Raw genomic sequence first — 72,089 nt, 5'->3', positions numbered from 1 at the left:
TTGCTGACATCTTGTGGTCAAACCCGCAATTTTGTATTGAGGCAAGATATTAAATGTGTATGGAACCTACAAATTTGGCATGAACAATCTTCTTGAAGGTTGAACACATTTGGGCTAGCTGTAGAATCTCCCCCTATGAAATAGGAACAAACTTCATGTATTGCTCAGATCACTCTGCACTATAAATTATGATGCCCTATGAACAACCTTATATTTCTCTTCCAGACTTCATTCACCCTTATGCATTACATTTTTATTTTTCACCTTGTTATATATCGTTTTGGCGAATGGTGGCCTAGTGTTTTCCTTGTGGAAATCCTGGAAAAGCAACAAGCAAAACTCTTAAATTTAAGTATCCATAGTGAACATTTGAAAAGCAAGGCTCACATATTGAATCAGGTCAAAAAGTGTGACTCGAATTAATACTCTCATGATATCTTATAGTTGTAATCGTGGCAGACGATAGCATCATTTTATTTGATCATAATTGCAAGCAAGAGAGAATTTTAAATAAGTATAAAACAACAATGGGTTGCATGTCCTACTATTTTTAATAGCGGGAGTGAACTTGTTGTTTCCTTGAGCGTGTGGAATAGTGTGTAAGAAATTGACACGAATGAGAGAATTCATGATTTGATTTGGATTGCTACTTAGCGATTGCAGGCAGAACCATATCTTGCAAATAGAGCAAGTGAAAGGCTGGGGTAGGAACAAGTTGTAGGCATAGGTGGCCTCCAATAGCAAGATGAGAGCATAGAGAGAAAAAGAGGCAATTGTAAGTACGATTGCATACATGAATGCCTTGCAAAATGTGATTGTAGATGGAGATTGCAGCCCCAATGCTTGAAAATTGACATGGATTATGAGCACACCTACTAGCACATGTTTTGCTTCTTCCAAAAAAAAAATCTCAAGGAAGAACGTTTCTGTGAGCTTTAGCTTGCCAAAACTCTATTGATGGTGGTGGTGTGGAGCAACCATTACTCTTCTCCTTTTTGCACTACTCGGAGGAGCAATGAGAGCGAGTGTGATTTTAGATGCTTCTCTATATATGCTCGTGTTCTTGCTATTTAGAGCACTTCATTAGCCATCAAGCGGCTGCAAGTAGTCTTCACTCACCTATATGGAAAAGGAAAAGCATTGAAAGCTTTAAAACAGGGAGGCATGCAGGTCAGATGATGTTGCATGTACAATGGAAGAAGAGGGTGTGAGCAACGTGGTGGACAGAGAGGAGTTTCTTGATGTAGTTGGCAAGGTAATTGCCTTTAGTGGTACAACAACATGCGTGCATGCAAAAGTGCAGAGTGTCTTGAATCGCATGCAGAGAGGTTGCGGGTTTTCAAGTAGCAAGCATTGGCTGTATTTGACAAAGGGAATGGTGAACAAAAGTTGGTCGCAAAAATTGATGAGAAGTGGGATACATTGGTTTCTTCTTTGCCAAGAAATGCAAAGAGTATCTTTGATTCTCACACATTAAGAAAAGAGATTGTTTTCTTCCACGAAGGGAGTGCTTAATGAGAAAAAGGGATTGTCTCAAGGGAGACTATGCTTGGTAAGAAATTATACTCTTATGATGTATTATTATGATGAGCAACCCAAGCCCCTTGAGTCTAGCAAAAAAGCCAATGGAAAGCCTATTGAACCTTCTCTTCTTACGGAGAACACAAAAGGGAGGAGAAGATAGAGTAAGTGAAGAAGATGAAAAAAACAAGTCTCTTATAATGCATTTACAAAGGGAGACGTGCAATAAGGACTTGCAAAGAAAGCTTTGAACTTTTTGAGAATCTCCCCATATGGATGAGGGCCAAATGAATTCTGACAAGACGAGGAAAAATAGGACTTTACACCACACAAATAACACCACACTTGCATAGTTGACCTTTTCTCATGTTGAGAGGAGACATGATGATGAGGCCAAGAGTATCCACAAAGGAGGTTTGGTAGCAGTGAGGGTGGTTGATTGCAACTCATTGGAGGTATGGTAGCTCATGCTTGATGGATTGCTAGCAGAAGTTTATGCTAGAGGAGAACTTGAAGGTAATGAATTCCTCTTCATGTATTGCATATAAAAAAAAACGTGTCCTCTATTACTCGAGGAGAAGAATATCATGACCCTCTAACGTTGGAGGGAAGGGCATATCAAGACCCTTCAACAACGGAAAAGGAAAAAAGGATAGGGGGAAGGGCATGCTCCCTATGCTTCATAAAAATTGGGGGAGGATGGTGCCACCTCACTACCATACCTATGTATGGTTTTGATGATCTTCTAAAACCATGTTTACATATTTTTTATTTCTATCATAATATCAATTCTAATTCCCTATTTCTCAATCGTTTGAGATTTGGACAATTGATATAATGTCCATGAATTGATAAAATGCTATATCGATATATGTATTTGATATAATCTTATTTCTTATCGAGATATAAATTCTAGCTCCCTATTTCTCAAGCTTGTGAGATTTGGATGAGTGGTATAATGTCCATGAATTGAATTGAACTATTCCTTTTGTAAAGCAATCATGGCACACTATTTTTTACAAATCTAAAGAAGAGAACTGTTGTGCATTTAAGAAGGTTGCGAGAAGGTGGAAACAATCTCAACTATAAGATCAGATCAATGAACTAGGGTGCTCTAGTTACCTTAGTTCCTTAACTTGATCAAGCTTCCAGGATCGACATCTACTTGCAACACTTACTCTCAACCATAGATCCTCCACGAAGGACCTGTGTAAGATAGTCACAAGGGAAGTAGCATGTGCTCAAGCAAAAGATAATTTAGCCATTGGGTACCTCTAAATGGTAACGACACAACATCAATAGTAGCTCCACATAAGAACAAGGTCAAATCCTAGTGGATGTTTGGATGCATGAAGACCCAATGGCATGTTTCAAATTTTAATTGTACCTTGGAAAAAAAAAATAGTCGCACGACAATGTAGCCTACATGCAAGAACAATGAGTAAAACCTTAGCCCAAATTTTCATATCTACATAGCCAAAACCTAATTAGAAACTAATGCCAATGGCAACAACAATCAAACAATAATTGGAGAGAGAGCTAGAGCAAGGAAATAACACACCATTAAGGCTTCAATTTAATGCCCCTGATTGCCCAACAAAAGCATACAAAAGAAATCAACTCCAACCAACACACTCTCATAACAAGTCCAAATAAAGAAAATCACAAAACGATTATTTAGGCGAGAATGTCATATACATACTAATAAAAGATCCGTACAAGATCATGATTAAAATCATACGTGAGATAGAGATCTTTGTGGAAGGTAGGCAAGAGATAGAAGTGCTCAAAGACAAAGTTGAGGGGATTTAGCAATACCATTTTATCTAGATAGATCTAATTTTCCCCCTGGTTTAAGCTTGCGTACCCTCTCTCTCTCTCTCTCTCTCTCTCCTCTCTCCCCCCCCCCCCCCCCCCCCCCCCCCCCCCCCAATGTCAATCACTTGAGAGTACTAGGGGATGCTAGCCCTATCATTCTTGCCATCCAATACCTATTTCTTAGAAATAGGACCCCTTTGCCATCATCCTAGGGGCGTGCTCCTAGGAAAACACCATCATTCTAGAAAACACCAATGTTTTTCTTTAGGTTTTTATTTCCACTGATACTTGACGACTAACATGATGTCACGTGCATAACTCATGAGATTCCTTGATTTATCAAGTGCGTGCATTAAACTAGGAGGCTCAATGAAATCAAACAAGACATTTGTTTTGTCATAAAACTTACATGAAACACCAAAACAGGTAATTTGCAGGTCATTTGTCATGTTTGCTTGAGTATTTTAAATGGTTCCCAACATCTTAGATATAACTTAGGCATGGGTCCAATTTTCAAAATTAATGAGTGTTTTAGAACCTTCAAGAAGACCTCGTCGCCTTCCTTCACCTTACGTCTCTTTTCATTTACATATTTTCTATCACAATCTTGAGCTTGCTGAACATTTTGGTGAGCCGTACATAAAATATCTATGGTCTTGAAGGATTTCCTTGACATGTTGAAGTTTCTATGTGGCTAACCCAACCAAATTTGGTAGTCCATGTTGAAAGCCATAAATAAGCATAAAGGGATTAAACAAACAAGTTTTGTACTATTTTAAGCAAACTCAAGGATAGGGAGGTCATCTTTCAAGTCAGTTTGCTTCTTGCTAACATGTGCTCGTGGCATATCTTCCACTGCTTGGTTGAACGGCTTTGTTTGACCATCTGTCTCAGGATGAACAAAGGTATGTAGATTGAGTTGCATGCCCAATCTTTAAAAAACAACCCTCCAGTAATGGTTAAACTTTAGATTGCAATCACTTACTATGTTACTAAGAAAACCATAAGCCTATAAACATGCCCCACAAATAATTGTGCTAATTGGAGCATCTTAATAGCAGCATAGCTAGAAATAAACTCAGACATCTTGGCAAATATGTCAACAATAACCCAAGCTGAGTCGTGTTCTCGATTTATAGTAGGAAGGCCTACTATAAAGTCTATAGAAATAGTTTCACATTTACCATTGGTAGTCTATGGGGGATGCAAGAGTCCATCTACTTTGAGGTGTTGTGTTTTATTAACTTGACATTTCCGACAACGCAACACATAGTTTTGAAAATGTCAATGTAAACCTAGCTAGTAGAATTTCATTATATGTCTTCATAAGTCCTTGCTTATGTTTGGATGCCCTGCACTTAGGCTATGATGACATTCATTAAAAAATGGGCACCAAATGTCTATGTCTATTGAGACACATACTCTTCCCTGGTAAGTACCCAAATTTGATGGAGAAATTCTTCCATAGACTCAATTCAACACTTTAAAGAGGAAGATCATTTGTGGAGGTACTACGAGCACTGTCAACATTGGACTAAGAAGGATCTATCATTTTAACATGGCTCCACACTTTGGAGTTTTCCTCCTCATGCACACATGTGCCCTTGAGGAAGGTTGAAAGCTTACTTTGTATCTCCATGAAAAAAAGAGAGTTTATCTATGGCATTCGACCAAGAATGTACTACAACATTATATAAACCTTTGAGTTATCATAGCTAGGCATCATACTCTTGAAGAATCTCAACGCACCTAAACTTTCAACCTCCAAATGAATTTGATTTATGAACCATTTTATGCTCTCATGGTCAAACACAATATCAAACTGAGCTCTATACAAATAATGTTTCCATTTTGCAAAGCGTACACTATAGCCTAGAGTTCTCTTCCGTAGGCAAAATAATTTTGTTGTGCACTATAGACTTTCTTAGTCTCGAAATCCATTAGTCTCTCTTGGAGTAAAGCTACACCAATAGCTTTAAAACTAGCATCGACTTCAAGAACGAATGATTTAAATGGGTTAACTATAGCAAGTATAGATGCTAAAGCTAAAGTTTCCTCGAGCTTGTCAAAAACATGCTACTGATCATGTAGCCAAAATAAAGATTTCGCCTTGCCTTTCAATTGGTTTATCATAATAACAAAAAGTTTGACATAATCTATTAAAAACTTAGGTTAAAAATTTCTCAATCCAAAAATAATTTGGAGTTCTTTCAAATAGTAGGATGAGGCCATTGAAGACTAGCATCCACTTTGGAAGATATACCATTTGTTGAAGTGATACGCTCAAGGTAGTGAACTTTAGGCTTCAAAATTTTGCACTTGATCACTTGAACAAAAAAACATGTGTCGTTGTAATAAATCAAACACTTGCCCAAGAGCATAAATGTTATAAATGTAGTAGGGGCATTAGTCAAGCCAAATGGCATGGCCAAAAATTCACAATGCTCAAACCATGTTTGAAAGGAAATTTTAGGTATATCTACAAGTCATATGTGCATGAGTGTAGATTTACTTTTTGTACTCCATGTAGTTGATGAAACAATTCATCCACTCATGGTAGCGAATTTTTGTTCATAATTATAATCGAGTTTACCAAAAAAGTACCAATTTTCATATTCACCAATAAAGTAGGAGAAGCCTATAGTGAAGAAATGGGTTGAGTACTGACGAGTTTGCAAACTTTCTTTCTCTCTCAATTTCTTCTTCATGATGACTAAGTCAATAAGGTGGGTTGCTTTTGGGTTTACTACCTAGAAAAATGTCTATGGTTTGTTGCAAATCTCGTTCAAGTGGCAAGCCAAAATGCAAATTTATCGTCCCTAAGCAACGCCTTCAGTTGAAACGTAACACGTTAAATCTTCACATAAATGAGTAGTGTGATTATTGTGTAAGCGTGTAGCTTAAGTGTTTAAAAACTCGAGACTTATTTTGCATACGAGTTATTAGCCATTGGAGAGGAAATGGTAGAGAAACACATGGCATTGAGGAAGATTCATTTTTTGAAGAAACTTCCTTACCAAACATTGAACTTGAAAAAAATGAGCTTGAAATAAGAGTAGCAAAGCATGACAAGTTCAATTTTATAGATAAGTGGTGAGGGAGGGATGTTCTTCCCTCCCAACAATTGCATGTGCAAACCTTCGGCTTCAAACATCAAATTGTTGTACTCATATGAAGCTATGCTATAATGTAGGACCCAACCCATGCAATTGGTCTCTACTGAGAAGCTCTGGATTAATACCTCTAATCAAACCACAAACTTGTTGGAAATCATCCAACCCGATCGTTTTTAATATAACATTTTTGATAATGAGAATTGTATATGTTCAATGATTGATGTTGCATCAAACATTGAGTCCCAATTGACTACTTTTGATGCTTTTCATTGGTTGGTAGGAACTCTTTTCATAATACTTTCTTAGTGCCAACTCATGTTTTTGGGACAATTGTGTGGTTTGTACACTTCTACCACTTGTAGGCCTTGCCTTCAAGGGAGAAACTTCTATGCAATGCTTTGAATACATTTGGAGTACAAGGTAAACCATGTATATCTTCCCATTTACTAAGGAAAGTATCCATTGTATCCTTGTTGTGGTTCTTGTCCTCACCGCGAAAGTTTGGGGGCTTCATGCTCTTAATCATTTTGGACACCTCTTTTGGGTGACAATCTAATAAACATCAATAGAAGTACAAGCCCATTAGGTGGATTCTCCTACAAGAGCTTGTTGGGGTGAAAGGGCCACTATGCCCAACCGGCCATGTCAGATCGCCTGTTAACTCTCAAAACTAGCCATTTACACTAAGGCAATAAGGAGCTCTCACTAGATTTTTGTAGAGATCAACCAATACAGTATGTGTTCTTGTTGGAAGCAAGTAAACAAGTCGATGGGCTTCCAAGTAGGAGGGTGGGAAACCGAGCTTAGCGCCAAATATTTTGTTGTAGCCAACTAACCAAAGTTACAACAAGAAGGGAGACATATAATCAAAGCCAATAGTGGGTCATGTGGATATATAGTGAAGATTCTAATTTCTAATGGTCAACTCAAAAACTTGGCTTACACGACCACTTTTGGGAATGGATTGTGGACGATCATAAAGGGAAATCTTATGATTCTCAGACTGTATGTTTTTTTCATGTTTGTAAAAGAGGATGTTGTATCCATAGCTGAGTTGTTTCACTCTTTCTCCTCGTGCTCTTTTTTTGGCTAGGTCCTTTGATAGAACCACTATCGGCACACTTGCCTTTAAGTGGGAGGTTGTTGGGGTAAAAGTGGTATGCCTCACCCTAGGCCAATCATTAGCCAATCTTTGGTCGCCCTTATCTGCACACACCACACTTATTCTTATGTACAAATACAAGAAAGACCTCCTCACTTTTTGAGGCTTGCTCCTAGGTGGCTCTACGATAGTGCTCTTTGGTGTAATCGTCCTATCATCAATCTAGGCATTCGTCTCGTTCATCTCAATCACTCTAGAGCTCAACTGATCAATCATGCTCTGAGGCAAAATATGTCTATGTGATGGAGATTTGGGAGGTGTCTTGGTAGGGGAAGTCTGTCTAGCAGGTGTCCGTGGATTCTATGTGGTCATCACCAACGAGATTGTTGCCATTCTGTGTAGAATAAGGCAATCCCATTATCAAGAAATATATGGTACCATTCGTGTCCCTATAAATACTATCGCAAGGATCTCCAACAAGATATACCATAAGGCTCATTGCTAGCTCTAAACGTCTTGTGGTCTCCTCTCGTCGATATCTACGTGCACAATCATCAACATAAGACAATGTGTGCTCCAATCTACGTAACTGCAGTATCCTAGAATGTACCTGGGTGTCCAAACAATCATCATGATGTGCTCTATCTACAACATCGTATGGGCTAATCGGCACGGACATGTATGTGGCCTTGAGATCATCACTAAAGAACTCAGTGAAACGTGACGTCTCTGAACTCTAACTACCTGTCGTATCAAAGGGTCAATGTCATCCGAGAAGGTGCCTTTGGTGTAGGAATGTCCATCAAGGTCAACAAACCAAGGCATGACTCGTTTATAGCCTAAGAAATGTATCACAATCTCAGTTTGGTGCTCTCTGCTTGTCATGGCAACTCTATCCTCATATGGTACCTGCGTGGTGTCTCTCGGTGATGATCTACGTCTCGTCATTGTATCTGATGCGTGTGATCTAGCAAGCTCTATGTTCGGTGTGCTCACAGTCTATGGTGTGGTCTTTACAGCCTCTCTAGCATGTGTACTAGTCGTAGTAGCCTGTGATGTTGCTGCATCTATGCATGATAACTCTGGCGGTGCACTAGTAAGGCTTTGGCTCTCGCGCTCCATATCTGCTCTAGCCTTTGCCATAATCTCAACAAAGGTCTGTCTCGTAGACGGAGGTGATATAAGTTGTGCCGGTTGTGTAGAGGGTATGGTCATCACGTCTACTATAGGCTCAACAAAACTACTCCAAGAAGGGGAATAGCGTAATCCACACAACAACGTATAGGTAGCCTCATCTCGTAAACGCTCCTATAGGTACCCCGCAAGGAACCTAGTGGGGTAGCACTCACTAAGTCATAGTGAGGGTACTCTCCAAATATAACTTTCTTCCTCATGTACATCCTCTGATCCTCATCAACATACAATGGTCCAGCCCCAAATATGTCCAAAGATACAGTTTGTGGTAGCTCAAAGGTGTTTAGACCATTCAAGGAGGTTTATAAGCAAGTGCACTAGCTATGGTGCGTAGTTTGGCAATTGAAGGCCAGCCAAGTGCTAAGCTGGGGTCACTGTGTGTGAAAAAACTATAGAAATTGTCTCTCGATCCAAGTCTCAATAAAAAATTAGTCAACAAATCAAATCCGGCTCTAATTGTGTGCAAGCGTGTGACCAATCACTAAAATCAAGTTATGTCAAGATCTCGTGTGTAAATGGCGTAATCTGGTCAATATCAAGACCACAAATGATAGCAAATCGGGGTCAAAGGTGGTCAAATGTAGAATTTGCGTGGTCAAATCGAGCCAAAATGGAATAAGATGCATGAACGGGCTCTAAAGCTCTCAGACTAGTCAAATGTAGACCAAAATTGAAATATGTGTACAAATAGGGTCTATGTGTGTAATCTGGCTCAAATCTGGTAGACTCTAGAGAAATCAGATAAAATATGTCAAAAGCGGACTCTTCGAGCGTATCTACACTAAATGTGTCTAATCGTGTGTATGTGTGTGTGAACGGGACGTGTATGAGATGTGCGGTGCGTGTGGGAAGCAAAGAGAAGAAACGGGAAGAAAAAGTGAACAAAATTGTTTTTTGAGGTTTTGGTTTTATTTATTTATTTATTTTAAAAAAAACAAAAAAAAATAAACAAATGAAAAGGAAGTAAAACAAGAAGAAAAATAATAGGTGAAAAATGATCAAAAGACAATCTCAAAACATCATATGCAGATGTCTTTTGGTTTTTAATATAATTTTTGAGTTTTTTTCAACTTTACTCAAATTCATTTGTTTTTTTTATAAATTATTTTATCTTTTTTTGATAATTTTCTAATTTTTTGGAAAAATTTCCCCTAAATTTTTGGGTCTTTTTTGTGAATTTTCTATTTTGTGGGGTTTTTCGTGATTTTTTTTTTTAAAAATTCAATTAAGTGTATTTTTTATTTCTTGTTTTATTTTTATGTTTTTTTTCTTTTTCTTTTTTTGGGTTTTAATTTTATTATTATTTTGTAAATAAAGCTAAAATAAATTATAATTTAAAATAAACTAAAATAAACAAAATGAAATGAAAATTAAATTAAATTCAATTGAATAATATGAAACTCATATTAAATGAAATTTAAAATAAAAAATATGTAAATTAATACTATAAAAGGTAAACAAAGGAGAGTGAACATGGAATGTTGGCGTAGATCGCGGGGAAGCTGTTAGGGAAAGCAGTCGATGGAGGAAAAGGCGCCTAGACAAAGGGGGGAAATAGGAGCGCAGTGGAGGGGGTGGGTCCGTTGCTGCGCACGCACAGAATGGACGACGCTAGAGAGAGAGAGAGAGAGAGAGAGAGAGAGAGAGAGAGAGAGAGAGAGAGACAGAGAGAGAGAGAGAGAGAGCAAAATAGGTAGAGAAATTTGTTTTTCCCCCCCCTTGTGTGTGTGTGTGTAGGGAGTGTGTGCATACACACGTGTGGTCTGTGTGTGTGTGTGTATGTGTGTGTTTTTAAAATTGGTTTTGATTTGTTTTCTAAAATCCTCTTTTTTTATTTTATTTTATTTTATTTTTGTTTGAAAATGGTTTTTTCGCAGGGGGGGTTTGGGGTTGTTGAATTAAAACAAGAAAACAAAAGCAAATAAAAGAAAAATCAAAAGAAATAGCTAAAATTAAATGTAAAGCCAAAAAAATAGGTAGAAAAACAAAAAATAGGGAAAATTTCACCCAAAAAAAGGGAAAAGATAGAGATTGTGGTGGAGTGCTATGGAGGGTGGGGGTGTGTGTATTTTTTGTTTTCCCAAACAATGCAAAAAAGTAAGATAAAATTGCGTGAGGCTTGAAAATGCTCAAAAAACACCAAAAAAGCTACAAATTTATAAAAATTTCACAAAGTTGTAAAGTACACTTTGGATTGTCAATTTGCATCAATTTTTTTATTTTCAGTATTTTTAGTTAAAAATTTAGCAAATTTAAATAACAAATTAGCAAAAAAATACTAAAAATAGCCAAAATATTTCTTAAAAATATGTAGCCAATTCAACTCAATTTGCAGCAATTGGAAATGTAATTCCATCATCCGATCAATCAATCATCAATATGCCACTCAAATTTGAATCATTTTTTATCGTTTTGACTCAAATTTTTTTCTAAGTAATGGCATAATTAATTTTTTTGCATATTGGCCCAACGTTCATAATAAAATCAACATTTGCAGCATCTTATTTGCACACTAATTCAATCATTCAAATCAATTTGAAAGTGTGTAATTATGCACAATTAACACACTTACAAACACACATGATTGTGTCGCAATTATGACAACATAATGGTGCATTGCCACACAAGTGCACTGAATTTTGTGTACTTTGCCTACACATAGGCGCATACAAATACACACAAAATTGAACCAGTTTTGTTGTGTGTAGTTTTCAATTAAAACCTGCATCTAAATCAGGAACTGAGTGGGTTAGTGCACTCACGTTTACGTCAAGAATTGCATCGAATTGCCACTCCAAGTGACAATTGCACCGGTGTGTGTGTGTGTGTGTGACTTTCAAAATTGCTTTGACCAACACACACCAACACAAAATCTTATGTGTAGCTTCCAAGATTCTACCATTCACATGGAGCCTGTTGCTAGCCAGCCAATGACCATTAGACAGAGAGCTAGGAGATAGTAGATTTTATTGTTTGGAGAGAGTTTTCTTATCCCTCCTAGTTGCCCTAGACCCTTGACTTGTGAAGGTTGACTATGGTGCACTACACACATGCACGCATACTAGAGGCACTTTTTTCCCATTGGGTTTTTTCCCTCTAGGTATCTAGGTATGAGACCTTAGTATCGGATTTTTATTTTTATTTTTTTACATTCGGGTAATAAAACTTTCCTTTCTATGTTGACACAACCTTCTATGTGGTAGTGTTTTGTTTATGATTTTGCAGCATAGATGGGCTCAAGCATGACTTGAGCTTTCACATAGCATGGATAGATCGAGCTTCAACATCACATATTTGTTTCCAAAGTTATCAAGGAGACACATCCCGTACCTCCAAGTGTACTACTTTCCATGATTCATGTTGATGGACATTTATATTCGTTGATTGTGATTTTTCATGATTTGATTGAGTGCATTTAGTTGGTTTTGTTATCTGCCAGTATAGATGCATAAACTTGTCTTTGCTTTAGCTAATTGACCTAGAGTTTAGTCTTATCAATGAGCCTTGAGGTTAGGAGGCTGTGACTTCATGTTAACTCATTTACTTGACCGCTAGTCCTAGTTAGTAAAATTATTTGAATGTTTGAGACCTTGGGAGTGTTCAAATCTTATGCTGACAGAGAAATCCCTACTTGATTTGATACTTCACTCGCATGTATCACCTATGGTACTAGAGCCCTAGAGGCTCCCCAACGTGGGCACTTTTCTTTGAGAAGCAAAAAGCCCCGGGCATACGAAACAAGCTACAGACACGTCAACTGACTTTGAATTAATGCAAAAGAAAAGAAAAAGAGAAAAAGGAAAAGCTAGAAAAATGACATGAAAGACTTCCATTGATCTTTAAGAGAAAAATTCAAGCTTTTGCTTGGAGTTGTGAAAGTTGGAGTTGTGAAAGTTAGTTTGCTGATCAAAGCCGAAGACACAATTGAGGAATCTTGCATTTAGATAATCTTCCTAACTTAGCTAGTTCTAGAGTGAGTGTTTTAATCCTTTGTCATAGCCCAAACAATAAAATCTACAATCTCCTAGCTCTCTTGAGGGAGTAGGCGTGCCCAATTTTCAAGCACGTCTCATTAAAAGGAATCAAGCAAGATTCCTCGACTCTCGAGTGAGGCAAGAGAAAAGCAAAGGAAAAGATGAGGTGGCGGTGCCGATGTGGCACTAGTCGAGCATGCAGGTGGCACTAATCGAGAGCAGAGAGAGAGAGAGAGAGAGCGATATTTGCTCGCACATGAGATTGCGAAACGCAGACAGTATCGAGGTCTGCCTGTGTGTGCGCACGTTGAGCGTAACGGGTGCGTGTCTCTCTCTCATGCGCAAGGCATTACGGAAGGAATGGTATGCGCTCCGTTGGCCTGTCATCACAGGTGCAAATCGACTCGAGTGTCTGGTTTTGGAATCTCACGCACAATTGGGCGCATTGTGAAGGGCGGTTTTCATCGGAGCTGCAAGGCAGAGGTTGCCGTGCAGGAAGGTCCTTAGATGCAGAACGATGGCGCACCAGGCGGGGAAGGGAGAGGAGAGAGATCGCGCCTTTTTTTTGGGGGGGGGGAGCGAGATCTACATAGATTTTGGCTAATAGGAACATAGACCGAGTATATCAAACTGTGGGATTAATTTCAGCAAAGTGCATTTTATTTGTTGTTAATGGTGGCAGTGTAGCATTTCATAATTATTTACTCTTGAGGGATTAATTTCAGCAAAGTGCATTTTATTTATCGTTAATGGTGGCAGTGTAGCATTTCATAATTATTTACTCATTTACACATGTGCTTTGCATTCCCCTTATGCTTCATTGCCATATGATTCAGCTTGCTACCTCATCGACGTTTTTTTTTTTTGCATGCACATCCTTTGTCGAGCATCTACCACAACATGGCTTTGTCAGGGATGACAAAGCTTTGGAAGGGGGGGAATGTTGGCAGTGTCCAACACCAGTAGCTGTTTACCTCTTCTCCACGATCATATTTTTCCATTTATATTGTCTAGGTTCACAGGCTCTTTACGTGATCCAGATTGTATCTATTATTTCACTTTATGTACCTTGGGTGATCGACCATTTATTTTTAAAACCCTAGGCATATAAGTGAATTGTATGCCATGTGAAGGGGGAGACATCATTTTGAGAGAAAACCTAGAGTAGAGAGGAGAAGAAGGAGGCATGTGTACTCTCTTCACAAATCAATTAATTCATGCATCGAGGTTGAGTCCTCTTGCTTTTCACTAATGTTGCGTATTAGTGTTTTGATGCGTGTAGATTAAGAACTAATCTCTCTCTAATTCTTGACTACTATCGTGTGTTTGATTATGGTATTGTGTGCACGATTAGATTGGTGTGTAGATTAGGATTCATGCATGCGTTTCCCTAATTGTAACCTCGTGAGTTTGGGCGAGCTCCTGATTAGGATATGCCTACAAGGATTAGTAGAGAATGCAACGAAGAGCATTGTGTGATTTGCATAAGGTTTAGCGTGTGTACAACACTAATCCCTTTCATTGGTTCTCTCTTCTCTCTAATATAGATGGCCTCTCTCTCTCTCTCTCTCTCTCTCTCTCTCACACACACACACACACACACACACACACAATGAATCAAACTATAACAGAATACGAAAAAGATTCTTAACTAGAATAACATAAACACATGGAGTAGGTGTAGGAGCAAATTAAAGGAGGGACAATTTTGAAATGATTCATTAGGGGGTATCTCAGGAGATACCTTGTGAAAAAAAAAATAAAAAAATAAAGGAAAAGTGTAAGGACATGGGTCCTACGGGCAAGGCTACCGGCACGACCGGACAATGTGTAAGCTAGGGGGAGGCTATAAGATAGCACGGTTGGGTGGAAACTAGTACACACATTACCACCGCCCTTTGGCGGGGGTAATGTAAGGAAATGGGTCCTACGGGCAAGGCCATTGGCACGACCGAATAGTGTGTAAGCTAGGGGGAGGCTATAAGATAGCACGATTGGGTGGAGACTAGCACACGCATTACCACCGTCCTTTCACTAGTATCAGAGTTGTTTTTGAGAAAAGGGGAAAAGCGGGTTGCATGTACATGCGACGTGCTGCTTCTCTCCCACGACTCGTGGACAGCGACGTCTCCACTTTGCAGCAAAAGAAGGCAGACATAGTTTTCTGCGTGCAGTGCAAACACAGACAATGAGCAACCGCCCCACCTACGCCCTCTACAGCAGGCGACAAAAGGCAAACTCGATCGACAACTCTATGACACCGAGGCTCCGAAGGCTTATGTTGGGTGCACGCGTATGAAGCCCACTTAACCCTTGCATGAAGGAGGGTTGAATCCACCCCATGAGGGCAAGAGGCCAACACTTTACCATCAAGCTATTGAGTTTTGCTGTGTATAACTAGGAAAGATAGCATACTTGTGTTAAAAAGAAAGCTAGAAGAAAAGGGAAAGCTTCAAACTTCAAGGAAGTAGTTTCACCCTTCTTTTTCACTTCTCGGAGGAAGGTAAGTTTTCCTCCAAAAATTCTTTTTTCCTCAAGGAGGTAGCTTCAAACCAAACAAAAGCCTTCACAAAAACAACGAGTTTTTGTGAAGAATCAACAAAGGTTTTCTTACGACGAACGACACGTGAAGCGCTACAATTTTTGTAAGGCGAGGTTCACATGCAACGCAAATCATGGAGCATAAAAAACACAAAGACTTCAAGCTTCACAAGGTACAAGTTGACTTTTTTTTTCTCTCCTTACATTAGTGTGTGTTTACCATAGCCAATGAGGATATCCCACCTACACACACTTTTGATTTAAGGACGTAGATCAAAATCAGGGCACCACGGATACTGCTAACACTAATATGCATGACGATGATGATCTAGGAGATCATGGCCTTATAGATATGGATGCTTTCAAGACTTTGGAAAATCGACAAAGTGTACTTGAACGCAACCTCTCTGCACTCAATGCAAATGTTACCAATCTTACGGAGTTACTTGTGAAATTTATAAATTCACATACGACTCAAGGAGCCACAAGTGGCACGGTTTGCGGAAATCAAGCTCGCACAATTGAAGGAGTCCAAGAGACAAGTGCTTCAGAAGATGCAGAAGGTAGAAATACATTGCTTGAGAATATCACCATTCTTGAGTTTCACGGAGAAGAGCGTGATCGCAACAAGGATGCGGTCAATACGTTCTTACACAAATGGAGTGATATTCATAGATTGAGACACACCTCGGATATAAAGACGGCTATGGAAACAAGTATATCTTTTAAAGGCAAGGCCTATAAGTGCTAAATGACATTTCCAATAGATGCTCGTCCTCCATCTTGGGCTGCGTTTTAAGCTTCTTTCTCCAAAGAGTTTTTGGACTCCAATGAAGAAGATAAGAATTGGTTAGCATGGGATGCATGCCGCATGTCTCTAACACAGTACCTTTTGAAGTATCGGGAAATCATATAAAAACTAAAAGGTCTATATGAATTCCAAACAATACAGGGTTTTAATAGGGGTCTTGACAAAGACTATTGTCTTCATGTCAAGACCCAACATCCAAAAAATAAAAACTAATACATATAAAAACTAATACATATAAAAACTAAAAGGTCTATATGAATTCCAAACAATACAGGGTTTTAATAGGGGTCTTGACAAAGACTATTGTCTTCATGTCAAGACCCAACATCCAAAAACTTTGAAAGAAGCCATCAGTCATGCCCAAGAGATATGATGACGACCAAGAGAGGAAGGGAAATGTTCCCTACTCTAAGAATAATTTTGCTAAGAGTAATGTGGCTAAGAGCCAATGGCGAGGTAGATCTCCCACACGTTCCGAGAGGAATAAGAGACAATCTACCTCTCCACACCCACAAGAGGCTAAGAAGCCTAAGCAATCACGAGATACTCTACGTGGATCTCTCACCACTGCTGATTTTGAGAGTGCAAAGAAACACAATTTTTGTTTTATATGTCTTTCGGACCAACATAACAAGAAAGATTGTCCTCTTTTGCAAGGCAAAAAAAAAGGCCTTGCACACGGTGCAACGCCTCACATTAGATCATCTTCTAAAGATTGTGCTGTAGAGGTTCTTCATATGGAAGAAAAGCACAAGTCTTGTGTGCCTGCTTCAATGTGGCAGCCCACCTTTGGCCCCCATGATTTGATTCGCATGCATGGCACTATTAATGGACAACGTGTTCCTATTTTAGTGGATGATGGTGCAACTCATAACTTCCTGAACTATAAGCTAGTCAAGGAATTGAAGCTTACACAGATTCCTTGCTCTCACAAGTATGTGGTCAAACAGATGTCTGGCAATGATAAAGAAGTATGGGACACGGTAGTTCAAGGGGTTGAGCTTATTGTTCAAGATCATACGGTGACCCTTGAATTTCAAGTTATGAACATGGACCGTGTTGATGTAGTTTTAGGACGGGAGTGGCTACATGGTTTATGAAACACATTGCACACTAGTTATGAACACAACTCCTTATCTTTTATGGCCAATGGTAAACATGTGCTTTTGCTTGGTGAGAGAAATAGACTATCTGCACCTCTTATATGTACAACCGAGCTTTCTATTTTGCAGAAAACAGATTTGATAGACGAAGTCTTTTTGTGTTACTACTTGTCTCCAAGTCTTGTGAATTCTCAAGAGCAAAGTGAGGTGAATTCTAGTAATGGTATGCAAAGTGCAATGAATTCTAATGATAAGCAAAGTGTTAACAAATCTAACGAGCAAAGTGCTCTTAATTTTAATTCTATAGAGCAACGTGCAACTGTTGTAAAACAAAACATTAGAGGAATTACAAGATTCTCCATCCTAGCATAACTCTAGTTTACTTTCTTCTTTTGCATGGCAAAAGCTGACTCACTTACTCACGGAATATAGTGATGTATTCTCAAGCGATTTACCGCCGGGTTTACCCCCTACACGTGGTGTGCAGCATGGCATAGATGTCTTGCCAGTCACTAAAACGGTGAGTAAACCACCTTATCGTATGAGTGCTAAAGAAGCCAAGGAGGTCGAGAGTCAGTTGGCTGACTACCTCGCACGTGGTTTCATTAGACCTAGCACTTCGCCTTGGGCATCACCAATTCTATTGGTTAAAAAGAAAGATGGTACTATGCGCATGTGCGTAGATCATCGCGGATTAAATGCCATAACCATCAAGAACAAGTATCCTATGCCTCGAGTGTATGAGTTGTTTGATCAACTCCATGGGGCGAGATACTATACAAAGATAGATCTTCGTTCAGGATACCACCAGGTGCGTATCCTTTTGCAAGATATCTCCAAAACTGCCTTTAGAACACGGTTCGGGCATTTTGAATTTTTGGTTATGCCTTTTGGTTTAACCAATGCTCCAGCTACATTTATGACACTCATGGATAGTGTCTTACGTCCCTATCTTGAAAAATTCAAAGTGCCTTTAGAACATGGTTCGGGCATTATGAATTTTTGGTTATGCCTTTTGGTTTAACCAATGCTCCAACTACATTTATGACACTCATGGATAGTGTCTTACGTCCCTATCTTGAAAAATTTGTTGTGGTTTTCCTTGATGACATTCTCATTTATGGTTAGATTGAAGATGAACACATAGAACACTTACAATTAGTGTTTGAACATCTACAAGCTCACGTGTTGTATGGTAAGCAAAGCAAGTGCAATTTCTTTAAAACAAAGATACATTACCTCGGTCATGTGATCTCTTATTCTGGCATCAAATTGACACTGACAAGGTCGTTGCCATTCTTCAATGGCCACATCCCAACGCGGTTGAGGAGCTTCAAATATATTTTTAGGCATGGCTGGATTTAATCGACAGTATATCCATGATTCTGCCAAAATCGTTGTTATTATGATGGATCAACTTAAAGCAAAAGGTAAGACCTTTTCTTGGGAAGAAGCCCAAAAACGCAGTTTTGAACAGCTCAAGGTAGCTATAGCCACTGCTCCCATCCTAACAATCGTTGACCCACTTAAGCCGTTTGTGGTGGAGACTGATGTTAGTGATAAAGCAATTGGTGTGGTACTTCTCTAGGAGGGAAGACCTATAGCCTTTGAAAGTAAAAAGTTAGTTAGAGCTCAACATAATTATTATGTCTATGAGAGAGAGCTCTATGCCATAATTCACGCTTTACGAAAGTGGCGACACTATTTATATGGTGCCGAGTTTGAAGTAGTTTTTGACCATGAGAGTATCAAACGGTTTACTACTCAAACGGACTTGAAGGGCCGTAAAGCTAGATGGGCAGAAATCCTTCAAGATTATGATTGTAAGCTACAATATCGCAAGGGGCGATATAATGTAGTAGCAGATGCACTAAGTCGGATGCCCCATATTAATTCACTTGCTTTCACATAAATAAAGGTTGGATTTTTGGAGTCATTACGTGGCAAGTGTGCACAAGATCAATCATATGCTAAAGTGTGGAGTGGAGTTTTAAAAAGGGATCCCTCACACTGACATGTCTTTGTACAACCATATCAACATGTCTCTGCACGCGCAGATAAAAACTCCAACACACAAAGCTCCACCCCTACTAAGGAAGAGCTTAAGCGATGGAAGAATTTTTCCATTGATGATGGCTACTTACTCCACAAGGGTAGAGTATGTGTGCCAAAGGACTCAGACACTAGGTACCAAATCTTATTTGAGTGTCACGATAGTCCAAGTGCTGGTCATCCAAGTATTCGTAAGACGTATGCCTTAGTTCGACGGCAATTTTATTGGCCGGGTTTACATCATGATGTTCAAGATTACGTACTAAACTGCCAATCGTGCTAAGTTAATAAGGCAGAGCGCCTCAAGGTAGGTGGCCTTTTACATCCTTTAGAGATTCCACAAGGTAAGTGGGAGAGTATCTCTATGGATTTTATACTAGGACTACCTATTACAAATCATGGTCATGATGCCATATGGGTAATTGTAGAATGTCTCACAAAGATGGGTCGACTCATCCCCACTAAGACTACGGTTAAGACACCAAAATTAGCACGACTATTTGTAGAGCATATATATAAACTATACGGTCTTCTAGCTAGTATCATTAGTGATAGAGATCGAAAGTTCGATAATCACTTCTAGAGAACTGTGATTCAAAATTTGGAAACTAAACTTAATCTAAGTACGACTGATCATCCAGAAATAGATGGTCAAACCGAAAGAGTTAATCAAGTGCTAGAGGATATGCTATGAGTGTACATTAGCAAGAAGCAAACCAATTGGGAAGACTACTAACTTATATTGGAATTTGCTTATAATAGTTCAAAGTATGTGACTACAGGGTTTAATCCATTTATGCTTCTATATGGATTTCAACCTAGATCACCCGTTACGGTGGGGTTGGTTAACGAGAAGATACAACAAGCAAAGGTTTTCTCCAATACCATTTTGACATGCTTCGAGTTGCTAGACAGAATGTTAAGCAAGCTCAAAATCAATATAAGAAGTACGCAGATGAGCATCGTCGTCTTGCTACGTTTGAAGAAGGAGACAAGGTTTTCCTCAAGGTTTCAGAGCATTCACAAAGTCTGAAGACGGAAAAAGTTGCTAAACTTTCACCACGCTATTGTGTACCATTTACCATTCTCAAACGTATAGGTCAAGTGGCCTATAAACTAGCTCTTCCATAGCACTCACGAGTTCATCATGTTTTTCATGTTAGCCATTTACAAAAACAATTAGGACAGAATGATAATGTCATTGACACAAGTGTGTTAGTTGACCTTATCAAACCGCCAAGCATCCCTCATGAGCCCGAAAAGATTTTGGATTCTCATGAGCTTCACACCAGACATCATGTCAGACAACAGGTGTTGGTAAAATGGCTAGATAGACTTGAAGAAGGTTCTACATGGGAGAATGTCTCCGCACTTAAGAAACGTTTTCCTACGTTCGTTTTCGAGGACGAAAACGATTCTCCAAGGGGGGGGGGGGGTAAATGTAAGGACCATGGGTCCTACGGGCAAGGCCATCGGCACGGCCAGACAATGTGTAAGCTAGGGGGAGGCTATAAGATAGCACGGTTGGGTGGAGACTAGCACACACATTACCACCGCCCTTTCGGAAAGGTTATCTATAGATGGTGAAGAGGCAATCAATGCATGAAGAGGGAAGAGGACACTTGCAAGTTGGTGGTAGTATGGTTGGGGAGAGGAGGCTAGGTGGCAGGCGAGGTATAGGGAGATAACCTGGAGATGGCAGAGGGAGGTAGCCAACGCCCAAAGAGGAAAGAGGATGCTTGCAAGCTGGTGGCAACATGGTTTGGGGAGAGGAGGATGCCAGGTGGCGGGCAAGGTAGGGGAGGTATAGTCGGATAGCTGGTAGAGGGAGGTAGCCAACGCCCAAAGAGGAAAGAGGATGCTTTCAAGCTGGTGGCAACATGGTTTGGGGAGAGGAGGATGCCAGGTGGCGGGCAAGGTAGGGGAGGTATAGTCGGATAGCTGGTAGAGTGTAGATGACTGGCAGGAGAGGGGAGACCCTACTCATTTTTCTTAATAGAGAGCATGTGAGCAGTGAGCATCTCGTGGCGAGTTGACTTATATCGAAGGGCATTACCTGAGAGTGAAGGTTGTGAGGTCCATTTTAAGGTGTTCCTTGGTGATTTTGCTCCAGTTTGGAAGAATTGTAGCTTGCAAAAGAATCTAGCAAGATTCCAACTAATTGAATGTGAATCGGAGGGAAGTAGGTAGTAGGGAGGAGAATAAGAATTATGCACATTATTGGTCTCAATCTTAGTCCTCTAAGTGCATGACTCAATTCAACCTATAGATCATGCCATTTGGTCTTAACTAAGACTTCCACATCGGTCTTTATTTTTCTTACAAAATGAATCAATGTTCAATGAAGACGATGATAAAATTGGAAACATCATCTACCTATACATAGACTTGAATTTGAAACAATTAAGCTAAGGAATGGATTGCCACACACTATGTTTGAAAACAGACTACCCTAACCCATCGTTATTTGGCAAATAATGACGTTCATCACCATGCACAAGAATGATTATTTGAGTTTTCGACCTCGTGTTCAGGTCTCTCAATTGAAACAACATGCTTATGCACATACACACTCTCTCTCTAGATGAAAATGAAAAGGCTTTCCATCAACAAAGTGTGCTAGAGATGTCCCTTGTAAGTACTAGATTGTGATTGCCAGGCCCACAAGATGGATCTTTTAGGTCCTTTTGTGATGTTCCCACGACGTTAAAAATTTCCACTTTCATGCACGTTTGCAAGAGATAAAAAATTAGTGGAAGAGAAAATTGCAATTACATTTCTATCAGCAGGTTGGGTTTTTTCTTTCCCTTTAGACTACCAAGTCTTGGGTTGAGGTCTTGACAAGTAAGTTTTGGTGTTCTTTTATGATGTAAAAGTTATCTTCTTTTTCTTCTCTTGTAGCTACTATGTTAAAACTTCTATTCTTGTGTGCATGTGCGTGGAATTAGAAGGTGAAACTAGAATAAGCTTTCCATTACCCAACCATGGTAGATTGGTTATCCTAGTTCCCTCTTGAATAATAGGTCTTGAGTTCAAGAGTGGTAAGACCTATGGGGACAGTTCCTTAGACATTAAGACCTCTTCTCTCTTTAAAAAAAAGGAGAAAGGAGAAATTACCATAACACCTTATGTTTTGTGGAGATCGTCAAACATCCCAAAATTTTTAAAAACTCTCAGATACCCTTGTATGGACTAGTATGTGACCTGCATGTTGTTGCGATCAAATAAAAAAGGACTCATTTTTTGCACCCCTCTCTTCCCTTGTTGAACTATCAATAGTGATATTTGAGCCAAAAGGAAGGTGAATCCACTATTAGTTGTTTGTAAACAAACGAAACGATCACGTTTTAGAGGGTAGGCATGGATAAACATCAAGGTGCTTGTACTTGTGAAGAGCAAAACCCTACATGAAATGATCACTTTTTAGAGGGTAGGAAGGGATAGACACCAAGGTCGTTATACTTGTGAAGATCAAAACCCTACATCAAACTAAAGAAACTCCACCTCGAGACAAAACAAATGGAGATTACCTTGGTCTTCACATGCTGATCACTCCTCCTTACTTTTCGTGCAATGAAGAAGTTGTTTTTATGTACGGGCAGACGACTTTTCCCCATCCAATCATTTTATTCTCTCTCTCTCTCTCTCACACACACACACACACACACACACACATGTTTGAAATGATCTATTGAAGTCCTCTGAATCAATACACTATGGTAGTATTCCTTGTACCATGTATTGGTGTTTACAAATTAGTTGGTCATGCCATCTAAGTCTCAAACATAGCATAATATATTCAACAGAAGTGTGTCTTAGCTTACAATTATGTCGCTTTAGATTCAATAATGTTAGTTATAAGCAAGAGGAAAAGGATAAATTTTGCCTAAAATCTAAGGAAAACAGTGTGAAAATATGAGAAATTCGCTCAAATTATTCCTCACTAGATTATCATAAAAAGGAATTGTGTATGGTTAGGAAATCAATTTTTTAAAAACATTGCACACCATGCCTTTTGTCCCCGAGCCTTTCCCTCCGGCCATGCAACTTTGTTAGCTAAAGCTCAGTAGAGTGATTGCATCTTGAATGTCGTGCACAAATTTGTTTGTCAATGTCAACTACTCACACCATGCCCCATGGCTTCAAGATGCAAGTAGAGTGGAGAAAATATTTGCACCCCGCACTCGTTGTCATCAAGACTTGTTGTTGGGCTTATCTATGATGAATCTACTCCAAGAGAAAACATTTCCCATATAAAAGCTTGTCAAGTTCTTTATTTTCCCAAGTCAATAATGTTCATAATGCACCAATATACCTTCAAATGCAACCATAAACAATTGAAATCGATCCAGTGTGCTATCGCTCCATTCAAGAGCATGCAATGTTCGTTCCAAGAGTCCTTAATTCACAAACAATCTTATCATGAATTTGATTTAACCATGTCAACTTCATGGATGTCTAGAGAGGGAGCTCAAATAACCTTTCTATCAACCAAGTGTGGTAGATTGGTTACTATCCCAGTTCCCTCTAGAGTATCAAGTTTTGAGTTCAAGACTCCTCAGATGCATCTTTGAGGTCTCTTGGGCTCTTCTCACGGATGTGTGTGTGTGTGAAAAAGAAAAGGAAACTGAAATAACCTCTCTCTCTCTCTCTCTCTCTCTCTCTCTCTCTCTCGCATGTACACAAACACAGACACACACATGCCTACTACTCTCTGCCTTGTCACCTCAAGTGCCACAATGGTTGCCACTCCACTTGTAGAGTCTACAGAGAACCTCTCATCCCCTTGATAGTTGAAGCCTCATTGTCGAACCTGTGCACCAATCCATAGATCTTGCCTTTGAGCTACAATGCAACATGGGCTTCTGGTTAAGAGACTTACAACTTTATATAAAAAATGGCGTTCCCTTATAAATCTCGTATCCCTATTCTCAAAGCCCAGGTGACCCAGTCTATCACTGGTTGCTCTCTCTCTCTCTCTCTCTCTCTCTCTCTCTCTCTCTCTCTCTCTCTCTCTCTCTCTCTCTCTCTCTCTCTCTCTCTCTCTACGTGTGTGTGTGTGTGTGTGTGTGTCACATTACAAAAAAAAAAAAGTGTGTGTGTCTCAAAATCGGCCACAAGGTCAGGTGGAGCACATTGGCGCAGTCTGGGGCAAGTGTGAAAATGAGTGTGTTCATGTGCATGGGACTAGTGAAGAAGGCACACAAGCAAGCACTGTCTCCAAGCTGCCATCACCACTCATGCAGCGCACAAGTTCGGAAAGGGTTGCCGCCTCCTATGGGCCCATATAGGCAAGTTTGGTGACCTTGCTACTCGTGCTCTTTTTTTTAAAAAATTGCGCACACATTCTAGAGGTGGTGCCCTTCTTTTGACTCCTTGGTGCTTGAGAATTCTTCAACCTCAACAAAGGAAATAAAAAGATGTCTTGAGTTCAAGGCATGCCTGCTGGTTCTTTTTGGGATTGTTTCCACAATATGAGGAATTCTTTTTCCTCTTATTCTCCTCTATGTGTGTGTGCGCGTGCTCACAGGTGCGAGCACACAAAAAAGTGTTTTGAGTGCAACTCGTCTAGATCCTCGATGTCTCTTCTGATTAAACTTGTTTCTTTTTTCTTCTCCTCCTTGAATCTCTCTCTCTCTCTCTCTCTCTCTCTCTCTCTCTCTCTCTCTCTCTCTCTCTCTCTCTCTCGCTCGTGTGCGTGCGTCTCCGTCGAGCTTGGCTTGTTCTGTCAGCACATGATTGTTTTCAAGGTTGTGGATCTTAAGGCCCTTCAACGATGCTACAAGCTGTTCAACATCAGCCTAGAATCTCTTTCTCAATCTCAGCCATTTGGGACTGTTGGCTGCACACGGCATGCATCCTTTTCTCATTGTGTGCAAATTGTAATGTCCATGTCCCCTCTTTGTAGAGAAGCCAACATGGTGAACTGTCTGACAACTCTTTTGGCCACAATCACTGATATGTGAATTTCAATAGCGTGCATGCACTTTAGCATTTCAATAGCACGTACACGTTACCAATCAAGGGCTGCAGTATGTGGGCTTTGATTGCTGCTGCAGGCCCCGATATCCAATTGGTATGACATGCAACCACCATTGATATCGTTGAGCATGCCCATAAATGTGAGGATGTCCCTTGGGGCAGCATGCAACCTTGGTCGCTCAAGCTCGCTGACACACACAAAGCTGCACATGCGCTAGAAAGGGGTTAGAGTTCTTTTGCAAAACGCCGAGAAGCGCACATGTTTGGGAAGGGGCTGCCACTTTCCATTCACCCAGGAAGGTGGGGCTCGTGACCTTACTGATGCCATTTTTTGGGTTGCGTGCACGTTCGAGACTCTAATTTTAGCTGCCATTTTGCATGCCAAAATAAGAGACAATAAGCTATGATTAAGGTCTTACCAAAATGGTGGATGCCAACAAGATAAGGCTATTACAGTAAGCAATAGCTTGTGACACAGGTAGAATACCATGGAAGAAGTGAGCACTCTCTTTCTCTCTCTCTCTCTCTCTCTCTCTCTCCTCAATTATTCTTGAATTTTAAGTATCATACCTTTCAAAACGCCCCTGCCAAAGCATAAAGCATTATAAAGTCCAACATTTTTAACCAAAAACAAAATGCCTAAGAGTCTAAGAGTTGATCTGAAGAACCTTTTACTACTTAGCAAAGTTAAACCAGCCATTGTCCTAAACATATAAGTCCACATGAGAGGTTTGTTGCAAGGTTAAATTGCTCAAAATATATAAACCCTTCTAAAGGAAGATGCTCAATGAAAGGAAACCTTCAAGCACACATAGTTTTCTTGCTTAAGCAGAACACTCATCTCTTAAATAGACCATGAAAGCACTGTGAATATTGTGTAGACATAGTCTCATTGCTTGCTTTCCACTCATCGTTTACCAACCCATAAACCAAAATGGAGAGATGTGTCCTCCACGGCTTCATAATTATAAAGCGTCTTGATCTCCAATGAAACTCCATCGACTTGCCCAGTTTATCTTGCATTCCCAAAAGAAGGATTGTCATAGAGCCAACTGTTATAGAATTGATATTTTATTATCTATTGCAGCTGACAGGTGGCAAAAGCATCAGCAGATAATGGATTATGCAGAAGGATGTTACATTTTATGTATATTTGGTTATTCAAGTGCTCCTTATGAGCTTTGGCCAATTATGTCCGACCGGCCAGTTTGTACTCACTTTGAGCATTCAAGAAATCTATAAATTAAATACGTGCAAGAGGGAAATGCTCACTCTTGCACGGGGGGAGATTGCACCCAGTGTTTGCGTTGTTCTTCTCTCCTCTTCCCTCTTCTCTCTCGCCATGCCGGCGTAGCACTCCGGTCTAGGAGGTGTGCCTGCACACGCTCTTTTATCCTCTCGCGCTCTCAATCTCTCTCTTTGTTCGCGTACGGCTTCAATTCTGTGCTATGAGGTTCGTCAGGTATGGGGATTTGCCGATTTATGTGTTGTATGGTGTTATCTTGGATGATTTGCAGGGCAGCCACGCTCCAACAGTAGCAGTGGTATCAGAGCATAGGTAACGCTCTTGGTAACAAGCAGTCATCGAAGACCTGAATTTGGTATCCAAGAAAGGTGCACAATTTGCTTTTCTCGAAATGTAGATCTTTGCAGTTAAGTACCACAAATAAGTGCAATTATACAACTCTAATTAGCTTCATGCGATTTTATCTTGATTGACATGTTTTTGTAAAAATCTTTGAAATTTTTGGGGGGTGCAAGGGAGCCCGATATGATCATGGAAAAATAAGAAATAGGAAATAGGATTTTGTTGTACGTAGCACTAAAAGAAGTAGAAGAAGTCTGTGTAGTTTGGAAAACAGAGGTGTCTGTGTACAAATCTGGAAGTAGAGAAGAGGAAGTTGATGAGGCAATGATTGAAACTAATCATTGGAGCTAGATCTGAGTTTTTCTTTCTTTTGAATCGGTGGAGTCTACAAAGAAGTCTGGAATGAGGTAGAGCTTTGGAAAGAGAGCGTTCTTTATGTATGGAAGTTCTCTACAAGGGAAGCAAGGATCTGTTGGCCCGATCTCGATTCCATCAAGCCATGAAGGCACCATCATTTTCAGGCTAATTCAGCGCTATAAAATGTTCGCGGGCTGATTCATGGCATGGCCATAATAAGAGGCGGCTCAATAGGTGGATACCCAAGCTACACACACACACACACACACACACACACACACATGCGAGCCATCATAGGCCGCCAGTTCTCACTGCCGCCAGACTCTTTCTCTCACAATGTCGCGCACGCACACACACCACCTCGTCATCAGGTTATTCTGTCCCTCACTTGCCAACCAGTAGCCGCCATGCAGCCTAACACCATCTTCACGGCTGTGGTCGCAAGCTCACCCAGCTACGTCATGTGGAGAAAAACTCTCTCTCTCACTCAACTCTCAGCCGCCAGCAACCATCCACTCACTCTTTATCCCTCATTGGCTACACCAACCACGTCAGCAGAGTCTCTCGACTCTGACTCTCTTTCTCTTTCTCTGGCCAACTAGCCGCGGCACACCACACAAACGGTTGTCTATTGTCTTGACTCTTGCTTACAACAACCACCCAAAAAAAAAAAAAAAAACGGGTGCCGCAAAGACCATGCACACTCTGGTCAAAGCAGAGGCCCTCGGCATTTTCCGAGTTTGTCTGCGTTCGTTGGATTCCCCATGTAGCAGGTGCCGCCCTTTGCATTTCGATCACCCAGCTGCCCCTTTCGCATGCAAAGGCACCCAAAATCTCAGGCTCTCTGTCAACAACCTGTAGCGTCCATCTTCAGTGTGGTTTGCCAACCCACACACACACACAACTGGAGGTCGCCGTTACTCTCTGCAGCTGTGACAGGGACGCATTTTTCTTCTTTTTTTTCTCTACCGCACATCAGGTGCATGCCCCTCTCTCTCTCTCTCTCTGCCCCTCGTTTACTACACAAGGCGCACACACGCCCATGACTCCAACCACCCTCATGCAGAGGAGTTGTTTCTCTTTCTCTCTCTCTCTCTCTCCAGCACCCTCAACTGCAGCAGCCATACAATCTTTCTCTCTCTCTGACCTCCTGGCGGGCAGAATGCAGTACGACTTTCTCTCTCTCTTACTTTCTCTATCTCTCACACCTTTCTCGGGCAGTCCTTTGTTCTACGCCATCCACACCCTCTTTTGTGGTCGACCATTCGCTGTAACGCCCACACATATGCATGGCTATCCACTCGAACCACCTGTCCCACTTGCATGCAGTGGCTGGCAGTTATCTGCACTCTCCTCCCTCCATAGTTAACCTTGCATCCTTGTTTTCCCCCACCCCAAAACTCCTGCAGACCCCACCCAATATCCTGTAGATGTTTTCCTTGCAGCTAGCAGGCCTACTTAGTCCACCAAGCCCCTGCAATCGAGATGCCAAAGAACACACCCCACCCAGCCCCCCCCTTGACGGCCGTCCTCAACCATATTTGGGCTTGCCTTCCTCTTCCAACACCATCAACCTCTCCGCAATACAACCACCTGCCACTGTGCTATGCCATGCAGAGATCCTCCTCCTCGTCACTTGACGCGACAGCTAGCACCGGAGGCCACTGGATTCATGTCCTCGTTACCTGCTACATCAACTCTCTTTCCAATATTTCTTTGAGCAACCAACCTGAGTCAACCGACTCTCTCTCATCGAATTACATGCAGCCAGGACCAGAACATGGTTACCAACAACAACAGCCCCACGTACCGTTGGGGGCGAGTGGTGCCCAAAGTGGTGCAGGATAGAGGCACCACACTACATCCCTTTCTCTCTCTCTTTCTCTCTCACCCCAGTTCCCTGCGTCCTGCAGCAGCACACATACAAAGGAGAAGGCTAGAATTACATATTATTGGTAAGTGTCAGGTGCTGTAACAGTATGACTTGACCTAACAAAGAGAGCACGGTGCCACTCAGAGAGTTGGCGGAGAAGGCCAAGTCTCTCAGTTGAGAGCAGCTTGCAGCTAGCGACTGAGGGACGCTGTCGTTGAGATTATTATTTTGCAGGAAGAGGGCTTCCAGTTTAGAAAGGCTTCCGCAGGTGTGTGGAATCCCACCGTGTAGACCGTTGTAGCTTAGGTCCAGAATCTGCAAGCTGGAGAGACTTCCCAAAGGTTCGGGGATGGGACCGTCAAAGGAGTAAGAGACAAATCAAGAATTCTGAGATAGGAGCATATATAAGGCTAAGGCGGCAGGGATGGAGCCAACGAAGTAGTTTCCGGACAGATTGAGGGAAGCAAGGCCTTGAAGAGAGGCACGGGCAGGGCTAGAGGCCGTGCCATGCAGGGCGAGGTCTGGCAGGGAGATGGACGAGACCTTAATGGAGGTGTGCGGAAGGCAGGTTATGCCATACCAAGAGCAGCTGTTGTTGGCGAGGGAAATGCTCCAGCCCATGAGGGCCTGATAGGGATCTCTTGTAATGGCCTACTTCAAGGCAATCAACGCTTGGGCATCACCTGCCACCTCCTCCCACCTTAAATTTGTGGAGCTACTGGTTGCAGCTGCACTACTACATTGCATGCTCATGAGACCCACCGTTAGCAGCAAATCATCGCGCCACCGTTGTTCGCGAGATGACATCCCCATATCTGTCTTTCTATATAGTTATTATAGCTCACCGAAATCTTCATCTCCATATCTAGAAAGCAACACGTCCACCTTGCTCTGTGACCACTTTGTCCAAATTCATCCAATTACAGCTAGGCTATACCACATGATTTTCTTCGTGTTTCCGTCCATCAATTTAGGTTATCCATTAGTGGGTGTTGCCTTTTGAAGACGCCTCATAAAATATTTCATTTCATTTTTCTCTATGGCTCTCTCAACTTTAATGACCTTGCCGGTCAATACACCTCCGCTATAGGTGAACTCTAAAGTTTGCATGGAAGTTTGCTTCTTTCAATACCGCGTCTTTGAATTATTGAACTCAATGATCTCCCTCTCTAAATATCCTCCATTATTTCCTCTTCTCAAGAAACTCTCCTACTGTCTGTTCACTTCTAGTTAGCACAAACAACCTAAGGCATCTCTCATCATGCTATCTCCTCACTCTAATCAATATTCTAAAATCACTCTCTAAATAGACAATAAAGGTGGCATCATATCTCATAGTATACGGGACGATGCCATACTGTGATCTAGCTTTATCTTGGTACCTATATCCTGGTCTCTGCTCGTATCCCTATCCCTTTAACCCCCCCCCCCCCTTTAATTACATTGCCAATACACCCCATCAACAACTACAATCTGGCTAGATAATAATATATCCACAAATCTAACTAAAAGCACTGTGAGTAACATTAATGAATGATACAAATTTGTGATGGGTAACAACACAAATTTACGCAGCAAGTGTTTCGAATACAATGGATTATATCACACTATTGGCAGACACTTTATTTTACTGAAGATTTTTATGGTATTCTGTCGGTACGTAGCACAATATTTTAAACACCTTTGTGATTCCTAGCAATGATATTAGTATTTTATATTCAGTTCGTTAATGCTAGCACAAGTTAGTACAAAATGTTCTATGCTCATACTCCTACTACCAGCTTGCTCGATAACCACGTTTTGCAACTTCCTCTAATTACAACCCGGCTCTATTGCATGCTCTTTCTCAGATTCCTTGTATCGATCAACATTGTCAAATATCCTGCATTCTTAATTAGGGACTTAAAATTTGTTAGACTTCTCAAACTGTGAAGATTTTTGGGGTTTTCTCCTTTCGAATAGCTCATTATTACATTTTGTTGTACATTAGCGCTGCTCCACACCATTATGTTTAGTTCGTTTACCACAATTTTAAGGAAATAAACGTATCTGTCTTGCTTGATCGTAATCAAATGATTTTTATCATGATCTTCATTTGTTTTTGTTACATTTCTCTACCTCATCTAAGGATTCACAAAAACCTATCCAGACCATAATGCGAGGACATCAGATAAGGATCTCTTTACTTTGCAAACTCATTTTTACAGCTTTCGTACTAATCTCCTAACCATATTTTATTCGATTTTATGATACCCTCTTACACTGCTAAGGTCATGCCCTCTAATTGTATTGAAAGAAATTTTGCTGAGATGATTTGTCAGTAAGCTATGCAGCTACTCATGCGAGCTAAGGTGCTCTGCAATAGTGCAAACTCATTTTCAAGTCCATTGGTGATATACTTCATTGTGATGTCGACAACGTAGTAGATATACTTTTTTTCTCCTTTATGTCATGTCTAGTCCATTGGTCACAAGCACACAGATTCGCCGGTTTAGGCAGTGTGTAAATGCTCATCTTATTGCCGACTTGTCGATTTAGGCAGCACATTGATAACTAGCAGATTCATGATTTTTAAACTTATACAAAATGCAGATTCGCCGGTTTAGGCAGCATTAGTGCAGATTCGCCGATTTAGGCAGCACGTCTTATTGGTGTAGATTCGCCGATTTAGGCAACACCAATCACAAAATCATGCTGCAGTGGCTGGCCACCACTGTAACTGGTATGATTTTGTTACCCGGGTACATAATGAAAGTGAATTGGATTTGGACTTATATTGTGGAATTGGAATTGGATTGGGATTTGGTATTTGATGGTTATTTTATCACGACAGTGTGTATGTGATGAGACTTGACATTATGAGATTGATGATGAGTGTGACCAATGATATCCTGATTCATCAGGGTATGACATATATTGCTTATTCTAGTGGTATGGGACACTAGAATAGGTAGTATGTGGATGACGGCTGGCATAAGCAAATATTGTCTAAATTTTATATTATTAAAAAAACAAAACTATTTGATACAGATTTCTAATCATTGTTTTTGACAAGTATTGTTTGCAGATTTTTATCTTCGCAACTGAGGACAGTTGCTTTCCAATGGAGAGGTATGTTATAGAATTGATATTTTATTATCTATTGCAGCTGACAGGTGGCAAAAGCATCAGCAGATAATGGATTATGCAGAAGGATGTTACATTTTATGTATATTTGGTTATTCAAGTGCTCCTTATGAGCTTTGGCCAATTATGTCCGACCGGCCAGTTTGTACTCACTTTGAGCATTCAAGAAATCTATAAATTAAATACGTGCAAGAGGGAAATGCTCACTCTTGCACGGGGGGAGATTGCACCCAGTGTTTGCGTTGTTCTTCTCTCCTCTTCCCTCTTCTCTCTCGCCATGCCGGTGTAGCACTCCGGTCTAGGAGGTGCACCTGCACGCGCTCTTTTATCCTCTCGCGCTCTCAATCTCTCTCTTTGTTTGCGTACGGCTTTGATTCTGTGCTATGAGGTTCGTCAGGTATGGGGATTTGCCGATTTATGTATTGCATGGTGTTATCTTGGATGATTTGCAGGGCAGCCACGCTCCGACAGTAGCACCAACATTCTGTTTTCAGTAAACAATTTCGATCTCCTTTATCATGAGTTGAAACTATTTTTTGATCTCTCAGCTGGCGGTCCTATTGCTCCCTCTTTAGTCTCTCTTCCCACAATTCCTCAATCATCTTCTCTAGATTCACTCAATGATCTAAAATTGTTCCAACAAATGATTTGGTCTCCTCTTGCATCAAGATTTCGAGAGGTTATGAAGACCTTTTTCTAGTTTTGTCTAAGCAACCATATCCAATTCTATAGTGCTCATCAACGGCTTCAACTCCATCATTGCTCTTGTAGAGACATTGAAGATCCTTATCTCCAAAAAAAAATTTAAAAAAATATTTTCCACTTCTTGGGGACCCTTATACGTCTCACTGTTGGCAACATAAGCAGAATAGACTCACCGTCGTTGTTAAGGGTTGCGCCTCTCTATTTGGCAAATGTTACATCTCAAAGCTTGGCAAGGCAATCTTTTGAATCCTTCTTTCTTTGTTGTTGTTGTCGTATAGTCTCATCCGTGGTAGTTGCCTCCTCATCCATGCTAACCTTCTTCCTATTATCAAGATCGTACACATTCCATCGTAGAATGTTAAAGAGAAGAAAGAGAGGAAACTCTCTCTCTCTCTCTCTCTCGTGGTGCTTTTCTATGAATGAGCAAGAGGGGTGAGGGAATCCAGGAGATGAGTGAGTTGAGCAACGGCCACAATGTGATAGCCATGGTGCAGAAGCAGCACCACACAGAGATGGGTCCCAATTCTCACTCTCTCACACATACAATCACTCAGTAGCTCAAGGGCCTTGACAATGCTCTCTCTCATGCACATAAACTTAGTCGATGATTCTCTCTCTCTCTCTCTCTCTCTCTCTCTCTCTCACACACACACACACACACACACACACACACACTCGCAGTTGTGTAGGATTGCACAAGCATTCAACCATCGGTGTGTGTGTGTGTGTGTGTGTGTGCGTGTGTGTGCGCAATCGCAAAAGTATTGCATACCTGCCTGTTCACTTGTTTCTCAAGTAGACGCTCACAAACTCCTGAGACTGAATCTTGCTGCAGGGCGCACACGCGTAGTGTCATGGACACCCATACGAACAACAAATCTTGCACGTCGGTTGCTCTCTGTAGTTTATTGTTTTGCACAGTCTCTTCCCATTCAAATCACTGAGATCGTCCGAGAACATTAAATGTGAGTAGCTCTCCTGCAATGCTCCTTGAAGAAGAAAGGAGAGAGAGACACGTGGATGCCTTCTTTGGTCTTCAAAAATTTAAGCCGCATTATAAAGAGTAAGTATAGAGTTTAGATGGACTCCACCACTTCTCACATAGTTATTCTTTTTGATGATGGAGATCTAATCTTTACGTGCCTTCCGTTATAAATTGTTACCTATGGCATTTTAACACAAAAAATTGTGGTGTGTCATTTTCAATAAAGGGAGGGCCAATTTTCCTATGTGAGATCTTGATAGATATTTGCTAGATTGACACAAAAAATTGTGGTTGTGTCATTTTCAATAAAGGGAGGGCCAATTTTCCTATGTGAGATCTTGATAGATATTTGCTAGATTGACAAAGGATATTTTGGGAATTTTGGGAGTTTGCAAAACATCTATACCATTGTTAAGCAGGGAGGGTTTCCGGCACCCTCCTCGGCCACGTGTCGCACGTAGGTTGATCCGGCCAGTGTGGTGCGAAACGACACTCAATGTTGAGAGAGAGAAGAAGAAAAAGAAGAAGAAGAAGAGTATTTTAACGTAGTAGGAAAAACTATCCCGAGAGAGAGAGAGAGAGAGAGAGAGGGAGGGAGGGGCAATTTGGGAATTTTTGAAATGTGAGGGTCTTTCCGCCAATAAATTTTTTATTGGAATTAATGTATCACGTTCAAAACCTCAAGAGGTTTTAGGATTTTTTCATTGACACAGATATTGCAGTGTCTATCAGCAAAGCTATGCTTGCTGCAGGATAAGGCTTTGGGTAAAATGGAGATCAGCTTCTGCGTGGCAGGCTAGGCTTATTTTGTAGAAGCTGTATGCAGTAGCAATGAAGGGGTCTTATAGTGGGTGATGGTGGAAACTAAAACGGAAATATGCAGGCCTTGTGGTACCGCCCTTTGGAGCTCCTGCTTACCCCGAAGCCTCATTTTCGTGGAAACCTCAGCAGTAGCAGGAGCTTCCATCATCAGGTAAATTCTAGCCCAGCTCCTTTCGCTTGCAAATTCTCCTGCAAACAAGCACCTCTTCAAAGACTTCTTAGTCCATGTCTAGCCTCGCCATCTAAAGATGTCCCAAATCCTGCGGATGCTGAACCTCTTGAAATAGAGGACTACGATGACGAAGAACCAGACCTCACTAAGTTTGACAAGATATGGTATAAGTCTCAAGAAGCCCGGAAGCAGGAAGAGAAGTATTACAAGGAAAATCGGTCTGTTTTTCGAGAGGCTATTGGCCTTGATCCCAATGGTGAAGATGAAGATGAAGATGAAGATGATGAAAGTAGAATAGAGGGGCCAGAGATCATCACTTTAGAAGACAGAGAGCTCACAAATAAAGATGGTGATTTTTTCAGTGCTGTTGATGCTGCAGTTGCATCTTTGAAGAGTAGAGAACGAGCATCTAGGCGAGCCAAAGGTGTCCTGGACAAAGGAGATGCCGGCGATGATGACAAAGACGTGGAAGTTGCTAGTGCAAAGACGAGACGCTTCACAGCCATAGAAGTTGAAGAAGGAGAAGAAGAAGATGCAGAAGGAGGTGCAGCGTTGGAAGATGGAGGAGAAGCCAAAGTGGATGATGAAGGGGAGGCACAAGATACGGAAGCAGAGGAAGAAGATGATGTTCTCGCCGACCCCTCCTTTGATCTTGATTTTACTTTGGAAGAAGAGCTAGACCAAATCAAGGAGCCTCCTTTTCAAATGACTCTCAGTGAGCTTTTAGATCAAGCTCGTGTGGTGCCAATTCTAGTTGATGGAGATCAAGATGTTGAAATTACAGGCATTCAATATGACTCACGTCAAGTCAGTCCTGGCAACATGTTTGTTTGCGGTTTACCCTCCTCATCACAGGAACACTCCTCTCTTGCAGAGGCTATCGAGAAGGGCGCTGTTGTCGTGGTTGCAAGCATGGAGGTCTCTGTGCAAGAGACTGTGAGAGCTGTAGTAATTGTTGAAGACACCGCCTCTATTCTCTCATCTGTATCTGCAGCTTTTTATGGAAGTCCCTCAAGAAGAATGTCAGTTATTGGAATCTGTGGCAGTAGTGGAAAGGCTAGTGCATCTTACCTCTTGAAGAGTATGTTGGAAGCGATGGAAAAAAAGACTGGCTTGATAGGCTCGATAGCCAATTATTTCTATGGGAAGAAGAAGTCCGAGTCTACATATCCAAATCTTGATGCAATTTCTTTGCACAAACTGATGGCTACAATGGTGCATAATGGTACGGAAGCCTGTGTAATGGAGGTTTCTGGTGATAATGACCTGCGGAACTTGGAGTTTGACATAGCTGTGTTCACAAATTTTAATTCTATTGAACAGAGTGATGACAGTGGAAAGATGCAGGAAAAACGTAAAGAGTCTATATCGCAGTTGTTTTCCAAGATGGTGGACGCCAAGCAGCATGCAAAGGTGGTCAACATAGATGACCCATATGCACCTTTTGTGATGGCTCAAGGGAGTTCTGACGTGCCCGTTGTAACTTTTAGCATGGAAAACAAAGAGGCTGATGTCTTTACGTTGGATGTCCAGCTCTCTTTATTTGAGACGGATGTGTTGGTGCACACTCCAAGAGGTAATGTAGAGATCTCATCAGGCTTGCTGGGCAGGCACAATGTGTATGCTATCTTGGCAGCGGTTGCGGTCGGAATCGCAGTAAACGCTCCCTTAGAAGCAATTGTCCAAGGGATTGAGGAAGTTGATGCTGTGCCTGGTAGGTGTGAGCTTATTGACGAGGAGCAGGCTTTTGCTGTTATTGTTGACCATGCACGAACTCCCGATGCATTGTCCAGACTACTTGATACAGTTAGGGAATGTGGTGCTCGTAGGCTTATCACTGGTAGACTTTTTTTGCCATTCTTTTCTTTGTGTTTTTATGACTATATTGATTTAGGTCACACTCTGATGCCCTTTTGTACTTGCTTTCAGTTGTAGGGTGTGAAGGGGAGTGTGAGCGGGGAAAACGACCTGTTATGGCAAAAATTGCCACTGACAAAAGTGAGGTTTCAATCCTGACTTCAGACAACCCAAGGACAGAAGACCCTTGTGAGTTTTGATGCAAATGCTGCATTCTCTCGGGCTTTGTTTTGCATAATGGCTGTGTGGAGATAGACATTTGAGTCCCTTCAGTGTCGGTGTTTAAATCACAACTTACGGTTAGTGTGGATTAAAGAATTGAAAATTAATGCCAGGAATTGACTTTTGGCCCTGGAAGTTTGTGGTCTAGAAGATATTTACAGCCACATGTTATTTTATGTAGTATACATTCTCGATGACATGCTGGCTGGAATTGGCTGGACCATGAAAGAGTATCTACAGCATGGTGATAGAGACTATTATCCTCCTCTGAAAAATGGGAATAGACTCTTTCTATTTCATCACCGTGGTATTGCCGTCAGAGCTGCAGTTGCCATGGGAGAGGAGGGTGATGCTGTGGTAAGATATCTTCTTCTATATGCTATGAATCAACTTGTTCAACTCTAGTGTTTTCTTTGGGCAACTGGTAATATTTCAATTTAAGGCGTTTGTCCTACAACAGAATTTTTGATAGGTTACATGACCAAAAATGTGCTTAGTGGTTTCTATATTTGTCAATAGGGCAACCTTGCCATTTTATAGAACGAACCCCCCCCTCCCCCCCCTTCCTCCTTTTTGTGTTGTACTCCCCTTTATAGCTTGATTCCCATTTTAACACCTAATCCATGTTCAGCATCTTTCCTAGTTCTAGGTCATGTTTTATCACTTCTTGTTAATGACAGCTGTATTGCACAAACGATGATTATGACTTTTGGTCTCATAGGTTGTTTTGGCCTCTTGCTGACGTAAGAGCACATTTCATTTTGTCTCATTTTTCTCGTTCTTTATGTATGTATGTGTGCTTCTCTAGAGACTTTTAAAGAGCCTATTTCACTTTGACCAAAGATCCAGCCAAATCCTTTACAAAACGATTGGCTGAAAGATCTTTTTTGTTGGTTGCACCTTCTTTCCACCACCTACAATTTGAAAGGCTGCCTTTTGTGTGAAGGGTTTCTATAAGCAACCTTAACCAAAGGCAAATATCGATCCCACTCTGACCTATGGTCTGATACATACATATCAACGAACGCTGAATGGTTACAAATCTAGAATCACTGAATTTGTGATCTCAAACCGACTCTTTGTTTGTGGATGAAAAAATTAAGAGAGTTTGGGAGTAGTTCCCACTTTCTTACAAAGAGCTCGCCAAAACAAGTCGGTCATCGGAGGATCTCTATACCTTGCACTTTCCTTATATCCTGGATTCATCTAGGTATATTCTCACTCATATAGCGAACATACAGACTTCAATTGTGAAGTTTTTGTTTGAGTCACAACCAGCTGCTAATATGTTAATTCTTTCTATCTTTTGTGGTGCATATGTCCTATCAACTACCTTATTGTTGCTAAGTTGTCCTATTTAATACTACTTTTCAGTGCTAGGCCTCATTATGGCTGAGTCTACCCTTTATCTCTAGTGTTAAAACAGAAACTCAATACACAAATCTTTTGATGTAAGCTCGTGTGTCGTGTGGTGTTGGTGTGGGGGAGCATATATTGGTACCTAGTTCTACACCCACTATTGGGCACTGGCAATGTTGGGGATGTCGTAGTATTGAGTCAATACTATGCATATGGAGTTGGTGGTTATATTGTCTTGTGGATGATTACCATGTGTCTATACCTTGCACTTTCCTTTTGAGGTGAATCCGGGCTTATCCTTAATTCATTGAGGTATATCCCATGGATATAGGAAAATCTGAAATGCGAACAGCTTAGCCATATGATCTGCCTTGATGGTTTTCTTTATTGCATAAAGTGAACCTACATATCAAGCCTATCCACAATAATTCTAAATTTCAATACCATGCCTACCTCTTGTTTGAGGCAATTCCAATTTGTAATTCATAGCAATGCTTAAACATGGCCTATCTGGAAAAGGCAAGGGTTGAAGTAATCCTGGTGATTTGTACGTGTTCTACTTAACATTGTGACAAACTATAACAGACTTGGACACCCCAAGTTGGGAATCTGGCACGATACACGAGAGAATCACTTAAAAACACTTCACAAACTTTATCACAATTCAATAGAGTCGACACGGCTCGGCGTTGTTTCGTGCCCAGAGGTGCTGGCCCCAAAGTTTGGCGCCCCTTTCTGTATTTATTTTTATAATGCTTGAGCAAAGTTACAAATTCTGCGGGCCCTCTGTGCTTAGTGCTCGTCAACAAAACTGAGTGGAAGAGTGGCCCTAGGCACATATTTAAAGGCCCATTGCCTCTCAAAAGCAGTACACGAAAAAGCCTCCAACTCAAAAACTTCAGGTCCCAAAAGTTGGCAACACAAATCGTGGAAATCTGTATGCTGTGCCACGTCAGCAGTTAGCGCGTTTTGCGGCGTCTGTACAGCTTGCCACGTCAGCTAGTCAGTGCGATTTGCGAAGGGGCCACCGACAGAGGTTGTTCTAGAGGCACCACCCAGACAGGATGTTTCCATTACACCTATCATTGGCAAACTACGTTTGCATTGTCGGGGGTATTTAGGGCACGAAGACTTTCACGTCATGCCTTTGGAAGGGTGCGACGTTCTCCGAGGAATCCCTTGGTTCCCCAAGAACAGTGCCATGGTCGATTATAGGGCAAGGAAAGCCATCTTGAAGAATGAGAAGGGCAAAGAGATTGTACTGAAGGGCGAGCCTGTCTGATTGGTACTTGCTTCGACCGTTTCCAGATTAATGAAATCCAATCTTTTTGTTTACTCGATTTTCTTAAAAGAACTGAATGATGATCAAAGGTCAAATATGTCTGACCTCAAAATTGTAAAAGACTCTGGACACCCCAAGTCGGGAATCTGACACGAGACACAAGAGAATTTTTCCAAGCTCAGGCTGACTGTTTTGCTTGAAGGCTTCTTGAAACCGGCCCTTGGGGCGGTAGGCTTTGGCTTTCACCCGAAATTCTTTACTTTACACAGAGAGAACGTGCAAAGGAAACCTGCGACGTGAATTAACACTTAGCACACACATGGCTCGGAAGTTAGAATGCTCCGAGTAGACGCCGACAACTTGTAGGCCCCAAAATTGGTGCCCCTTTCGGTATTTGTTTATACTTTGAGAGGGTAAATTACAAAGTAGAGTCCTGGGAATCCTTTACCTGTATCCAGTTAGATACCACCTGTTTTAGCCAAATTTGGGCAGCACAACGGCCCTAAAAGTTGTGCGAAACCAATTCCCTTGTTGGAACTCACTTCCATTGGCATAAACCCTCTGATTTCTACCCAAAAACAGTAAACTCAGCACGCTGTATTTATTGGTTGTTGCCCTGTTTTCAGCCCCAAACAGTCTCATACCTGTCCTCTGCCAGTGGGACACTATTTCCAATGGTTTTGGCATCCGTATGGTTGAAAAACAGTCAATTTACAACACATACAACAGCGCTGAAGACGCACATGTATGGTGAGGTTATGACACTCACCGGTGCCTGCTTTGGAGTAGCAATTAGCTACCCCTGTTCCTGCTTAAGGAGGCTCTTGTCTCAGCACAAAAGCATGAAACCACACAATTGTACATCAGTCAAATGAAGAGCCCTCTTGTGGGGCATCACATAACTGCACGTAGGGGAGAGAGTGAGCAGTGTGTAGTGTGCAGGGCATCACTCCTAGCACCACACTGTACATATAGGGAAAGGAAGCACTCCATAGCTCTTAACCTGTGACTAGTTCTCAATGAAGCATTCCCCCAGCATAAATCGAGCGCCTTCTCTTCTGCCCGTAACTTGTAATGCATATGTGAACAAATAGATGCAAAAAGGGGAAGATTTCCATGGCTGCCAAAACGTGCGTATCGCTGAAAACACAGCAAAACAGCCTTGTAAACACGTATCTGATGCCTTCCAATGCTGAAAATGAGCTCCTTGGTCGTAGGTGAAGTCATGGGAAGCTCAAAAATGGAGAGAAATGGCTGAAAATCACAGTTATCAGCCGCCAAAACTGCTCCAAAAATTCAGTTACGAGTTCTGTTCTCCCTAACTTGGTAAATTAGCCAAAAAGTGCCACTTGGCACTCATGTATGCAATTTCTCCGCATTGGGCTTCCTGCTTAAAAATCTCTCAATTGGTGCATCAGTTGACTTTGTAGCAGAGTAACAAAATGTTCCCTTGGTCATACCGAAGGTAATGACGTGAACAGATTTCATGGGCCAAAATAGCAGTTCCCTAAATTTTAGGAGATGCTTCCGTTGGGCTCCCATGGGTCATCTGACCATCAATGCCCAGTGGGACCGCATCCAAAAATGCAATGTAGCCGAGCTGTCGGGTACTTTCCTTTGGTGGCCCCACCTTGACATTGTACCTTTATTGAGTTCACTTCCTAGTATCCACCAACTTGCTAAGTGCGACGGGGGGACCTACATGATCTTGAACTGACCCCAGACATCCTTTTACTTTACGAGTTCCAGTGCCGACCAAATTGCCGTCTGCGGGTGAAATTACCGTCCACATTGGCCATACAATGTCCGACCATTTGCAACTTCAAAAAGAGGGTCTCAAAAATTAAACAAAAATCATTAGAAAGAAACCAACAACTAAGGTTAGCAGTTGCCACGTCCTCGTGACACTTGCCAGGAGAGTTACCTCCTGCACGTCCAAAAGATCATACAATTGATTTGATTCCCGATAGTACACTACCGCACCAGCCATCTTACCGACCTAGCTGAGCCCAAAATGAAGAAATAATGAATCAAAACAGATTCCCCATTCCGAGAATCAATGATATACTTGACAAACTTCTGGGTTTTACTTGCCGAATTGATCTGCAGAGTGCTTATCATTAGATCCGAATTGCTCTTGGAGATGTCTACAAGACAACTTTCAGGATGACTGTTGGTTTGTATGAATATTTGGTGATGCCATTTGGCATGATGGATAGGATTTCAGTAGAAGGGTGGACCATCATGTTTGAGCATTTCTCTTGAAGAAAGACGTAGCCCTCCGAATCTTGGAGTGCTCTGGGTAATGACCTCCAGAGAAAGCTATGTCAAACTGCTGTATGAAGGCCAAAGCCCTCGAAGCATCTCGGAATCCAGAAAAAGTGTCAAACTTAATTGACTGTCCACCTTCTTTAAATTCTCTAACTTTCTTGCTTTTATCTTCGAGGAAGTCATACTAGTTGGCTTTATAGAAATGCTTCTTCTTTGCGTAAAATCTGTGATTGTCGGAGTCCGAACTATCTGAGGATGAGTTCTCTATAGAACTGTTAGAAACTTTGCGAAACTTAGGCTTCTTTGCCTTTTTCTTGCCCTTTCCGAAGCTTTGCTTCTTGCTTCGCTTTTTCTCTTTTCTGTCTTCTTCGCTCGAGTCACAAGAGCTAGAAGAATTGTCAAAAGAAGAAGAAGAAGAACTTGATACTCCTTCAAATTGCCCACTCTTCTTCTGCTTACTTGCCGAGGCAAAAGTAGATTGACGACCCAAATAACCCGGGAAGTCAGTTCCTTTATTTAGCTTTTTGTCATGCCTTTTGGCTTTGTTATTTGCGTCAAAAAGCTGACTAATCCGTGCATCAACCACCTCTCCTAATTCTTGTTCTGTAAACATCCTTAAAGCAAAAGTTTTCTTGAGTGCCGGTCTGATGGGTGGCTCTGTGGCCTTCTGCCACTGGGTGTGCAACTCTTCGAAGGACGTCTATGTAAAAAATTTTGCAAATTTCGGATCCTTCGCAATGTTGATCATCATCTTTGTCGCGTCGTCAACCAATTGTCAACGTTCCATCTCTTCAATCTCTGCCTGAGTAGGCCGAGGTGGGGCGTACTCTTCGTGCGAATCTTCTTCGTGATCTCTTCCCGTATCCCCAGATGGAGAAGAAGTTGACTGTTCTTTGTTGGAATCCATAAGTGTCGCAAGAAAAGGATTGGATTTCCCGGTAGAAGAGAAATTGGCCGCGCTCTGATACCACTGTAACAAACTTGGACACTCCAAGTCAAGATTCTACCGCGACACATTAGAGATTCACTTCAAAACAATTCACAATTCACACTTGATTCGACATGGCCTGGTGTAGTTCCGTGCCTAGAGATATTGGCCCCAAAGACTGGCACCCCTTTCGGTATTTCTTTTTGTATTAATCTGCGTTCAAAGTACAAGAGAGTGGGAGGGTGCTCACTCTCAGACTCTGCTTCCAGATGCTCTGAGAGGTGAGGCCCTGCCCACTTATTTATTGGTTTCAAGGGATGCCCAAAAGCACAGCCCCAAAATCAAAAGCTTAAAAGCTTTTTAAAATAAAGCAATAGTTCCCAAAAGCCTTGCTAAATTAGCCAGCGTAAAAGCAGATTTCCGTACGGTAGGCCACGTCAGCACTTCCGCGTTTTGCGCCACAAAATCTGGAGATCCGTATATAGTCCGTACAGCCCGTCGGCGCATGGTGTGGGGGTTTGTACTGTTGTCACGTGTCCAAGTGTGTCCAAGGCGTGCCACGTCACCCATTTGTGACACAATATGCCACAAAGCTTGATTTTGGAGACCCACCGATTGCAAAGTGGGGAGACAGTTGCAGGATATTCCATATGGGACGGCTATTTGATGCGGAAAACGATGTTTTGTGTTACACAACCTTTGAGGGAAAAGGTTTTGACAGAGTGCCATTGTCCACCTTTTTAAGGCCATCGCGGCATAGATACCCCTTGAAGAGTGTTAAGTGTTACTTTTATTAGCCGAGGCTTAAAAAGGCATAAAACACTATTACTTCTACAGCCTTACCCATACTCTCCCGTCCCTAGGAAAGCATTGCCATGGATTTTATTTTTGATCTTCCCAAGAACTCAAAGTGGACATGATGGCATTTGGACAGTCATCGACAGATTCAGTAGACATGCCCACTTCATTCCCGTAAAGAAGACAATTAAGCCCGATCGTTTAGCGAAACTGTTTTTCTCACAGATTTTTTGATTACATGGCATGCTTGAGTGCATTGTTTCGGACAGAGATCCCTGGTTTACTAGTTTGTTTTGGAGGGCAATCTGGGAGAACATTGGCACGCGGTTGGAGTTCTTGTCTTCGTTCCACCCGTAGATAGATGGGCAATTTGAGATAGCCAATTCAATGGTTTTGGATTTGTTGAAGTCTTATATTTTGGATCAGAAAACTCAATGGGAAAATTATTTGCCCTTGGTGGAGTTTGCCTACAACAACACAGTTTATTCTTCGATCGGGAAGGTGCTATTTGAGGTAATTGACAATGACTAAGAAAGATATATTTGATGACTACTGCTAGAGGTTTTGGGATACTTATTTACTAGAGAGACCAGATTGAGCAGTTTTGCGGTGTTTTGTCAAAAGAGATTCGAGATTCGAGATTATCGTTTGAATTCTGACTCCATTCAGGGACTTATGGGACATGCTAAGCAACGATTTGAAATGCATGCCTGCTCATTGACTTACCTTACGGATAGGATAGTATCCACCTCAACAAGGCAAGAGTCCGCCACATTAAAGAGAATGAATCAGGGGAACCGGATGACAGCTTATCACAAGATTCTGGAAAAATCAGATGGTAGCACATCTGAAGGTTCCGACGAACTAATAGAAGAGGATTCTGGAGAAGAGGTTAAGGTTGATCTTGTTGATGGTCTCTCCATTTCTTCTTTGCATTTTTGAATGGCATCCTCCAAAGGGTCGGCTTTGTCATTTTGCTTCTTCATGCTTGCTAGCCGCAAAAGGGGAGAGAGAGAGAGAGAGAGAGAGAGAGAGAGAGAGAGAGAGAGAGAGAGAGAAACAAAATAAAGTGAAACAAAATAAAGTGAAACAAAGTGATCATCATCATCCTCATCATCATCAATACCCAAGGATGTCACGTTTGCCAAGGCAAGAGCCTTCTGAACATGAATCGGATTAGCTAATTGCTAATCCCCCACAGGTACGCACAGTTCCATCGCGAAAGATTGCGAATTTGGAGAGTTTTCTCGTGTGAAAACTTGTTCAAATCATGCGGGAGCTCTTGGACACGGGTAGACGTGTTCGCTCCGTTCAAAATGATCCAAAACAGAGAATTACAGCATGCTGTGTTTTTCTGCAGGTGAAGGGTTTTGCACATAAACTGCAAGAAATCACCCGGGGAGCCTCAAGAAGGCCTGTGATGCTTAGACAGGGCTTTGGGTACCTGGCTGTGACAAAACAGGGAATCACAGCACGCTGAAATTCTGTTACAGCTCACCGAAAAGCTTCTAAGATGTGAGGGAATCCGTCCTAGAGGTGTACTTTTGACCTACAAGGGTTATGGCGCCGTTATGTTGCCGAAATCAGGTCGGAAACGTGTGATTTCAGCCCTTGACAGGTTTGGAGAGCTTGCTGAGAGTTTGATCTAAGTGTTCGGATCGTCCATTTTCAATTGAATAAAGAAATACCGAACACTTAGATCAAACTCTCAGCAAGCTCTCCAAACCTGTCAAGGACTGAAATTGCAGGTTTCTGACCTGATTCGGCAGCATAACAGCGCCAAAACCCCTGTAGGTCAAAAGTACACCTCTAGGATGGAGTCCCTCCCATTTTAGAAGCTTTTTAGTGAGCTGTAACATAATTTCCCATATGTGCAAAGGGGAGAGAGAGATGCGCGAGAGCAAATCATCGCGCTACATGAGACAAAGGAGAAGGCAAGTGTCACCAGCATGTGACTACTATCTATCCTTTTTGTTGATTTCTTTCTTATTATTTATTTATTTTCACTTTTTGGAAACACCCCTCTAGAAATCTACTGCCCTGCATTGCATAGCTAGTGTGGAACTGTTCATAGGGAGTCCAGGTTCGAGGGCAAGAGAGCACTAAGGTTGGACAAGGACTATGGTTAGCCAAAGTGGGGTCATTGACTAGCCAAAGTGGAATCCTTTGCTACAGAGGCTACATTTCAGTTCTTGGTGTGGCTGCAGTGTACAAAGAGGGTCAGATGACCTAGAAAGATACAATGGCAGCATCTCCTAAAATTTAGGGAAACTGCTATTTTGGACCTGAAAATGTGTTCGCATCATTACCTCCGGAATGACAAGGGGAACATTTTATTACTCTACCGCAAAGTCAACTGGGCAACCGGTCGGGAGATTTTTAGGCGGCAACCCCGAAACGGGAAATGGCTTGTAAATGTGCCAAGTGGCACATTTCTGTGCACTTTCCTCATGCATGAAGAAGTGGCGCTGAATTTAGAGAGGGAAGGCTCATTTCCAAGCTTCTGTCACAGGTGGAGAGCTATGGAGTGCTTCCTTTCCCTCTTATGTATAGTGCGGTGCCAGGAGTGATGCCCTGCACACTACGCACTGCTCTCTCTCTCTCTCCCCTATGAGCAGTATGTTATGCCCCTCTAGTGGGCTTTTCATTTGACCAATGTACAATTGTGTGAGTTCATGCGCGATTGCCGAGGCAAGAGCCTCTTGCATAGGTACTGAATTAGCTAGCGGCTAATCCTCCGCATGTACAGATGATTCGGAGAGGTTTCACGTGCGAAATCTCGTCCGATTCAAAGGGCAAGTACCCCTACAGGTGTGTGAGCTCGAGGACTTGCTACGGATGCGACCGGCACGCGAAACGGAGCCCGAAACAGTGAATTACAGCCTGCTGTGTATATTTGCAGGTTTAGGGTTTCGGCCCTAAAGGGACCCTAATACCACCAGGAGGTTCGGGGATGAGAGGGGACCGCCGTACAGGTGATATGGCGCATTTTCGGGGCAGAAAACAGAGAATTCAGCGTGCTGCAGATTCTCGCCAGGTTTTGCAAAGTGTCCGTATGCGTTTGGAAAGTCATCCAATGCGTGGGGATACAGATTGTGAAGGGTCCTAGTATAGTTATGTTGCCGAAATCAGGCCAGAATAGTTGAAATTCAGCCCAAATTGTGCGGGGCAGCTTGTAGGGAACCACAGCTTTTATTCTTGCTTTTAAAGAATAAAGAAATACCAAAAGGGGCGCCTATTTAGGGGCCAATCTGGTGTCGGTCTACTCATACAGGTGCAGTCTAGCAACGTGTATCCCTTTCCCCTTTGTTGTGTCTTGAAAGTACAGGTAAAGTGGGTGACAAATTAAATGGGTGAAAGCAAATAAGGTTTAAGTCTAAGGTCTACCGCCCTTTTTGGATTAAACAGGCCGGTTTCATGGTTCCGTCGTCGGGACTAAATCACTTATTCCCATAGAAGTGAGCCTCGGTCAGTTTGGGCTTGAAGACACAGGGGATCATAGACCAGACACAGGGAATTGCAATTATGGCTGACAGATCAGATGATGTGACTGAAGAGGTTTCCTCTTCACAGGGTCAACAGACACATGAAGTGGGTGAGTCTTCAAGACCACCACAGACGGATGATGATATATTCAGAACCCAGTTGGCTACTGCTGTGACTATGTTCACACAGGTAATGCAGAACCCGAGGTTTTTAGCCTTTCTGCAACCTCCTCTTCCGTCTCAGCAAGTTGGGTCACTGGATCATATTCAAAAGCCTGTTAAGCCTCAAGCACAGGTGATTCATACTGTAGAATCAATGGAAACACCTGTACACTTGACGCAGACCATGCAGTCTCCAAAACCTGTGCTTAAGATGCAAGAACAGGTGGTTGAAACGCGAGTCTTTCAAGATGTACCAGTTCAGCCAGCCACCTTTCAGCAGCCTATAGTTGGTTCTAATGGGCAGGGAAGCAACCTACATGCTATGCAACAAGTCTTCCCACCACCTTCAGTACACCCTGGCTACTTTGGAGGTGGATCAGTATTCCAGAGCATGGCTGGTCATGCACCTGGAAATCAGTTTTGCACGCCAGGAACAGTGTTCTGGGGTGCTTAAACGATGATGCCTAACCCCATGTATGGTGTCATGGGCATGCAACCAGGGTTTCAAAGCACTCAGGGCCAATTTGGGATGCCACAGGCAAATTTTGGTATGGCTGGAATTACAAATCAACAGCCAAATATGACATCTCCAGGTCAACTTAATAGCGGCCAAGGAACACAGATGAACCCTAACAGTGTTCCCATGTTTCAATCACTTCCATATGACAACTTAACGCCGCTGGAGAAGCCAACTCCGTACAAAGAAGGTAGCAAAGGTGTGACATTCACGACCTTTACAGGGTTTGATGACAGGAAGAAGGCTCTCTCATTCCTCCAACAGTTTGACAAGGCCTATGCATGAGGAAACTTTATAGAGGCTTCAAATGTCCGCAAGGCAGCCACCTTCTTGACAGGGAATGCGGGACAATGGTGGACAACTTTATTGCTTGAAGGGCAAGCTCCGTCCACATGGATTTACTTCAGGCAGATTTTTGCATCAGCATGGTTATCTGATGACTTTGAAGCAGATGTCATGACAGAATGGCACCAGCTTAATGCTGCTACTTGCAAGAATTTGGATGATTTCAATCGGAAGTTTTGGAAAGCTCTACTTCCAGTAACTTCCTATAGGTTTGTGCCATTGACAGAACAGATTGAAAAATACTGTTGTGGCCTACCCAAAGGATTGAGAAAGTATTGCACGAAGACCAAAGTCACTACTTGACGCAGCTCCTCGAGGTAGCAAACACTAGCAATGGTTTGCTCAAGGGAGAAGATTGTGAATTCAATACTGGCGTCAAGGAAGGATCAACCAAGAAAAATTCAGCGAAGAAGTACGTTCTCAATGAGGTTCCTAGAGCGACTCAGGAGCCAGCCAAAGCATAGAAAGGCAAAGCCACGGCTGAACCAGCAAAGGGACCAGCAAAGAAATGGAAAAGACCTTTTCCTCGCAAGTCGGCAGAGCAAAGGAAGGTCCTAAGGTCAGAGAACAAATGCTTTATCTGTGAGCGCCTGGCCACATTGCTCAGAATTGTCCTCAAAAGAAAAGGCCAGCTGATTCTGAAGACAAGGAGGACATGAAAGGAAAGAGGCCCATGGCTGGTCTAGTGCCAGATATGGTGGGCGACAACCCAAATTCAGATGCAAGTGAGCTTTGCAGAGCATGGGGAAAGGTAAGGGATCAAACAGTGCTTATCTTCTTTGATCCAAGTGCCAAAGCCAACTTCATTTCCCCAGAATTGGCTTCAAAGTTGGGAATCAGACCTGAAGAGATGGGGTATACAACAGAGGCAAGTTTGGCATGTCCTGGCCATACAGGGGTTGTGACACCCATCATCGGAAAGTTGCGCCTACATATCCGGTCCTATGTAGATGCTGAAGAATTTTTCATCATGCCACTGGATGGATGTGATGTGTTGCTAGGCATTCCTTGGTTGTTTCGTGTACAGGGAATCATGGATGCCTACAACAAAAAGATCACTGTACAGAGCAGGGGAAAGACTCACATTCTGGATGTAAAGCTTAAAGGGGAGTCTATTCCCACTGTATCAGCTTTTGCTATTACTTCTGTAATGAAAAAGCATCTTTCTGCGTACTTGGTTTTTGCACGTGAAGTGTCAGATTGTGATGAATCAAATTTATCTGTGTTAGATAAAGAAAGGTCAATGTTTTTACAACAGTATAGTGACTGTTTTTTCCGATTCATTACCATCTCAATTACCGCCAGAGAGACCCGAGGACCATCCGATAGATTTGGTGCCAGGCAGTAGCCCACCAAATAGGCCTCCGTGCAGGGTTAGTGAGGCTCAACAGAAAGAGATAAATAGCCAAGTACAGGAGCTGTTAGAGAAGGGGCTGATTCAGCCCAGTTCATCTCCATTCTGTTCTCCAGTGTTGTTGGTGTAGAAAAAGGATGGCTCATGGCGTATGTGCATCAACTACCGTGCACTGAACAAGAATACCATCAAGAATAGGTTCCCTATACCTAGAATTGATGATATTCTGGACAAATTAGGAGCAACTATGTTTAGCAGGATAGATCTAAAGAGTGGCTACCATCAGATCCGCATTAGATCAGAGGATGTGCACAAGACTGCTTTTAGAACGACGTTTGGCCTTTAAGAATTTTTAGTGATGCCCTTTGGTCTCACAAATGCTCGTGCTACGTTCAATAGGATGATGGACAGAATTCTCCGTCCACACCAGCAGTTTGTTGGTACATTCTTCGACGACATGATAGTCTACTCAAAGAATGAAGAGGAGCATAGGCATCATTTGGCCATGTGTTCAAAGAGCTACGCAGCCATAGGTTGCTCATCAATGCAAAGAAAAGTGAATTTTTTCTAGAAGAGATTCATTTTCTGGGACACATTGTCTCAAAGGATGGTGTCAGAATGGGTCCTGCTAAAGTTGAAGCGATCAAGTCATGGCCAGATTTGAAGACGGTGCACGATGTCCTAAGCTTCTTGGGACTATGCTCCTATTACAGAAGGTTTATCCGAAATTTCGCTGAGATTGCTTCACCTTTACATGCTCTTCAAAAGAAGGCAGTCACCTTTAGATGGACACAAAAAGAGATTTCAGCTTTTAATCTCTTAAAGGAAAAGATGACTTCAGATCCAGTCATTGTGTTGCCAGATCTTAGGAAGTCATTTGTGGTCCAGTGTGACGCCTGTGGTAGTAGCATTGGTGCAGTGCTAATGCAAGATGGCAGGGTAGTAGCCTATGAGAGTAGAATCTTGCAAGGGCCAGAAAAGACTATGCAAGTCTATGAAAAAGAACTGCAAGCCGTGATTCTTGCGCTCTTAAGTTGGAAACACTACCTGCTAGGTGGAGATTTCGTTGTCCAAACGGATCATCAGACCTTGCGATACTTCTTGACACGGGCAAAGTTATCTGAGAAGCATATGCGATGGGCAAATATCTTGTCCATGTTCCATTTTTAGATTGTGCATGTGGAAGGCAAGAAGAACGTTGTGGCTGATGCCTTGTCAAGGAAGCCACAAATTTGAGCCGAGTCAATTCCTTATCATCATGAGCTTGATGATATGAGGGAACAGTATGCAAATGATGAAGATTTTGCAAGGGTCTTCGAGCAGCTAATGGATGGACAACGTCATGAACACTATCTTCTCAAAGATGGCTTTATGATGATGCATGACAGATTGTGTGTCAACAAAGCCATTGCGATGTAAAGTTATGGAAGAGAGTCATGTCCCACCGTATGCAGGGCATCGTGGTATCGATGCTACAGTTAAAGCGGTTGAGACATTCTTCTACTGGCCTACATTGAGAAGAGATGTGGATGCCTTTGTGCGAGAATGCCTAATATGCCAGAAGGTCAAGTTTGATAGGCAAAAGGTACCAAGGTTATTGCAACCATTGCCTATTCCAAATAAACCATGGGAAAGTATTGCTATGGATTTTATCTTTGATCTTCCGAGAACGCTGACAGGAAATGATGGTATTTGGACCAACATTTGCAGATTCAGCAAGCATGCTCATTTTATTCCTGTCAGGAAGAAGATAAAGCCAGATCAGATGGCACGCTTGTTTATGAGCAATATTTTCAAGTATCATGGCATGCCACAATTGATTGTTAGCGACCGTGATCCACGCACGACAAGTTTGTTCTGAAGAGGCTTGTTTGAGAATATGGGCACAACGCTCAAATTCTCTTCGTCATTTCATCCTCAAACAAATGGGCAGTCAGAAGAGGCAAATTCTACTGTCTTAGATCTGCTGAAGTGTTATGTGTCAGAGCATAAAGGAAAGTGGGAGCAGTATTTGCCATTGGTGGAGTATGCATACAATAATACAGTGCATTCATCAACTGGCAAGGCACCTTTTGAGATAGTTGAAGGTGGCAAGAAAGTTTCTCCCATATTGCATACAAAGGACAAGATATTTGAAGCAGATAAGTATGTTCAGGACATGGATGAAATGTACAAGAAGGTCAAAGTGGCCTTAGAAAAGACTCGGGCAAAGCAAAAGAAAGCAACCGATCGTCACCGTCGTGAAGTGGTATTTTCACTTGGTGATTGGGTGCTTCTGCGCTTTGAAAAGGCAAGGTTAAAGAAGATGAAGGGCAAGGAAAGACTGTTTCCAAAGCTCAGCATGCGTTACTATGGGCCTTTTCAAGTATGCGACATAATCAATGATGTTGCATATAGGCTGAAATTGCCTGAGAGTTGAAAGATTCACAATGCGTTTCGTGTGAGTCTTCTCAGACCCTATGTGGGTGATGTGCCAGAAGATATGCCAGCTGAAGATCAGTCGGAAGTCGAGGAACTTGACGAGATCTTGGTCCCGGAACAGATTTTGGCACATAAAGAAAGAAAAGTGAAAGGCAAGGTTGCTAGGCATTACTCGGTGAAGTTCAGAAACTATCCACCAATGGATGCTAAGTGGATGGAAGAAGGTAAACTTGCAGAGTCACCAACTGTGTTATCACTTTACCTTGAAGCCTTTGATTTGCAACCTACCTTGACCCCTTGAGTTTGAGAGCTACATGGATTGTCAGTATGACAATGGCTGATGTACATGTTATTTAAAGCGAGCTCAAATGAAGTACATGTTACATGAATGTTAGAGCTGTACAGATTGTCAGTTTGGCAATTGCTCTTACGGAATGTCCAAAAGTGTGGTTAGTGCTATAGAAGTGAGTATTTCTTGTCAGTTTGTCAAGAATACAGTAATTGCTTCTATTAAAGAGTACATGTGTAACTGCATTCTTAAACTGTCGGTTTGGGTATGCTCGAAAGTGTTACTGGATCCAACGTGTATCAAAAGACAGTGGCAAAATGCGTAGCTACCATTTTGTCATTGGAAAGTTTGACTCAAAGCAATGGCAGAGTGCGAAGCTAGCACTATTTCATTGGGACAGGGTTCACACGCAGGCTATACATGTGTCAACGAGATGTTGAATACACCAGGGTTGACAATGAGCATGTATGTGTCGACAGGTGTGTGCATACCCGAGTGTTGACTGTGAGCATGTACGACATAGATGCAAACGAGGTCGTTTGAGATTTCAAGAGGGGGGTATGTCACCAACATGTGACTACTATCTATCCTTTTTGTTGATTTCTTTCTTATTATTTATTTATTTTCACTTTTTGGAAACACCCCTCTAGAAATCTAACTGCCTTGCATTGCATAGCTAGTGTGGAACTGTTCAAAGGGAGTCCAGGCCCGAGGGCAAGAGAGCACTAAGGTTGGACAAGGACTATGGTTAGCCAAAGTGGGGTCATTGACTAGCCAAAGTGGAATCCTTTGCTACAGAGGCTACATTTCAGTTCTTTGTGTGGTTGCAGTCACCAGTGTACAAAGAGGGTCAGATGACCTAGAAAGATACAATGGCAACATCTCCTAAAATTTAGGGAAACTGCTATTTTGGACCTGAAAATGTGTTCGCGTCATTACCTCCGGAATGACAAGGGGAACATTTTATACTTTGCCGCGAAGTCAAATGGGCAACCGGTCGGGAGATTTTTAGGCGGCAACCCTGAAATGGGAAATGGCTTGTAAATGTGCCAAGTGGCACATTTCTGTGCACTTTCCTCATGCATGAAGAAGTGGCGCTGAATTTAGAGAGGGAAGGCTCATTTTCCAGCTTCTGTCACTCACAGGTGAAGAGCTATGGAGTGCTTCCTTTCCCTCTTATGTACAGTGCGGTGCCAGGAGTGATGCCCTGTACGCTATGCATTGCTCTCTCTCTCCCCTATGAGTAGTATGTTATGCCCCTCTAGTGGGTTTTTCATTTGACCAATGTACAATTGTGTGGGTTCATGCGCGATTGTCGAGGCAAGAGCCTCTTGCATAGGTACTGGATTAGCTAGCGGCTAATCCCCCGCAGGTACAGGTGATTCGGAGAGGTTTCACGTGCGAAATCTCGTCCGATTCAAAGGGCAAGTAGTCCTACAGGTGCGGGAGCTCGAGGACTTGCTACAGATGCGACCGGCACGTGAAACGGAGCCCGAAACAGTGAATTACAGCCTGCTGTGTATTTTTGCAGGTTTAGGGTTTCGGCTCTGAACGGACCCTAATACCCCCGGGAGGTTCGGGGACGCGAGGGGACCGCCGTACAGGTGATCTGGCGCATTTTCGGGGCAGAAAACAGAGAATTCAGCGTGCTGCAGATTCTCGCCAGGTTTTGCAAAGTGTCCGTATGTGTCGGGAAAGTCATCCAATGTGTGGGGATACTGATTGTGAAGGGTCCTAGTACAGTTATGTTGTCGAAATCAGGCCAGAACAGTTGAAATTCAGCCCAGGTGTGCAGGGCAGCTTGTACGGATAAATAAATACAGCTTTTATTCTTGCTTTTAAAGAATAAAGAAATACCGAAAGGGGCGCCTATTTAGGTGCCAATGTGGTGTGGATCTTCTCATACAGGTGCAGTCTAGCAACCTGTATCCCTTTCCCCTTTGTTGTGTCTTGAAAGTACAGGTAAAGTGGGCAACAAATTAAATGGGTGAAAGCAAATAAGGTTTAAGTCTAAGGTCTACCGCTCTTTTTAGATTAAACAGGCCGGTTTCAGCAAGCTTTCCATTAAAGCTGTGGACCTGCACCCACTACTCACACATACAGATTGTAAATGCACATTGATAAAAAAATCAGTCTCCACTCTCATTTGGGCGCCCCCTCTTGGTGAGGTCTCTTGTAGGTTGCTCTCCTACTGCGAAGTGTCCAGTTTGCCCCTTTGGTTTAATTTCCTAGTTCCCACCAACTTGTAAAGTTGTAAGTTACTTGTCAAGTGGCCCAAATTCCATTTGGTGCACACAGGCTTTCATACTAATCAAAATTCAATGCTAACTGGCTCAACCAGTCCTAGACTGACCAACCTAGATTCCCGATGTGAGAAATCCGTTTCGGCGGCCGAAGCCGTTTCACACTGGCCATGCAATGTCCAATTGCACCTTTTCAAGGGTTCCAAGGAAAACAACTAAAAATAAAATAAATAGAAATATGTAGTACAGATTTAAAGAAGGCGACATGAAAAATAAACCTCATGGTGACACTAGCCAATGGTCGAAGGCCCTCTTTGAAAAGACAATGAAAGCGACCTCGTATCTCATAGTATACCGGACAATGACAAATGTGATGTAACTCTGTCTCTGGCTCTATGTAGCACAATTGGCAAATTGGGGCCTCTGTTGGTACCCTCCTAAATCTGCCAGTCTCAACCTCTAACTGATGCAATGATGTGCGCATTTGACCAGTAGCAGATCGTAGCCCATGGGATAAATGAGGGTCCATATAGGCTGCTCTGGTCACATATCCATCCTCTATTAGTTGGAGAAGATGCTCTCCATAGAAAGCCATCTTCGTGCCCAACTCTTGTGTCGGCTATATCCATGTGCTCCTGGTATCTAGCTGAATCAGATCCTGGCGTATGAGTCTAGTGTTCTCTGTCCATGTGAGAGATAGGGAGGGTGCATCCAAGGAGTTCTGGAACGGAGGCATTCTATCCATGGTGAAACCATGTAATTGAAACCATGATGTCATCTGCCCAGACTAGCATGCTGTATCTCCCTGTAACGCTAGCTGTCGGGATGACTCAAGGGCTAGCGGAGCATATTTGTCTCTGGGGAGGTCCCATAAACAGTTGTTGCTCTCCTCAAAGAAAACATCGGTCCACTGAAAACTACCTCAAGATAGGTGTATGCATCTGTATACTCCACCGTCTCCCGGCCATATGTAAATGTGGATGCTGACCTCCTGACCCACTGTGGTGTGGTGTTAAACACCATAACCCTGGTTTTACCCAGGTTAACAAACAATCCACTATCAGGAGCAAATGTGTACAAAGCATCTATGTGACGCTGCATTCCCTCTGGGGAGTCAGAAATCAACACAATATCATCAACATATAACAGTAGTGGGATCCATGTCCCTGCCAATCGTGTTCCTCTATCACTATCTCTCTCAATGCAGTCAGAAACCTCATCGACATACATACCGAATAGTGTAGTAGATAACGGGCAGCCTTGTTTCACCCCGATAGTGGAGTGAACCAAATTAAAAAATCCCTTTTGGAGTGCGTACATGCCCCACCACGGACCTGTATAGAGCCATGATCCCCCAAATCAACTGTGTGGGTAACCCCATCTCCTGCAGTCTGCGCATCAATCTAGCTCTAGGCACTGTATCGAAGGCTTTGCGGAAATCCACAAAGCAACAATAGAGCCGTCTTCCATATGATCAGTGACCCCACACGTTGGCATTCAGTGCAATACTTGAATAAAAGAAAAGAGAGGGAGGGTGGTCCCTATATCAGGACCACTGACATCTGTCCTACTACCCAAAAATTGGGGGTGCCCTGGGAAAAATATGTCAAAGGCGTCCTTAAAATAAGATTTGGCTAGGAATTGTATATAATTGAAACTTTGACCCCACAGAGACCTAGGAACAGGGGTCCTACCTCATACCAGCCTACTGGGTGGGCACATACATGGCTTGTACCGCTGGAAAAGGTATGTCTACCTCAAATAAGGCCGGACACACCCACAAAACAGTCCTCACTCCCTAACCTGCTCTTGGAAGATACTGGGGCCACCATTGGATAGAAGATGAAACTCTAACAGGAACATTTGTGGCACCCTTGTAGTTTGTAAGCTTAAAAGTCATTGTATAGACATGCACTCTTTTTATTTTCGTCGGAGCGTTGATATTCGCAATTGGAGGGTATGTACTATGTGTACTCCAATAGATACTTAGCACCTCTTATAGTTCGTAATTTCAGACTCCTTGATAAATTTGTGATATTCAGACACCTTTCCAGGATCATGATTTTATACACAAGAAAGTATATTTTTCAGCTCTTCTCTACAATGTCATTTGTTTGATAAATCGCACACTTAAAAACACTTCTTAAACTGTATGTTTGTGCTCTTTGACACCTCTGGTATGTACTATGGACATACAGATCATAGCTGGAAAAGGACACAAAACATTTCAATTGATTGGTGATAAAAAAGAGTATCTGGACGACCGGGAAGAATGCCGCGAGGCCCTGCAGCATGTGGATGCCCTTCATGCTGCTGGAATAGACACAAGTGAATTTCCCTGGAGGTCATTCTTTATGAAGCTTCTTGCTTGTGTGCTTGCGTATTTTGAGTTATTTGAATGCACAAAATTTCTGATTCATGCAAGGTTTTATGTTTTGCAGGCTTCCAGAAAGTCATTAAATGTTCAAGTCTCTTGTGACTGGTGTAAATCTTCAGATGGACTCTGAGAGGTATTACAGATCTGAAATTTTCCATCGGGTAATGGATTCATACACTGCTTTTGTTTGGCTTGTTTTCCAGTAACTCACACCCTGCTTTTTGTGGGCTGCACTCTGAAGAGTTTTTGTGAGTGTGCACTCGTGTGTATGTGGTGGCTTGTTTAAGCTTAGTGTAGGTTTAGAGTAGCTGGCCATGTTAGCTCAGGACTAGCCACCCTAGTGTCATCCTCTAAATCTTATTTTCTGTCTTGTGGATGACTTTTTGGTTCTAAGGTGTGAACAGCCCCTTTCGTCTATCCCAGCAGTGGGACTTCTATTTTTGGATGGTGGGTATCTTTTCAATATTTCAGCCCCTGCTTCTGTCATCATTGTAGCTGTACTGCTTTGTACTATCAGTGATCATTTCTCTTGCAATTTACCTCCCTTTCTCTTTATCTCAACAGAGCAAAAACCTAGCCCCTCACTTCACATTCTTTTCCTGGTATCATAACTGATACATCTAAGAAGGAGAAGAAGAAGGAAATGCAAGCTTTGAATGTACAGGTTGTGAGAGGGAAAGAGGACAAGAGCCCAAAAGAGGATGCATTGGTTTAATGCATAAAAGTGGGGGCAAAAGAAAGTCGCATATAGATGCACGGAGAGTAGGGAATGATGCATCAAAGAGAGACCACTTAAATAGATTTTACTGATTTGGAAGAAAAGAAAAAAAAATTCCCGCACGTGTGCCTTGAAGGGCAAGAAAATATATTTTTGAGAAAGATCTCACTCGGGGTCAAGTGGCATTTAAGAAAGAATGCATGCCACGTAACCTCGAGGCTAGAAAGGTAAGAAAATGGGTTGTTTATAGAGATGGCAGAGTGATCATTGTGGAGGAATGAAGTGCATGACGGTGCGCGGCCTATGGGACCAGTCTAAGGTTTGCAGTAAAAAACCGTGAAGGACTTCAATTGGATGTAGGTGCTTTTGAGGAGACTTTTGAAGGAGAAGATATTCTTTTATATTTGGAAACCCATCAACGTTAGACGAGGACTTTGTCTGCAATTTGAGGGTATAGATGGGAATCAATGGCTAGGAAAAAAGCTTGTGGGGACTTTGCGCGAGAACCCTACCTTGAGCTATGCTTTGTATATTGGAGTGTGAATGCTCCCTTGTCCAGTCATCATAGCTTGTGTGGCATAGAGCATGTGATAGCATGTGTAGCTTTCCACATAGAATGATGATGTATATGGTGAGGTTGCACCTATGATGTACTCATGATGTCATTCTCTTTGATTGCCTAGATAAGAGGCTTGTAATCTCTCTTTTCTGCATAATCAAGAGTTCACTGTATTGTGTCTCTTGCTCTCTTTGATTATACACACGCACACACACATACACCCGATGAATGCTACACTCTTGCATCAACCTTGATCAAGTAAGTGGTATCAGAGCCTCAACGTGATTAGCACTTTCTAATCGCTAGTCCTTGATCCTAATTACCTTATCTTGATAACCTTGGCTCTTAGTAATCTGTCTAATAAGTCTCACATGCTAATCATGTCTAGCTCGATTTGATAGGCCTTGAAACGGAGTTTCCTTGTAACTATGGTTATATTCAACTCCTCTGGTTAAGATCAATGAGCCCTTTTAAATCCTCCATGTACCATTGCCAAAGCATGTGTGAAAGCCATCATTATCTAAGTCTCTTCGTGAGATTTGACACATTGCACATTTGAGGATAAATAGAGAATTATTATCAGGTCCAAGATGCATCATGCAAAATCATTGCCCAAGTGAATGTATCAAAAAATTCACTCCCTATGTGAAGTTACATGAAACGATGTGCTAGAGTCCAAGATCAAATCTGAGGTGAATGGGCCATATTTTGCTTGTCAGACGTGCGGGTTAAGTAGAAGAAGAAGAAGAATAGTAGAGACAAACAAAGCATGGTCGTGATGTGATTGCATCGCCTCTTCTATTTTGGCCTTGGCCTTTGCCCTCTTTTCTTGCTTCTTCTACTCTGTCACTTTGAGCACTTTTTCTCAATGTAGTCTTCAAGAACTTTCTCCTCTTGTTATCTTGTTTCTGTTGTGGTTCTTGTGGTTTGGATTGTTGTATGGTCTACCATGGCAGCTGTGTCCATGCAATTGTCACCTCAGCCGATGACACTAGCAATGTTGTCAGATAATCCTTCCAAGCAGTGTGCTTTGTCAGTAACTCTCTCATACAAATCATGTATTGTCTCTGATGGGGGACCCTCAATGATAGGAGTCGATTAAATAGCCTTTCTGAGGGATCGTGTTGAAGGATTGCAAAAAGCCACAAAGCAACAAGTAAAGGTATCTCCGTTTGCTTATGGCCTACTCCATAAGATACCTGAGTGTAAAATATGGCCATCACGTTCTGCATACATGCTCAACTCAGGCTCCAAAACTACTGCATAGATCTTGGCCAACATATGATCAATAACGATAGTCCTGTAGTCGGCAATGATGATGAATCCTGTCATTGTGCAAAGGCATGATGGTATGCATGTTCCCAGAGATGCGCGTGTCGGGTGGCCAGCCCGCAAGAAAGGGCCATTGTCCCCTACTTCTGCGCAAACCCAAAATAGGAGATGCACTGCTTGCTAAGAGATTGTGTGCTACATCATAAATGATGATGGGGTCCCACATAACATACGTATTCTTTGCATTTTGCATTAAATGCGTCTTTGCATGGATGTTAACATCGCTGGGCCTGGAGAAACATGCATGGTATATTTTCATCACTTGGTGAGATGTGCTTATCAGAACAAGTAAGTCTTTACAGTTTGCCCATGATTTATGTGACCGGTGGCCCACTTGACAAGTTAAGTGCGGGCTAGAACATAAATGTAGAGAAAACTGGTTCCAAGTATGTTTCTCAACTTGTTTTTTGCCTTCCACAGGATTACCAGGTTTTTTTCAATACAAAGGATGGTTATTTTGTTTCTGAAAGTTGGTTGTTTTCATTTTTCAGATTGTTCTGGGGTTCTATATTCAGCTGTGTTTGGTGTTATCATGGAGCATGGGTCATAACTATGGGATAGGCTTTCTCAGTAAGTTCTCCCTTCTTTTCTCGGTAGCTCAGGCTCTGAAAGGTGATCAGGTTTACGGTCGTGCAAAACACTCAGTTTGTCACCTTCAATATGGAAGGAATGCTATCACTGTACCAATGCCAAGACAAATTGGGTCTGGTCCTATCTGAAGAAATGCAGCAATACTATTTTGGTCATATCGCTTTTTTCTACACACCGGCATTTTTCTACATAGAGAGAGGGCCTTATATCTCCAGCCATTTGGCTGGTAGGCAGAAAGGAGAGAGCTTTACTCCTAGAAATTGTCCATGGCATTGATGGACAGCTTGAGGCTTTCGTAAGTCAAGGGCATTTGATAGTCTGTGGAGGGCTGACTTTTAATTTGGGCAGTTTCAGTGAGGGGTGATCAATGCTAGAACAGGACAATTACACTTGTGTGCTAATTGATGCAAATTCACCCTCAGTTTGCTGAGGAGTGTTATAATTGATCGTTTTTTGGAATGAAGACAACTTGTTAGCAGTAATGAATTGTGCACCCTTTCATGGAATTCTCTCTCTCTCTCTCTCTCTCTCTTTCAAATGAAATGGTGGACCTTCTACCCATGATAGGCAATAACAATAACCGGTGGTGAAAAATCCGTGGAATTTTGAAGGATACAAATTATAGGGGAAAAACCACCAGTGATGCAAATATGCAAAATAGGGAAATACAGTTTCAGGGCTGAAGGAAGGTTGAGGAGCTACTAACAGAAAACATCAACTAAGCGAGAGGCCAAAAACTTTAGTGGAAAACCCTCGATGCTAGACTACGCTCAAAACTTTGTTGGAAAATCCTTGAATGGTAAAAGACTAGTGCTATCTCCATTGAGACATCATTTTGTGTCATGATATGCAAGTGGACCCCACATGAAAAGAGTAGCATTTGCCTTGGCAATAGTAGCCTTCTTGGACATCCATTAGAAAGCTCTCTCTCTCTCTCTCTCTCTCTCTCTCTCTTTGGGCACACATGGACACCCCTCACCACTATATGGCATGCAGTCCTTCCAAGAGGGATCTAGGGCACAAATGAGGGAATGCCGCATAGTTTTGGTCTCCGCCACTTGATCGCCAAGGTGAAATATAGGAGTGACCTAGGGGGTGAATTAAGGGTGAAAGATGGTACCCTTGGGTAACTCGTAGTTCTCTGCCGTCACATCATATGAGATTGAACCTAGGACCTCATGGTTCCTACACAAAAGCCTTCGTGCAATGCTATTGCACGTCGATGTCTATGTGAGCATGGCAATCTTCGTCCATTGCCTAATTCACCCACTAGTTCACCTAGAAAAACATGTTCAAAGCCACTCGTGCTAAAGGACCCAGTGACAAGGACACCCACACACATATTTTATCCAAAAACACAAATTGTAAGATCCTAAAGAAATGTTATTATGGCTTTCTTTCTGGCCTGTTGAAGGAAGGACTATTTGGGGGAGTGAACTTTTGCCAAGTCTCAAATGAGGTCTTCTCTCAAATCAAGATAATCATGATAATTTTATTTTGTCTCAAAATATTAATTAAGATCAATTGGCTATATATGAGTTTATTACCTTTTGAATTTTGAAAAGAAAGTGACAAGGAGATTTCTTGTAAGATTTTATTTGATTTCTTGTAGGATTAGACTTTTCAAAAATTATGTCCCTTTCATTTAATCATGAGTACTCTCTTCTTCTTTGATGTTGTGTGTGTGGGTGTGAGAGAGAGAGAGAGAGAGAGAGAGAGAGAGAACAAAGTATTTTTCTTTTTTAATTTTACCTTTTTTACTTATATTTTTTCTTAAGACATAAAAGGCAAGCCATTTTAATTTTGAATTAACTTGTTTAAGAAATGTTAATAGAATTTAGGGCCAATTACCAAAATACCCCTCTAACTTGTGGAAATTCCCAAAATACCCCTCAAATTTCAAAAATTCCCAAAATACCCTTGATATTTTTTCATAATTTCCCAAAATACCCCTCAAATTTCCAAAATTCCCAAAAAACCCCTGGTTGTGAGATTAAATTTTTCCAAAGATTAAAGAATTTGTACCTTTCATAAGAAGACTATTGTCTATCAATACAAGATACTAAAGCTAGAATTTTAGTAGGTTATGTAGGCTTTGGAGATGAATTGCTTTATTATTTTTAGATATAATTGCCCTTTTTGCGAGGTAATTTGTGACAAATTACATGCTAAGCACTCAAAAACGGATCTTGATTGTCAGAAAAAATAAAGGAATGACAAACTTGAATAATTCAACCAAAATAGATACAAGGGTATTTTGGGAATTTTTGAAATTTGAGGGGTATTTTGGGAATTTCCACAAATTAGAGGGGTATTTTGGTAATTTTCCCTAGAATTTAAGATGGCCTATTTAATGATACAAAAGTGTATTTTTAAGGGTGTGTGTGATTGAGTATGTGAGCGATAAAAGAAGGGAGAGGGGGGAAGGGGGGCTTTAAAGAAATGAGTGCAAAAGCAGATGTAATGGTCTTTATTTTTCAATCTCAAGAGAAAACAATGATTTGAAGGTATTCACTTAAAGCCATCCTTGCCTCATCTCCAAAGCTAAAAAACCCAACCAAAAACAAAGGCCTTTGCTACTAGCAAACCAAAAGCTGCTTTGCTCATCTATCTAAGCCCATTTTCTTGTAGCAAATCGCACACATCCCATTTCTTATAATTAGCCCATTTTAATGACTGTTTTGAGTTGAGAGAAATGTATGCGAAATCTAGAAAAATCTCACCATGGTTCTTTTGAGAGAAACAAGAGCTCAATTTAATTATTAAGATCAAAGTTCTTCATCAACATAAAATCTTTAAAAATATATATATATATATATGCTATTTCTAAAGAAACCATTCAACTCATATCAAAGTTATAATTATTTGGACTTGAGAAACAACTCGCAGGAAAAACTCATTATCATTTTGGACTTGGCTAAAACTTTTCACCCCCACCACACAGTCCTTACAAAACGAGGCACAAGGATGGCAAGGAATTGGCACAAATTGAGACAAGGGGGGCAATGTGGGAGGGAGTATACGCCTAGTGAGTACCTCCACATGCACGTAATGCCATTTTAGGGTCTCTCTCTCTCTCTCACACACACACACACTCAACACACACACACATCTAATAAGTTTTTTGCTCTATAAGCAAAACCCTGCTGTTTCTAGCTTAAGAAACAACTAATCCAAATAATTGTTTCTAGGTTTTGTTTTTTCCTGTCGCATCTGACTAGATTTTGCAAAATGACGTTGCTAAGAAAGCGGCAAGTGTGTTTGCCTCCACGTCACATGTATTTTACTAAAGGTTTTTTTAACCTCGTCAAATTGCCTATTGGCTATCTTCTTGGCTCTATTGTTTTGGCTATCTCTTATTGGTTCTATTTCCGAAAAAAATTTGAATCAATTTGTTAGATGATTCCTCTAGGGAATGGCCAAGGAGATTGTACCAAACACCCAAAGAATGTGGCTATTTGAATAAGGAATGCAACTATGTGAGAGAGAGAGAGAGAGAGAGAGAGAGAGAGAGAGAGAGATCACGTGCAAGGTTTCTTTTTTATAAGCAAATTAGACTCCTCATTTTATCTCCTCTACATGTTTGACTCTCCACATCCGTAAATAACTTTTCACCCTTTGTCCCCGCACAATTGACTTTCCACATCCTTACGTCCATTCATTTTCCATATGAGCTCTCACATTTCCCACCAATGTTTCGAACCTGTTGTCATTCACTTTCAGGGAATTAAAATGAATTAGGGCACCTATTGACTAATCAATTTACATTGTTTTGTTTAACTGGTAATTTTTTGATTGATAATATTGATAACAAACATTTTGAACATATGGTAATTCCCACCGTTATTCATCCTCTCTTCCGTGTTGCGAAGCTCCCTGGTTTCCCTTTTAAAAAAATATTCTACTTATTTTTAATGTTCCACGAGTTTTAAAAGCATTGCAAAAGTTTGGCTTTTTCATATAAGACTCATATAGGGAGGATAGGGCACTTGTGCATTTGCTTTGAATCCACCTTCAGCATATGTATCATTCCGGAATAGTTGGCCACTAGAATAAGCAATTTAGAGCTTTAATGCCTATGAAGACATTGTATGCATAATTGAACTTCACTAAAATAGAACACATTGAAATAGAAAGATCAAAATGAACATAGAAGATCCTATTACTTTATGGTCACCAAAACTATGTATATGATGACATAAGCCCATCCTCAGATCAGACCCATCCTTGACTATGCATGTAGGAAGGATAGGGCACGTGTGCATTTTGTTGTGAATCCACCTTCAACACAGGTACCATTCCCGGATAGATGGCCACTAGAATCAACAGTTGAAAGCTTTGATATACTATCTCTCAATGCACATTAATTCCTAAAGAGTATCTGCAGCTCCACCTCTTAGAATCTTTGACATGATGAATCTAAACATAACACACTAACAACCTCACCATGGAGAATGCATTTGGTCGAAGGACCTCCGATTTGTCAAGTTTTGGAGAACCTTCTTTGTGGTGGATTTGTAGCATGAGGTGGCTAGTTGAGTAAGTGGCGGTAATGACTCTTCCCTAATTTGGATTGGGCTGTTAAACTTTTACGCCGACTTGCATAGTACAATGGACCTCCATGTCAATTGTTACCCAAAGTTTCCATAATCGAGCTTTCAGGAACTCAGAGAAGGATCTAGTCATCACCATGGAACCCAAAAGCTTGACTATATTTATCAACACAAGCTTCCCACATTTATTTTGATGTGTTTTGTCGCATCCTTTTTCTTAGGAAAATACAACTTTTACCTGTGGTGGAAAATATTCTCCATGGAAACAACAATGCATTCCAAGGCCCAGTTTATCTGTGCAAAAAAGAACCACCACACTGCAAGTTTGTTATGTAAGTTATCAGTAGGTGAGCTTGCTGCACAATCTACTATAGGGCACTTACATCACATCACAATTTGAGGGCCCACGACAAAGGACTTACATAACAAACTTGTATCCATGGCACACAACCCTCAACAAGGGCCTTTAGAGGACTTATGGCACCCTCTAATCCTCATAAATGAGGGTGGGAATTAATAATGTACCATCTAATCCACAATCATGGACAAAATGGCAAGATTGATGCAAATTTCTCAGAGACCCCTTAGCCCAACTTCACTCACAAGACAAGGTGGCAGAAATTATGGGTCAGCATGTAATGGGCACCTTGCATCATGAAAAATTTATCTACAGCCATCTACTGATACATCACCCATAGCTTCAATGTTTAAAAAACGTAAAAGACCGTAACACTAGTTCTATCTAAACTAAAATGTGGAAGATGCACATCCAAGCATGTATATCTTCTTGTTCATCAGGATCAATAAAATAATACTAGGCCTTGAAGAAGGTAGTGCCTGACTTAACCAGCATAATGGCTGAGTTCGGAACATGTCAACCTGGATATGATGGCAGGTATCATGCCAAGATCTCCCCTAAGAATTGGACCATGGTTATCCAACAAAGATAACCAATGTAATAAGAGCCACAAATCCAAACTCAATAAACTCAATAAAAAGCTAACAGAGCAAGCCCTCTACAGAGGATCATGTCCAAACAGATTTGCTCTTACTGGTCACAGAATATCTCGAAAAAGATTAATTCATACAAGATAGTGCCAAGACAGGATGCCCAACATCCTCATTGTGCCCCACTATCTGACCACTACCAGCACCAATAACCTCCTCTCCACCAATTCTTCAGAGGAAAACACTGATCGAGTTATACACAAGAACTGTAGTTATGAGTTATTTTTACTTCAGAGAGATGCAATGATGGACACCCTGATACATTTGGAAACAACATTAACTGTCTCGGCAACAATAACCAATAGTCAAAGAAAGAAATGGGGGAAAATTGCAAAATGCAAACCCTTTTAGGCTTGCAATAGTCGTGCTTTCAAAAGTAAAGCAAAAACTGTATCTCATTACACAAGCTCAATGGTCCAAGGTTTCTATTTAAGGACACAGCTCTTAGCTAAATCTTGCTATGCCGCTCACTTCTTGGACTTCTTGGTGGCCCTGTTAAAGCATAAGAAGAGGATGTAAGTATTTCTTTAGCAAACTCACGCCCACAAAGAATGAGCTGTCAAACATAAAAGCTAAATAAAATAACTCATACTCGGGGGCAGCTGCAGGGATGGCTGGTGCTGCTTCAGTACTCAATCCCTGAGACAAACAAAGTCCGTCAAACATTGCAGTCAAAAAAGGAACTTGTTTGAAGAAAACTAGAAGGGCTAGAGACCTGTGCCAAGCGCTCTTCCCTCCTGGCACTTTTTCGCTCCCTGTTAGCTTTTCCCTTAGCTCTACGGGCTTCAAACTGATCAGACAGTGTCTTCTCACGAGCCTTCTCTGCTTTAGACTTGTGAATACTCTCCATGAGCACGCGCTTATTTTTGAACACGTTACCCTTGACCTTCATATACATATCATGGTACATATGCTTGTCAATCTTCTTAGCCTCCCGGTACTTTCTCAGCAACCGGCGAAGCACTCGCATCCGCCTCAACCAGAGAACTTTAGAGGGTAGCCTGGCCTCCCTAGTACCCCGCCTCTTACCTGTTTCAGATAATACCAATTAAAACCAAGTGGCCCACAAAGAAAAGAAAGCACCTAGAAAACAGAAAGCTTACCATATCCTGAATGACGGCCTTTCCTTTTAGCCTCCAAAGCACGCTTTGCTCTTGCCCGCGAGTGAATCTTGGTCGGTTTCCGAATCACAAAGCCATCCTTGACCAGCTTTCTTATGTTTTGCCCTGTTTTCATGCACTCCAATGCTCAATAACTTGGTGCTGGACAAGAATAAGGTCTCCTTACATAAGAAATAAAATTACAGAAACTTATATGGGTAGCTCGGCGGGCCTACAAACAAAAGCCAGGCCAGACACTACCAGAAGACAGGAGCACACAAGCTTTATCAAAAGTTTGAATGAGGATGAACATGATTGGGAGTTTCGACCAGCCAGATCCCAAAAAGACTCTCCAATCCTTACTCGTTGCTCCAGAGCCAATAACTTGGTGCTGGACACCAATAAGGCTTTTATGACAAAATAAGATAACAGAAACAATCTTAGCTCGGCGGGGCTACCAACAAAGGTCAAGCCAGACACTGTAAGAAGACAGGAGCACACAAGCTTGATCAAAAGTTACAATGATCGGGAGTTTCAACCAGCCAGCTTCCAAAATGCCTCTCTCCTTCTCCTTCCCATCACCTCCACTCTCTCTCGAACTTCTGATGTGGAATCACTTACCCGACATATGTAGTAAAAACAAGAGCTCACTGACATTCCAATGTGATAAAAACAACAGCCTTGCATCAACAAAATGATGCACACCAGAGTTCAGGATATCGCCAAAGCGTCACTCTGTGTTCATGATGTGAATTGATGGAACTACATAATCTGTTCAATGGAACTACGCCTTACAACATCACAATGTTCGGAGAAGTAGTCAGCCCAATCTCAAGTACAAATACAGAAGATATTCAGCTTGGTAAAGTGGCTGTCAACTCTATGTATGCAGATAACAGCACTGAAGGAATGCGTTTGCTAGAAAACAGATGAAATGGCTTACCCTGCGGATGCGGAACATAGCAAACAGAATAAACAAGAAACTCGCAGCCCTCAAATCGCAGCTCAAAGCAGGCAATCAAATCCCCTGTTCCAAAGTAGAGAAGAAGGGTCCTTACTTGAATTGGCCATAGAGATTTCGTTGACCTCATTGGGATCGAGCCAGACCTTGCGCTTCCCACACTTCAGCACGCTAGCCGCGAGGCGCTTCTGCAGCTTGAGGGACACCATGGTTGTCCACTATCACGAAACCCTAATGGGACGAAGGGAATTTCCGGCTGACGAAGCGCCGGATCTTATAGGGGTCTTCTTTTTTGTCCAGAAAACATAAAAGGGAGTTTTAGACATAATTTATTTATTTTTTGGGTGACAAATTACATGCTAAGCACGCAAAAATCGATCTCAATTGTCAAAAAGGAATAAAGATTAGAAAATCTTGAACAATCCAACCAAAATAGATACAAGGGTATTTTGGGGATTTTTTAAATTTGAGGGGTATTTTGGAAATTTCCACTAATTAGAAGGGTATTTTGGTAATTTTTCAACATAAAATGGAGGGCCTTCCAAATGATTAACACCTTCCACATTTGGAAGGCCCAAGGCACCTAGAGAAAGCGCTCGACCGATGAATGTGAATACACACAGCCTTTTTTTTTTGGGAATGGTGGTGAAAGGTGCACAATTTGAGTGTCTAGGTCCCTGTTAGAAAGGCCAAATTGAAGTGCTTTTATTTGCTTTAGGTGGTGGCGATCAAAGTGACACTATGGATTACGCGAGCCATGATCATGGCCCAAGTGGGCCATACAATTTTCACGCTAAGGGTAGTGAGCAATCGGCAAGAGCACTACCTTGCTCTTGTGCTAGAGTTTTGAGATTTCCTAAAGCACAATGCTCAATACCTAAGGAAATCCAAATTATAAGCTAACCTTCTAAGTTGACACAAAAGGGAATGACATCCAACTAAAAAATTCAACAAAGCATTAATAATATAGGGTTGTGGATAAATTGCATGCATTCTAGCCTTCGAGGATCAGTGAGTTTTTGTCTTTCTGGACAAAATTGTGATGCTCTTCGTGAATTGAAACGATAATCAACAATTGAAATACCATCTCTAATAGATACAACAAAGGCACACAAAAAACATATTTTTTTACCTAGCATAGACATTACAAGGTTGTAGCTAAGCTGAATGCACACATCTAGCCTATAAGAACCCTCAAAATTTATATATTTATGGATGCCCTTTTAATTTCCTAGTTAATCAAAACAACGATCAATAATCCAAACGTTATCCTCTATTGGGTGAGACAAAGGTATAAGAAAAACTTCATTTCACATGGTAAGATGTTTAAAGTTGGATACAGATCAAAGCAATTACGGTTTTCTTGAGATGATCCCAAGATTCCAACATAAACTCTTTGCCAATTACACATGAGCCAGGGGTTTTATACTCCCTAGCTTGGTAATTGCATAGAACACAATGCATAGTTTTCCCACCTAGATTGTGCAATTTGTGGATGTCCAAATCTTGATGGAGCATCCATTGATTCAACATTGACAATTTATTTATGCAAGGCCAGAGGGGGGCACATTGTTCACCACCCATCCACTCTCTATATAGACCCTTGGCCCTAAAGGCCCTCAAATATACCATGTGGGCTCATAGCCCCTTGCCTATGTCCCTTGTCCTCACACTACTCCCCCCTTGGAGAATAGTTTTTGTCCTTAAAAAAAAGTGAAAAATCATTTCTTAACGAAAGCAATGTTCTCACAAGTGGAACCTTTATCAGATCCATCCTTCAAGTGGCTCATAGCCCCTTGCCTACGTCCCTTGTCCTTACACTTCTCCCCCCTTGGAGAATAGTTTTTGTCCTTTAACAAAAGTGGAAAATCATTTCTTTAACGATAGTAATGTTCTAGCAAGTGGAACCTTTATCATATCCATCCTTCAACTTGATTAAAAAATTTGTAAACATCATAAAAACATTCTCCACAAATAGCCATATTAATTGAGGAGGTGAAACAATTCACATGCGCATAGCATAAACACTTCATAATTGAGATAGCTAGATGCACCCGTTAACAATAATAGAAGGTAGAGATTACCAAAATGTGCATTGCTACTCTACAACCACTCATAAGCTTGTCATACATTCTTATTTTGCAACTTTTGCAAGCAAAATCATAATCATATCTAAGTAGACAACCTTGGCCATGTAAGTATCTAAAAAGAGAGTGCCCTAATGATCATCCTAGAACAAGAATGATCAACACCATAGGGCCCATCGTGATGCATGTGAAAAAGTAGTGTCAATGTCATAGTCCATGAGGACTCATACTTTTCACATGTGGAATATGTCCCATGTGTTGATGTCAATATCTCAAGCATCCGTGTTGATCTTCTTTGCAAAAAGAGACTTTATATGGTTGAGCTAAACTCCATGAGTCCCTATACCATATTACCCATCCTTGTGATAGATAACAAGTGGTAATTGTTTAAAATAGTGTTGTAGGAAACACATATAGCTTAGAGAAGATGAAGAATCTCAAGGCACACAACATAGAGTTTATTGCTTAGTGCACAATAGAAAGATAAGCTAGCCATAGAGTGATGGGCGTATCTACAAGGCACGGGGGGAAAAACCTTCTAGTGAGGGGAAAAATGCCCTGACAATCCTAAGTGTGTTCACACACATCACTACCACGTATATGGTAACAAATCCTCCCTTGGGAGTGATGTGGTGAATGAGAGCTGACACAGTGTGTACAGGGAAGTGCCATGCCCTAAGGGAAGCAAGCACGGAAAGCTTTGAACTTCGCGCGAGGCAATGCCTTTGTGAATAGATCTGCAAGGTTGTCCTGTGTTAGCACATAAGCCAAGATGATCTAGAGTCTCTCTCGAATAGAGTGATAATGCACCTCAATGTGCTTTGTGCAAGCATTATAAATTAAGTTCCTTGCAACTGCCAATGTGCGTTGGCTGTCAGTGTAGATGTTGTTGGCAGCATCCTATCCAACACCCAAATCAATCCCATAAGGCATTTGAGCCATACACACTCAACCATAGCTGTAAAGACTGCCCTATACCAAAGCTTCACAACTAGAAGGGCCACAATAGGTTGCTTCTTGCTCAACTATGATATGCATGAATTGCAAAGCATGAAACAAAAACCACTTGTGGACACTCGCGTGCATAACAACCAGCCCAATTTAAGTCCAAAAAAAGCATGTAAATATGGCGGCAATGATCCTACCTTGGGATAAAACAATCCAAGATGTAAAGTGTCACTCAAGTAGTGAAAGATCCTCTTGACAACTTGCCAATGCTTAGACCCAAGGCTATGCATAAATTCGTTAATCTACGAGACTGCAAACTGATATTTGGCCTTGTATTGCGTACATAAATAAGGCATCCAATATCAGTTTGACAAAGAGTGACATCGACAGGAACACCAACATCATGAAGACTCAATTTCAAATTTGTTTCCATTGGAGTAGCAATAGGTTTGTAGTCCTCAAGTCCAAACTTACATAGTAATGTCTTTATGTGATGGTTTGATAAAAGACAATACCGCCATCACACTGCTTAAATTGTATACTTAAGTAATGATACAAAAGCCCCAAGTCTTTCATCTTGAAAGTAGCATTCATATCAGCCTAATTCAGCAATATGTGTGTCATTTGGGCCATTAATCATCAAATCATCTACATATATGTGTGTACGGCGTAATAAACTATCACTGAATCCCTCGTTTGCTACAAAAATTCTTGAACTCTGTGGAGACATACTCTCCACCATTGTCAGTTTGAGAATCTTTTAGCTTTCTACCATATTGGTTCTCAACCATGGCTAAGAATTTTTGGAATGTAGCAAACACTTCATCTTTGCCCTTCAAGAGGTAGACCCACACCTTTCAAGCAGAGTCATCTATGATGCAATGCTCACAGAAATTGAAATTAGAAAATTTTATCACAGGTAAGTAGCCCAAACGTTGAAGGATTTTCATTCCTTTTTGGCTCATATGGCCTAGCCAGCTATGCCACAACTCACTAGAAGCTGCTCGGCTACATATATACAACTCTCTTTGACTGAAGAGACATATAAGGAGTACAATGAACCAAATTTTTGACCTTTTATGACAAACAAATTTGCTTTACACACCAACCAAGCACCATTGCCAAAAACAGTAGTATAGCCTAGAGTATCGTTGACCAACTGACACCAAACTCTTAGTCACTTAGGAACATGTTTGACTCCACGAAGCATAAATTCAGTGCCATTCGTCATGCATAGCTTGACATCTCCCATACCGCATATATCAAGCTGGTATGTCTAAGCTTGACTGAACCATGCATAACAATATATGTGGAGAACCATTCCCTATGGAGAGTACCATGAAAACTGGCACCTGAATCAATGATCCAATTTTGTGCATAACACTCATCAAGAGCCAATAACACATTTGGACTCAAATCAAAAGTGAAATCAAGCACATTTGTTGCACATCAGGAACAACCTCTAGATGTAGAGATTCAA

At 41.6% G+C, this 72,089-nt stretch overlaps 2 protein-coding genes across 4 annotated transcripts; one reads left to right on the top strand and one right to left on the bottom strand.

Annotated features, from left to right (window-relative positions):
• Positions 1–34,446: 34,446 nt before the first annotated feature.
• Positions 34,447–60,075, top strand: MURE (ALBINO OR PALE-GREEN 13). 3 transcript variants are annotated; one of them, XM_086505168.1, is made up of 6 exons: positions 34,450–36,682; positions 36,772–36,888; positions 37,103–37,278; positions 56,574–56,719; positions 56,817–56,885; positions 59,853–60,075. In XM_086505168.1, exons 1-5 carry the CDS (start codon positions 34,726–34,728, stop codon positions 56,833–56,835), a joined length of 2,415 nt encoding a protein of 804 aa, XP_086361294.1. In that variant the 5' UTR covers positions 34,450–34,725; the 3' UTR covers positions 56,836–56,885; positions 59,853–60,075. The 3 variants fall into 3 exon arrangements, with proteins under 3 accessions (XP_086361295.1, XP_086361294.1, XP_086361293.1); XM_086505167.1 differs by having other exon boundaries at positions 56,817–56,913; XM_086505169.1 differs by lacking the exons at positions 56,574–56,719; positions 56,817–56,885; positions 59,853–60,075 and having other exon boundaries at positions 34,447–36,682; positions 36,772–36,998; positions 37,103–37,240.
• A 5,699-nt stretch (positions 60,076–65,774) lies between these two features.
• LOC147420669 (large ribosomal subunit protein eL19y-like) lies at positions 65,775–67,828 on the bottom strand. Its single transcript, XM_086503955.1, has 5 exons — positions 67,672–67,828; positions 66,617–66,739; positions 66,229–66,542; positions 66,106–66,152; positions 65,775–66,005 (listed from the first exon to the last, which is right to left on the bottom strand). Exons 1-5 carry the CDS (start codon positions 67,781–67,783, stop codon positions 65,981–65,983), a joined length of 621 nt encoding a protein of 206 aa, XP_086360081.1. The 5' UTR covers positions 67,784–67,828; the 3' UTR covers positions 65,775–65,980.
• Between the last annotated feature and the right edge of the window lie 4,261 nt (positions 67,829–72,089).

The sequence above is a fragment of the Adiantum capillus-veneris genome, chromosome 28 (assembly GCF_014529385.1).
Source record: "Adiantum capillus-veneris isolate H3 chromosome 28, ASM1452938v2, whole genome shotgun sequence".
NCBI classification, from domain to species: Eukaryota; Viridiplantae; Streptophyta; class Polypodiopsida; order Polypodiales; family Pteridaceae; genus Adiantum; species Adiantum capillus-veneris.
Note: the sequence above shows the minus strand (reverse complement) of the source record. Positions and strands in the feature narration are given on the sequence as shown.

Coding starts and splice junctions, on each gene's coding strand:
- MURE (XM_086505168.1), top strand. CDS start 34,726: ATGCAGGCCTTGTGGTACCGCCCTTTGGAGCTCCTGCTTACCCCGAAG. Junction 36,889..37,102: donor CCCAAGGACAGAAGACCCTT/GTGAGTTTTGAT, acceptor TATTTTATGTAG/TATACATTCTCGATGACATG. Junction 37,279..56,573: donor GAGAGGAGGGTGATGCTGTG/GTAAGATATCTT, acceptor ATGGACATACAG/ATCATAGCTGGAAAAGGACA.
- LOC147420669 (XM_086503955.1), bottom strand. CDS start 67,783: ATGGTGTCCCTCAAGCTGCAGAAGCGCCTCGCGGCTAGCGTGCTGAAG. Junction 66,740..67,671: donor AATCTCTATGGCCAATTCAA/GTAAGGACCCTT, acceptor GCATGAAAACAG/GGCAAAACATAAGAAAGCTG. Junction 66,006..66,105: donor ATCCCTGCAGCTGCCCCCGA/GTATGAGTTATT, acceptor ATGCTTTAACAG/GGCCACCAAGAAGTCCAAGA.